The following is a 72,089-nucleotide window of genomic DNA, read 5'->3' on the forward strand; positions in this document are numbered from 1 at the left end:
ATTTGTTTAGAGGATCTCTATACAATTACTTGTCAAGGAGCTTAATTAATCTAACCGACAAATCACATCCTATCCACGTAATCATACAACTTTGCATGGTTACCAATAAAAGAAACAATTGTGATTAAAATCTCAAGATTACATTGGTCTCTTTCTTTATAGAACCATAAAATTGCTCCGACATTAGGGAAAATATCTAAATAAAGAAAAGTATACTATCAAGAAGGGTCACTGGAATAATTTATAAGCGCCATTTAATTCTAAATTGTACCTCCAAGAAGGGTCATGTCCTTTCCATTCTTGGTTTGTGCCACACTTTTCTGCCAGCCAATACACCAGATATCCTGGGGGACAATTAAGGACAAATTAAATTAAGAAACACCATAATTAAATTCTAGTAATTAAATTATCAAACTGAGGTACTCAAATACATTCAAAAACATACACAATATATCAAATCTAGGTGCTCAAATACATTCAAACAGATTAACATAAGATTGAAGCCCTTAAAGAAAAACATATTTGTCATTTGAGTATCTAGCATCTACACAGTTTCTTAAATAACAAACTGTTTAGGTTGTACAATGAAATGAAGCTCCTACTCACTTTAAACTGGAATAGGTAGTCATGAGGATAAACTGCCAGAGATAGAGAATCCTCAAAATGAAGCTTGAGAACTAGAAATCCACGATCAACATTGCTAGAATACAATGGTCAACATACTAAGGGCTGCATATACTACACAATTAAATTGAACTTGTTGTATTCTTGAAGTGATGAAATTTAATTATCAAAAAGTAAAATGCATTCCCAATTACCAAAACATCATTTTCACAATTCATTCCCATTTACTATTTTAAAAGAAAACCATTATTAACAGATGATTCTATTGAAATATAATTTATTTGTAATGTAGCAACAAAAACTTTATATATCTCTATTTTACCAAAGATAATCAAACATGAGATTCTTTGTAGATAACCATTCAACCTACTCAACAGCTCCCTTTAGAAACAAAGAAAAAGGACAAAGTAATACAAAATCCCAAAACTCAAAATTCAGAGGACCGACTAAGGGGATTCACATACTTTTTTAAAGGTATGTGAATCCCCTACAGCAGAATCAATAGATACAAAGCCACAGCAGAATCAAAAGCACTCCAATTCTAATGGCGGTACCAATAGATACAAAGCCACGGCTGATATAGAAGTGGCCTCTGCAGTAGAATATAGAAGTTTAGTTGCTACCACAGTTGATATTCTCTGGATTCAGACTCTTGTCTTGGAACTTGCAGTCCCTCATTCTAGACCTAGGTAGGTTAATTATTCACCATGAAGTAAAAAGAGAGTATCATTTGTATATGCAGATAGATATATAACGATACAAGGTAGCTAGAGAGAGAGAAAAAACGGAGAAAGAGAATGATAGCAAGGGAAAAGTTCATTTATGTTACTTAACATCATAGGTAGTGGACCCTCCTTTTTGCTTTCCAAATTTCAGTGGCATGATTGATTCATTGATTAAATTCCAACCAGTATGGCTAATAGCTTTTGAGTTCTACCCTTAATTCTTTTTTTATTCTTCTATATTTTATACTTTTTTTTCTATAGTTCGTTTCATCATCATTGTAACTATAGCTGGCCATTAAAAAATAGCTCAGACAATCTAGGTCTGTGTTGTTTCGGTTAATCCTAGGTACATTTCGTGGTGACCTGATCGAGGTACGAGGAAAGCTTGAAGTCTCTGCGCCATTGTTTTAGATCTCACTGTTTGGGTTCGAGGTAAGCTTTGACTGTTTTTCATTTCTAGTTTAGTTAGGAAACATCTTCTATGAATCTATTACTACTTTGGTTTGTTGCAACCCAACCTAGATATATGAACATGTTTAGATCGACAAGTGTAGCTGAAAAAAAATCCTATTAACCCCAAACTACTCAAGATGATTGACAGTACTTTAATTAAAATTAAGACTGACATTTTTGTCAAACATAAATTACAAAGGAAATAAGTGCCTTGTGATTTTTGTTGTGGTGGGGGGTCTACATTAGAGTTCTATGAAGAAACCCATGGCAAGAATTTGTGAAACTGTTCCAACTTGCAATTGGTTTTCCTGAAGCCAGTTCACCAATAATGTTAGTGTCTGCATTAATCTGCCATGGGAAACCCCCCAACACCCTCCTTTGACTTTGTTCTTTGCCACTACACATTTCTTGCTTCATTACACTCACCGATTAAGCTGTTGCATTGCTCATCACCACTTGATCATAAGGGAGCATCATCTCTCCACTAACCTCAACCCCACCAGAATTGCCATCATCCAAGTCACCCAAGTCCCTATTTCCATACACAATACAAATTTTGAAGATGGTTTTGTGTCTCAAGGAACCCAGTTTGAATTGCGTCCAAAAATGAAGGGTTTTCTGAGGATGGATTCATGTCTGAATTGCAAATAGAGGAATCCCAAAATGTTAAGAAAGACAGTAGTACTAGTAGTATCAAATTTTGTCTCATGTTCATAACATTATTTTCAACATGTAAAAGACAGTAGTACTAGTAGAATCAAATTCTGGCTCCACAGCCTTCAGTATGTCCTAGTGTTTGCATCCACATTCTCAAACACCAAAACCAAACAATTGAAAAACACCAAAACCAAAACAAAGGAAAAACCACTCAAGATCCACGACATTATCAAGGAAAAACCAATGACATCACATTTGTTCCTCCAAACTAACCTCTAGCAGGAAATGCTCATTACACTCCCCCACAACCATCCAAGATTCCCTTGTGCCTAAAGTAAACCCCGAATCAATCCACCTCAAAAAACCTCTACAGATCCACCTACTACTAATCTCATAATTGTTCCATCAACCAAAAATTAATGAACAAATGTTTAAATAAGACTAGTGGTAGAAGGAGAAAAGAGGAACACCATGATTTAAAAAGAAAAACTAAAAACACCAAAAGAAAAATCAATATTTTCACATCTTAAAGACACTCCAACATCACATAACACTAATGAAACACCAAAATCCCTTCTTGAGTTAATTAATAGTCATGTGACACTTTACGATGACTGATTGTCACATATTGATATTAGTTTTTCAATTCATAATTCATGCAGGTGGTGATTGAGTTATTTATTGGATTTTTGCTTTGATATTAATATTTTTATTACTTTTTCACTACCATTAATGACAATTGATACATGCTATACAAATTGTGTTCATTATGAGTGAACCTTAGATTCCCGTTTGAGACTGAATGCATTGATTCTTGCGGACAGTTTGCATTAATCATTGTATTCAATCTTGAATTGTCCGTTTGGACAGTTTGGGGAGACTAATATTTTTATGGTAGATTCATGCATTAAGGTTAACATTATTTTTTTGAATTTGATGAAATTTCGGTTCAATGCATTTCTAGTTGTTCTCTGAGTGCATACTTGATTGTCAGGAAATTAATTTCACCGATTTCATGTCATGTACTAGGAGACCAATGTGAAATACTGCCGAAATTTTGTCAAATTTAAAAAAATAGAATTAACCTTGACGTATGAAGCTACCATAAAAGACGGTCTTCCTAAATGGGGTAGGGCCACACCTATAATAAAAGAGTGAGATTTTCATGCATTGAATAACTTTCTGAGTATCACGTAGTTATTACTTAGATGGATCGAAGTTGGATGAATGAAAGTCGCATTAGCCTAGAATATGAGGAAGGCGTCGAGTAGTTCTTACAATTTGCTTTAGAAAGAGGTCGATCGGATGAAGATGGAAAATATTATTGTCCTTGCATCAATTGTTTGAACGAAAGACGACAAATACTGGACGACATACGGGACCATCTGTTGTGCGATGGAATTAAGAGGAATTATACGAAGTGGATATGGCATGGTGAAATGACAGACATGCAGAGTGTGCCCCAATCAAAACCGTTTGATGTAGAAATGGGAGATCGCTTGAAGGATATGATTCATGATCTTAGACAAGAGTTTTTTCAGCAAGCACATGCCCCTGTGTATGAAGGATTGCAGAGTGACTCAAAGAAGCCTTTGTATCCAGGGTGCAACAATTCCTTGACACTGTTGTCGGCCGTGTTAAGTCTGGTTAATGTCAAGGCCAGATATGGGTGGAGTGACAAAAGCTTTACTTCAGTGCTTCAAGTAGTGCACGATCTGCTTCCAGAGGAAAACACCTTGCCTAAAAGCTACTATCAGGCCAATAAGATACTGTGTCCGATGGGTATGGTGTATCAGAAGTTTCATGCTTGCCCGAATGACTGCATACTGTATAGACTGAATTCAAAGAAATGTCTAAATGCCCTAGGTGTGGGGCGTCACGGTACAAAGTGAAGGATGATGAGGACTGCAGTTCAAATGAAAACTCAAAGAAGGGCCCTCCAGCGAAGGTGTTGTGGTATCTTCCCATCATTCCAAGGTTTAAGCATCTTTTTGCTAATGGAGACGATGCAAAAGACCTTACCTGGCATGCAAATGGGAGAAACTCTAATGGAATGGTCCGTCATTCGGCTGATTGCTCCAAATGGAAGAAGATTGATGGTTTGTATCCGGATTTCGGCAAAGAGGCAAGAAATCTTAGGCTTGGACTAGCCAGTGATGGAATGAATCCATATGGCAATTTAAGCACTCAACATAGTTCATCGCCAGTTCTACTAGTAATTTACAATTTGCCTCCTTGGTTGTGCATGAAGCCAAAATACATGATATTGTCTATGATGATATCGGTCCCTAGATAGCCAGGAAATGACATTAATGTTTATCTAAGTCCGTTGATTGAAGATCTGAGAAAGTTGTGGGATGAGGGGGTTTTAGTGTTTGATGGGTTTCGCAAGGAGACTTTTGAAATGCGTGCAATGCTTTTTTGTACCATTAATGACTTTCCAGCATATGAGAATCTGAGTGGTTACAGTGTTAAGGGTCATCATGCATGCCCTATCTGTGAAGAAGACACAAGCTACATACAATTGAAACATGGTAGAAAAATAGCCTACACTAGGCATCGACATTTTCTGAAACCTCATCACCCTTATAGACGAATGAAAAAAGCTTTTAATGAAAGTCAAGAGCACGAAAATGTGCCGATACCATTGACTGATGGGCAAGTCTTCCAATGGGTTGAACACCTAAATACTGTATTTGGAAAGACCCAAAAGAATGATAAAAGTAAGACTTTCATATGGAAGAAAAGGTCCATTTTCTTTTATCTTCCGTACTGTTCTGATCTAAATGTTAGACATTGTATTGATGTTATGCATATGGAGAAAAATGTATGTGACAGTGTCATTGAGACGCTCCTTAACATTCAAGGCAAGACGAAAGATGGTCTGAATACCCGTCAAGATCTAGTTGACATGGGCATACGATCGCAGTTGCATCCAAGGTCTGATGGTAAAAAAATATACTTGCCTCCAGCTTGTCATACTTTGTCCAGAAAGGAGAAGATCAATTTTTGTCAGTGTCTGCGCCAGGTTAAAGTCCCACAAGGATACTCTTCAAATATTAAGAGTCTTGTGCAATTGAAGGAGCTTAAGCTGGTGGGGTTAAAGTCTCATGATTGTCACGTGTTGATGCAACAATTTTTACCCATGGCCATATGAGACATTTTTCCTAACAAAGTTAGATTTGCCATAACTCGCCTGTGCTTTTTCTTTAATGTCATATGTAGCAAAGTCCTTGATCTTGTCAAGTTTAATGACTTGGAAAACGAGGCTGCAATTATACTTTGCTATTTGGAGATGTATTTTCCTCCTGCTTTCTTTGACATCATGGTCCACTTAATTATTCACCTGGTCAGAGAAATCAAATGTTGTGGTCATGTTTATCTACACTGGATGTACTCGATTGAGCGCTACATGAAGATCTTAAAAGGGTATACCAAGAATCTACATCATCCGGAAGCATCTATTGTTGAAAGGTACATCGTAGAAGAAGCCATTGAATTTTGTTCAGAGTACATTGAAAAGGCTAAACCTGTTGGGCTTCCTAAGTCTCGCCATGATGACAGAGTGGGCGGTAAGGGTTCAAGAGGACTGCATGTTATCGCTCCAAGTGTAGAAGATTTGTTACAAGCTCACTTATATGTGTTGAACAACAGTAATGAAGTTTTGCCATACATACTTCAGCATGAAGGTTTAGTCAAAAAAAGTAATCCAAAAATGTCAAAGAACTGGGTCTTGAAAAAGCATAACAAGACTTTCTCTGATTGGTTTAAAGATACAATATTTACTGATGAAAATGCTTCTAAAACATTAAGAAAGTTAGCTGATGGGCCTAAAAGAAATGTTATAACTTGGCAAGGATACGACATAAACAAGTATTCCTTTTACACAAAAGTACAAGACGACAAAAGTACAATGCAAAACAGCGGGGTCACCCTAAGGGTTGAATCTCACTTTGCAAGTGTACATGATGACAATCCCTGTGTAGCTTCCATCCCTTACTTTGGGTTCATTGATGAAATATGGGAGCTTAACTATGTCAAATTTAGTGTTTGTGTTTTCAAATGTAAATGGGTTGACAGCAACACCGGTGTGCAAACTGATGATGTAGGATTTACATTGGTAGACCTAAAGAAACTAGCTTACCAGAATGACCCTTTCATCATGGCAGAACAAGTTAAGCAACTATTTTATGTGCAAGACCCTTGTGTTAGTCCTTTGTCCACACAAATGACTCCTAACGCGGTCGGAGAAGAAGAAGCTGACGACGTTCATGCTAATCGTAATGATTGTGGTGAAGGAGAATTAATTAACATCATCTAACATAATTTTCTAATTATGTATTTCATTTCGGTACATTCATTTACATAACTCATACAGTGCTTTTTGATAATGTAAACTAACTCAACTTTTTCTCTTTAAAGGACCATGGCTACTCCAGGTGGTCTAGTGCAAACGGAAATGAAATACACTGCTCAACTTTTTGATAATGTAAACTAACTCAACATGACTATGATCGTTGCCCTAGGAAGATTTTATGAGGGATCCACAGTGGTTCACAACATCCCGTTGTTGCATGGCCAAGTGAAGGTTGGTGTTGAGGAGGTTAAAGATGCAGAGGCTTCCGTTCCTATACCTACTGACGAGGTTACCTTAGTGGGGCAGACACTTAACACCTTCCTTGCTTGGCCGACACATCTCATGAAGCGTTTATCAGAACAGGTATTTTACTCTGATTATATGTTTCTTTTTTTCAATTGATTTGTTCACTGTAATCAAAAGTTATTAATTAACTATGTTTGGTCAATAGGCACCTGTGTCTCCAGCAAAACCTCCAAAAAGCCCGAATCATGAGGTCGATGATCCCCTGTATCTAATGACATTGACCATCCCACAGCTGTTTTTGAAGCCTCTCCATGTTATGTGGGATGCTACCTTGTTCGGGGTGTTTAATCAAAACTTCCCGTTGTACATAAAGCACGAAGATCTCTCTGAAATTGCACACGATGGTCAATGTCTCAACATATTTGTTATACAGTTGTGGATTCTGTAAGTCAATTTAGATTACTGTTAATTACCAAAGTAATTTTTTAAATTCATACATAATTAACTTTGTCTTAACAACACACGCATCTGACTGAGACAAGTATGCGAACGGGGAATTTTGATGTGTATGGATTCCTCGAGCCACAGTCCATTCAGAGATATAGGCAATCGTAATTTGAATCGAAAAGTTACATCAAGAGTTGGATGCAGAGTTCAAAACGCGATGTCTACCTTGGAGCCTACCTGAATGGGTAAGTCAAACACAACAACTAAATTTAAATAATCTATACTACTACAATAACCCATATTCATCTCCACTGCAGCGAACACTGGGAAATGATCGTCATTCTGCCTAAGGAAAACCTAGTTGTCTAGTTTTGTTCTTCACATAACATGCCAGAAAACTATCTTAAGGGAATAATTAACAGGTCAGTGTTGTTTGCAACACATTTGCATTAGCATAACTCAACAACATCAATATTTTAATGTTCCTCATATTCAACAGTTCGTTGAAAGGACTTGATGATACTCCACAACCTAAATCCAAGGTTGCTGCTAGATGGATTGTTGTTAAGGTACGTGATTTAAATAAAACTTCTACTTATATATACTGCTTATGTGTGTGTACACTAATTGTAGTTAACGTTTAATTAGTATCCAAATTTCATTATGTATTTAGTGTAATAGACAAAAAGGAAGCACTGAGTGTGGCTATTACGTCATGCACTGGATGTTCACGATAATCTTAGGAACTTTCAAGAATAATTAGGAAACGATAATTGTTTATTTCAAACAAAGTTGGTTTTCTTATCATTGTTATTACAATATTAATTTATCTTTTATTTGATCATGAAGTATTTTAATGATGTTAGACCATTGGAAGCAGAGAGATTCAAGGCGATTCGCATCCAGTGGGCATAGTATTATCTAAAAATTAAAAATCAAACATAGGATGTTAGGGAACTATGTAACTTTAGGTTACTTAATTATTTTATCATACTTTGCATTACATTTTTTACAATTGTTGTTTCATTTTAACATTGAATAACCTTTGTTGATAGTTATTCATAGTTATCAATTGATTTTTTTCAATTAATACTTTACTAGCTAGTTTTCTGCTAAAACCTATTTGAAAGCAAAATGCAAATAATATATGTTGTGTGTTGTGTGGTCTGATTTTAAATTTACAGGTTAAATTTTGATTTTTTTTTTGTAAAAACAGAGAGAGTATTTAAAAAAAATCATAAAAACAACATTGGTTTTCTATAATAAAAACCAATGTTAATCGTTAACATCGATTTTCCCAAAAAAACCCGATGTTAACGTATGTTAACATTGGTTTTTCCAAATAACCGATGTTAACTGTCAACATTGATACATTTTTTTGGGTGTAATTCTTATTATCAACATCGGTTATTTAAATAACCGATGTTGTAAATTTTATGTTAATATCGGTTTTTTTTAAATTGATGTTAACGATAAAACTTTCAACATCGGTACTTTCAATATCGGTTTTATAACCGATGTAGAAAGTCCTAAATAACCGATGTTAAAAGCTTATTTTCTAGTAGTGTTGTAAACATGGTTCAAGAGCAATTTTTAATAATGAAGCAAAATGAGTTTACAACCCAATCATGCAAAATCTACCCACGCACATATAGTTTGATGGTAGTCTCCTTCACTATATTGTGTTTCATGGCATTTGTCTTTATTATCCAATGCTCCATATACTCGGACAATCGAATGTTTGATTTGATTTTATTTTTGTATTCAATGTCAGATATGCATTATATTAATTTTTATACTTGTGGCATAGTTCTTTAAGGCTTGAAAGTGTTAGTCCAGTTCTGTTCTATTTTTTATTCTTATAATGTCTGATAGGAAACTGGGTTGTGATAAATTTTTTATAAAATTTTCTGATCTCTGCTCATTGTTGAATTGACTGCATGACATGAATAGGAATTTAATAGATGCATGCTACTCCTGGTGCTTTAGTTTTATTATTGTTACAAAATTAGGTTCAAATATATTTGAGGCTTGCATTGCAGTAATTTTCCTTAGGGTCCAACCAGCTGTAGTTTTAGCTTTGCTATATTGTGTTGTCATGCATTCTATTATGTTTTTTCTTGTTTTCTTGTAAAATAGGCGAAGGACCACTTATGAGCATATACACAAGCATTCTGAAAGGAACTCCGATTATTTTGATGATTTATACCGTGTTCATATAGAAATGCACAAGTATGGACATAAAAAATAGAATATGGATAATGTGCAGCGTATTGTTGACCATCCTGCACATCACAAACACAGAAAGAAACGGGATAGCTCAAAGAGGGAGTTAAAGAGATGAAGCTAAAGCATGATAAAGTGATGCAAGAAAATTATGACAAACACAACCAAGTTCTACTAGATGAGCCAGAGGCTGAGTAGATTGAAGTCCAAATGTACAATTTAATGTACATACTTTTTAATTTCTGACACTAACATTTTAGAGCAACTTGTTACGTATTTCATAGAATCATAGTTACGGTTTTTATCCTTTTACCTTCTCCCGTTTCCACTACTAGTCTTCCTTCTTGCTTTCTCTTACTTTTTAATAGGGTGGGGCGGACAACAGTTGAGGAACAAAACTTATTGAAAGATAGATTTAGAATGTTATGTACATAAAACATATTTTTATAGGAAGGAAATAGCTAATCTACAATTTGATCCATAAAAAGTAAGGACTTGTGTTGCTTTGGTTTGTCAAATGGCAAACTTCCTAAAAATTATAACTTGGTGAGTTTGTCAACATTAAATAATTTTATCCACAACTGACTTCTTTATATAGACTAAAACCTTTAAAGATGCAACTTGCAAGCAGTAAAAATCGTGACTTAATTTCAAAGAGAAAATTGTATATTAACTAAGGATATAATCTGAAGCATTTACACCCCTTGTTACCAAAGTACAAGTTTCCTTCCCTTCCCCCTCATTGCGTTTTTGCAAGGTAAGGCACGTCATATTTTGGTTTTGACCCATGTTTTTCATAAAAACCTTGTAGTATATTGAGAAGAAAAATCTAATAAAAACATAACTTTTAAGAGACCTAATCAAAACTGAGTGAGAGATCCTTATGGTTACTTTTCTGGCTTCCAGAAGAATTTCATCGCCTTGTGATTCTTAAAAATGTCAAACCTAAATTTCTACCATATATTGCGGAGTTTTGGTTTCTAATTTGTAATGGTATATTCTGGTTCCTGCTGTTTCCTCAGATCTTCTTCCATGATCTGGACGTGAAAACCATTTGGAAACTATAAACCCGGAGTTTGGAGGATGTTTCCTCCTTTGATGGGTCGCCACCTGAAATATTCATATGTTAATTACTTATAGAGAGATTTTCCATGTCAATTTAAGTTCACACGCAGGGCGTTGTCATTTCATAATCTTACCTGTACATGGTTACCAAGCTATGAATAAACATAGCCAGCCATCTGAACCTTAGTGAAGTCCGTTCCAACCCAAAATCTCATGCCTCCGCCGAAAGCCATGAAATGTTTGCTGGCACGTTGTAGTTCCACTCCCTGAAAGCCCATTTTTTCGAGGTCACTAAATGTGTAAAAGAAAGATGGAAAGCTAAAATTTACCTACATTAGAAAGAAATGGCAACACTAACATAGAAAAAAGGGGCAAAAGGAAAAGGAAAGCTAAATAATAAAAAAAAAAAAAAACACTAATCACTATAGAACTACACTAGTAAAGATTCTGCAAGGATTAATTAGGAAAAGAATACCATTAGAAAAAATAAACAACTGGAAATAAAAATAACTAATAAATCATATTTGTAAACTAGTGTGTGTGTGTGTGCAAGAACCAATTCAAGCCCACAATAAAACAACCAAACCAGTGTGTGTGCAACTTGTGCGAACTAGTGTAAACCAATGCAGACAGACCATTGAAGTCAACACACATTTCATCAACTTTCAGCTTGCACTGATTTCTTCAAGGTTCATGAAAAAGGGATGAAGAGGAGATGAGTCTCTCAGCACTCAAGAAGAAGGTGGATTGTATTGCATCAGGAAGAGGGACCATTTTCTATGTTGGAGACCTGGAGTGGGCTGTAGTGAAAGCAACTTCAAGTCAAAAGGAGGAATGAAAAGGTTTTTTCTATATAACCCTCTTTATGATCTAGTGGTTCAAATAAGCAAGTTGTTTTCAATTTAAATGCTGCAAGATAGAAATTTTCAATGGTCAAAACAACCACTTAATGGTTATGTAAAGCATAGAGAAATACACCAAAAAGAAAAAAAAATGCATATAAAGCAAGCAAATATATATAGACAACCAATAAAAGCTAAATGAATCAAGAAGACTGCACTCACAGACTTGGCAGGTGTTGGTGACTCCTTTTGTCAGGCCTAAGTTGAGGCCTTTCATTCATAAAACACAATCTTGGCACAGGTTATAGTATAAGTTTGGACCCCTGTTATGTCCAGAATTTTCTGTATCTCCGACACCCTCATGGCATCATGGTATGAAGATCTCCTTGTCTTTCAAAAACTAATAAAGAATTGAAAGAATACAATAACAACCCATCAAAGACAATTTTTTAGGATCAATCAAAAAGGGTTGGATCCTAAGAAAGTAATAATGTAGGAAAGTTACGCAATTAGATTACAGGCTTCCAAATCCTTAGTTTGGCCTTTTGGGAGTTTAAATCCCCACAAAATTGCATCAAATTGAGTCATAGATCCTCAAAGACAATTACTTATTAGTTAACAAAATTTTAACCCAAAGTTTTTACCTGAATAGCTTTGTGTTCTCTGTGAGAAGCAAGACAGGCTGAACAAAGGGCTCCATTCATACAATCCGAGCAATACATGTTGCATTCACTTTTGTGGAAATCTGTGTGGACTTTGCATTGAACAAAAAAAGGCTTGTTTGGAGAAATGGCCTAAGCCATGGTGGCCACTTGTTTTCTTCTTCATTCTTTCCAAATTCCAATTGTTGAATATGCTGTAAATTTCTAGAATCATCACAATAGAATTTTCTACAAGCAAAAACTATGTTAGACAATACTCTCATAGAAATAGATTAATCTAGAAAGTTCATGTATGAAAGTCTTAAAAACTGAGATCTTGAACTAGAAAATGAATTTAAGAAATAGATAATCTAGAAGTGAAAGTGCTTGTAAATACTAGAAAGATGTAAACAGTAAATACTAAAAATAAGTCGGTGAATAAAACACATAAATAGGTAATGTGTTTGAAAATAAAATAAAAAATGAAAGAAAATAAATATGAAGAAGATGCACAGTCTTGAATTAAATAACAAAATAGCAGTAGCAAATTAAATTTAATTGACAACACATGAATAATACATTATAGCATACAATAAGCACAAGGAAAAATTAAATTAAGGGAAAGAATTAAATAGCCTGGGTTGAAGCGCGTAAACGCTATCCTTAGAGAGAAAACGCCCCCACTGCACGGGTAAGAAATTTTGATTGCGCTCCTCTCTCAAGATACGACAACCCGTTGGTTCCGATCGTGTGCAGCGAAAGGATCCCCGAACCTTATGAACACCAATGTTCTTGCTCTCACAAAAATTAAGTTTTATATAAAAAAAGAAAGAGATAAATTGTTGGCAGAAAGAAACCAGAGCTCTCAGTCTGTCATTTCTAGAAAAGAGGAAAGAGATATATATAGGCATTTTGCAACAACAAAATATGACCGTTAGAAATATGACCGTTGGAAAACCAACCTACAGTTGTCACAACAAACATAACAAACTAGTTGACTCATTAAAACAAAATCTTAAGAAAATCTAAAATAAATATTATTTTATAAAATAGAATTAATATATATTTATAAATTTTAAATTAAAACACAAATATTTACCAACATTCCCCCACATAATTTAAAATTTTAAAATATATTTTCTAAAAGATAATTTGTATAAAAACATAAGAGAAAGAGCATGTGATATTGTATTTCGGTATAAGGAATCTTCCGGGTTTGAGCCTTATACCTAGTGTTTATGAACTTCCATCCGAGAAAAATGTAGTGACTTGATTGTCTTGAACTACATATTCTTTAACCGGACTTTAGTACACAACCCCTACAATATTGGCGTTCAATTAGGTTCTAATCAGTGGTAACGCGTTACACGGCCTTGCGCTTGTATCTTGTTTCGTGAGTGTCACTTAGAGATTAGCCCATATCTCACAGTGGCGGCCCCACCACCACACTCACTAGGTGAATCCTCAAAGAGTGGGTTGTGACCCCCACCCCTACAATAATTGTCATCGGATTCATTAAGAGGTATTTTTTTTTTTACCAAAAATACACATATATAAATACCTCAACCTTAATATTGCCACAATTTATAATACACCTCGTCATAGGAATGAGAAACGGACAACTCCGCTAAATTTCATTTTGGTGTACTTTAGTCAACAAACAATTTCGTTGTTACCCGTTGAACTCCATTCATGGGATCACCAATCACACGGAGACGGGTGTCCATTGTTGTAACTAAATAATGGGCTTTAATCTCATTCCCCTCGACGACTCAAATACTTGTTGACATGTCAATCTTTTTGTAAGCGGATCCACAATATTATTTACTGACCTGACAAAGTCAAGAGAAATGACACCATGAGAAATCAAATTTCTTATAAACTTATGTCTCACTCTTAAGTGTCTTCTTTTTTCATTAAAATTTTGCTTGTCACTTTAGATATAGCAATTTGACTATCACAATGCATTGGAATTGGAGGTATAGGCTTATTTAACAATGACAAATCACATAATACATTTTTAAGAAATTCAGCCTCACTAGTAGCAGTATTTAAAGCAATAATTTTTGCTTTCATATGAAATAATAATTTGTCTAGTAGATTATCATGATACTACACAACTAGCTAAAGCAAAGACATAATCACTCGTCAATTTTATTTCATCAAAATCAGAACTTCAATTTTGTATCACTAAATCCCTCAATTACTTTCCAATTTACCAACTGCATGTGCAATATTAGACAGGCCTAGAGAAGTTTGTCAAATGCAACAAAGAAACGATACTTTGAGAATATTTATGTGAAGAAATTCCTTTACTCAAATTTTCTTTAACTTGATGGATAAGAGTCATAAGGAGTAAAAGCATGTTTCGCATCAAAATAATTAAACTTCTTCAATAGCTTTTCAACATACTAAGATTGGGTAAAAGTCATGTCATCATTTTTCTTTATAAGCTTAATACCCAAAATCACATCTACACAACCAAGGTCTTTCATACCAAAATTTCTAAACAAGAAAAAATTTACATCATTTATGAAATTCATATTACTACCAAATATCAATATGTCATCCAGATACAAACATAAAATGACGCATCCATTATCATCAAATTGTTTCACATACACACATTTATCACTATCATTAATTTGAAAATCATACAAAAGAATAACTTAATCAAACTTTTGTGTCAATGCTTTGGAGCTTGTTTCAAACCATACAAAGATTTAACAATTTATTTTTCAAGAAAAAATATTTTCAAAGAAAGTCACATCTCTAGACTCCATAATAGTACCATTAGAAATTTCAGATACTTCTGAATTAATAACTAAGAATCTATAAGTAGTATTATGTAAAAAATATCCAACAAAATATAATTAATATTTTTTTTTAATTTTCCTTTTCTTATTAATAGGGATATTAACCTTTACTAGACACCCCCACACTTTAAGATATTTCGGATTTAGTTCTCTTTTTCTCCATAGCTCATAAAGATTTTTCTTTTGTTTATAAGGTACTCTTTTAAGAATACGACATGCAAAATATAAAGTTTCACCAAAGTGTTTATTTTATTATTTTTGTGTGTTATATTTTCACAGGCTTATCTTTTATCAATGAGTTATAAATAAAGAGACAATCAGTCAACATGTAACAACAAAATACTTGCAGTAGAAATAATAACATTAAACAATAAAAATTAAAAATCAAACAACAAATGTCCTGATTTTAAAGACTTGTGTTCACAGGATCATTTGACCAAGTAAAAGATAGTTTTCTAATCATATAGGAATGAAATTAGAAGTATGCTTTTAGTTTTTCACATAAACTAATTCTAAAAGCATTTTCTCTTCAAAACCATCATTAATAAAGAAAATATATTTTAAATTTCAAATTATAAGAAAATATTTTTCAATAATCTCTCACTAATGTAAAATTTAAGGAAATGAAATAATATAATAAAACATTTTTAATAAAGCATAATACATTGTGTTTTCATCCATTAATTTTTCAGACTTACTAAAGGGGAGTCAATCATATTCATGACATATATTTTGGCAAAATAAAATGCTACTGCAGAAAAGACTATGCAAGAAGAAAGTGATAACTAACTTTTCTCTCTAAGACTGTTTGAAAACAAAATAAAAAATGAAAGAAAATAAATATGAAGAAGATGCACAGTCTTGAATTAAATAACAAAATAGCAGTAGCAAATTAAATTTAATTGACAACATATGAATAATACATTATAGCATACAATAAGCACAAGGAAAAATTAAATTAAGGGAAAGAATTAAATAGCCTGGGTTGAAGCGCGTAAACGCTATCCTTAGAGAGAAAACGCCCCCACTGCACGGGTAAGAAATTCTGATTGCGCTCCTCTCTCAAGATACGACAACCCGTTGGTTCCGATCGTGTGCAGGGAAAGGATCCCCGAACCTTATGAACACCAATGTTCTTGCTCTCACAAAAATTAAGTTTTATATAAAAAAAGAAAGAGATAAATTGTTGGCAGAAAGAAACCAGAGCTCTCAGTCTGTCATTTCTAGAAAAGAGGAAAGAGATATATATAGGCATTTTGCAACAACAAAATATGACCGTTAGAAATATGACCGTTGGAAAACCAACCTACAGTTGTCACAACAAACATAACAAACTAGTTGACTCATTAAAACAAAATCTTAAGAAAATCTAAAATAAATATTATTTTATAAAATAGAATTAATATATATTTATAAATTTTAAATTAAAACACAAATATTTACCAACATAATGTTGTACTAATTATAACTTGTGAGAAATCAATACAACCCCTTCTATTGTTCAAGAGCTACACGGCCACTTCTATTGCTTGTCATCTAAAATTTCTAACTACACTTCCTTCTTAAATCCCACCCCACTAACTACCGTACATCAATTAACCAATTTTCTATTCCCCTAAAATACTAACACCAATATCATCATCTTCATTGAGGCCTCTCACCCCAAATGCACCTCCTCCAGCCCCCAATTCCTAATAATAATACAATCAATAACAAATGACAATTAGCAAAATACAAGAAAAATGAAAAAAAAAAGTAGATAAATAAATGCACCTATGGTATATGTGTGAGGGGTTAAATTGACTGTTGGTTGTAATAATACGAACCATGATTTTTGTTGATGTAGTTCTGGATTTGATTTCTCTAATGGTGGGTGATTATTGGTCCTTTATGATAACAGACAGAAACAAAAAAAGATAAAAGAAAAAGAAGTTTCTCTCAATATGCTTTGCATTTTGTTGCTAAGTATATGTAGGGTCTCTTGACTATGCCAAAAGCTAATGCTAAAATCATGGTTGGTTGGTTGTTTTGTGAGGTAGACATAAGGTAGTGTCTTTCTGCTTCACATTGCAGATTCACATGTTGTGCAAAAGGAACACTAAAAGGAAAAGAAATAAGAAAATGTAAGTTGAGGGTTTAGGGTTCCAATGTTCAAATGAGCGGAAATGTAGTCTATCTATTGTAGTTACCCTCTATGAAAAGGAACGATCTCAATCCAAGAAGATCAAACCAACCTATAACTAACAACAAACTCAGCAACAACAAAAGTGGCAGACAATAAAAGAGGAAAGAAAGCGAAGAGGAAAAGTGATGTAGCTCCATGTGGAGCTTGTAGGCCTTGGATCTTCTTCATCAATGGAGTCCTTTGCTTCTTGAAGTTTAATGGCAGAGGAAGGGAGAAGGAGAAAGATGATTGGAGACGTCACTTCAAGGAGAAGATGAGTCAAGAAGAAGCTCACTACCATAGGAAGCCATGAATAATTGCTTGAAGGTAAGAGAAGAATGGAGGGAGAAGAAGAGAGGGAGCACAAAATTTTTTGCCTAAAAAGACGTCTGAACTTTGAAGTGTAATTCTCAAATGATCAAAGTTGAAAAAATGCACACACAAGGCCTTTATATATAGCCTAATGTCACACAAAATTGGAACAAAATTTGAATTTCTATTCAAATTTCACTTGAATTCGAAATTGAATTTTTGGAGCCAAATTTTGGAGCCAAAATTTCACTAATTATGATTAGCGAATTTTAGTTATGGTTCAACCCACTAATCCAAGATCAAATCTAAGATTCTCCACTAAGTATGTTTAGGTGGCATGAAGCATGTACAACATGAAGGACATGCACAAAGTGTGACTATATGATGTGGCAAGAAAAAGCTCACCTCCCCCTCTAAAATTTAATTGGATTGGGCTTCTCCCAATTCAATTAAATTTATTTTCCAACACACACATCAAATATTCACTTATTGCATGTGAAATTACAAAACTACCCCTAATACAAAAACTAGTCTAAGTGCCCTAAAATATAAGGACTGAAAAATCCTACATTTCTAAGGTACTCTACCTACATTATGGAGCCCTAAATACAAGATCCAAAAATAATAAAACCTTAATCTAATATGTACAAAGATAAGTGGGCTCATACTTAGCTCATGAGCCCGAAATCTACCCTAAGGCTCATGAGAACCCTATGACCTTCTTTTGCATCTTTGGCTCAATCTTCTTGGAGTCTTCTATCCAATGTTCTTGGGGGGTAGGATTGCAACAAAAAGAGAAATCAAACCTGTAGAGTGAATTGTCTGGTGATTGACAATGCTACAAGTGAAACAACCAAATTAATGCCAAAAATAAAGAAGACAAGGTGCAGACAAAAATAATGAAGAGAGGAAACAAAGATGAATATATAAGTCTTAAATTTTATTATATAACTATATATAATTATGTGCTTTTTCTTAAAAAAAATCGATAATAGTACATCCTATTTTTGAAAGTCTTAAAATTACAAATGCCATTTGTGAGTTTCAAATGTCATTAATAACTATTAATTTATAATAAAATTATATATATATATATATATATATTAAAAGTAAATTTAAATAAAAATGTCATATTATTTATGTTATAAAAAATTATTGAACTAAAATAAATTATGTTACTCACATTATTATCGTTTAAAATAATAGTAGTTAACAATAATTGAAGAAGAAATTGCTATCAAATTGTTTAAAAAAAAAACTGTTGTATTGTGACAATGGCTGAGAGAACAAAATTAAGTAAACCTCTAGTCACTCAAAGGCCAAAACTATAAGCACATTATGAGAGCCTAAGAAAAAATGAGAATAATAACAAAGATGGGAGAAAAAAAAATAAAAAAGATTATAAGAAGAATAATAATAGAGAGAAATTAATAATGTTTGTTCGCATGTATCAAAATTTAAGTTGTCAATCTCTTATATAATGTGGACAAGTTTGTCTCATTTGCAAATGTTAATAAAAAAAATAGTCATTATTTACTAAATAATTGTAATGAAATTAATATAAAAGAGAAAGTCATACATTATTTTTTTTACAAGTGATAAATTCATTTGATTACAAATATAATTATTTAATAGTTATAACATTTAAAAGAAAAACAAAAAATTTAAAAAGAAATAGACTTTTTTTAATAACTATTTGATTCAATGGTGATTTTTAGAATTACTTAGAGGATGAAGTAGTTTAAAGAAATGTGTCACAAAAAAGGTAATTATTTATTAATAATTACAGATAAGATGCTGTCTATAAAACATTTACTTGGAAGCAAATCAAAAAATAGTAGTAAAGGTAATAAAATCACAACAATGAACTATTGATAAAATTTATTATCAAAGAGCTCGGTTTCGGTGAAAATTTAGACCAATTAAATAAAAATATGTACCTTTTATTCATAGAATATAGGTTTATATTTTAAAATACAAATGTATAAGAGTCTCTAATATTGTTTCGTCCGAGGTCATAAAATGTTAGAATCATCCTGCAAGAACCGCTTATGCATTGTTCCAGAGAAACACGAAGCTTAAAATGACAGATCAATGAATAAAAGTTATATATATAAGAACATAAATATAATCAATAAAAAATAAAGTGACAACCCTTCAAATCCATTATATTTCTCAACGTGTTGTTTTTGTGAATCTGACATAAATATATATGAATACGTTACGGCGGCATAAATTTTTAATTAATTTTAATATTCGTTATAAAAAATGTTATTTAATATTTATGAATGTAAATTCGTTAAAGTATATATGAACATTAAAATGATTAATTAGTTTACAAAGAAATAGGTGACGCATCTCATAACCCAAACACTCTCTTGTTAGTGTATGCTGTATAATGTGAAGTCTCTCTCATTCGGCTTGCATGTGATATTGTGATGTAAATGGAAATCCTTTTCCCTCCTACATTAGCGGGGGTTTTGGTGTTTGATACTTGCACGAATCTTATTCTATGTGCATCTGGATCCATGCTCTTTTTTTTTTTCCGTCGACAAATGAGGGAGAGTGTGCATGTCTGTGAGACCAATTAGATACACACACCGCATTTCTACGTTTGGTAACTTATTCCTCACTTTCCAACCAAACACAGCATAAAGGAAAGTAAAAAACCGCCAAACCGCCTTTGAATATATTTTGGCGGTTACTGTCACGCACGGGCACACCCATGTATTATGTATGGCCAATTAGAGAACTAATGCATAACAATAACAATGGCATTGCGTTCCGCTATCACCCTAATAATCATCTTCATACTTTCTTCCTTCTATGTCGTCGGAATTCAAATCATCTCCAAATCGAAGCTGGAGAAGTGCGAGAAGAACTCCAACTCCGATGACAATCTCAACTGTACTACCAAAATCGTACTCAACATGGCTGTTCCCAGTGGCTCGGTAAATAAATCACATTCACATTACGCTCCTCATTGTGTTCCTGTGTGTTGAGGTTGTTGTTTTGTGATTTTGCAGAGTGGCGGAGAGGCATCGATTGTTGCGGAATTGGTGGAAGTGGAGGAAAATTCAAGCAGGAAGATGCAGACATTGCGTATTCCTCCTGTCATAACGGTCAACAAAACTTCTGCATATGCCTTGTATCAGTTAACATACATACGAGTATGATACTTCTCTTCTGTTACTTTTATTCACTCTCTGTAATCTACTCATTTTGGTTGCATTAACAATAACTTATTATTGTTGTCATTATCGTTTGTGGAGTAATCTATCATCATCTTATTATGGTTTTGGAGAATTATTTTTTCAAAGCAAATTGCCGTAAGAGGATTGCGTACATGTACATGTGGATGTAATAATCTATCGTTTGCAGGATGTTCCTTATAAACCTGAAGAGTATTATGTTAAGACACGCAAATGCGAGCCAGATGCTGGTGCAAATGTCGTGAAGACATGTGAAAGGCAAGCCATGTTTATTGCTATTTTATTATGAACTAGACACTGACTAGAGTTTAGACAATGCTAATTTCACCGCTTGGTTTCTGCTACTTGTGTTGCAGACTGCGAGATGAAGAGGGTCATATTATCGAGTACACTCAGGTGGTCTTCCAACTCCTAATTTTAAAATAAATTATTCAAAGGGAAGAATAAGAAAAAGACATTAGCGTTTGTTCCCACCTCCTTCAAATATTCTTTGGCATTTTTACCTTTCACTGCTGATTCAGGTTTAACATATCTCTCTTTCCGTCTTTAATGTAGCCAATATGTTGTCCATGTGGGCCCCAGCGGCGGATGCCTTCATCATGTGGAAACTTTTGTAAGTGCTTTGATGTTGCAACATTCTGTAAGTTTTTAGGAAACACAAAACTAATAATTATGGGTGAAATTGTTTAACTAGTTGACAAATTGACAAAAGGAAAGGCCAACACTGCACATTGTGTGCGTTTCCCTGGTGATTGGTAAGCTTCCACCCTCCCCGTCCTTTTTAAATCCAATTGTGGTTGATTTGAGCCACCCTGGTTTATATATGGTCTTAATTGGATTTTGTGCTTGACTTAGGTGAACATATGGAAACCATTTTTACATTGAACCGTTTACAAATATAGATCAAAATCCCATTCTATGTTATCTTGTCAAGATATTTTTGTTTGAAATGTTTCTGTTTTCACTGTGCTTGAACAATTTCAGATTAACTTTTTTTTCCAGTTAGTTCCAGATTTTTAAAAAGTGTCAGTTGCAATAATCAAATAGGTTTAAGTTTGTTGTAATTTTAGGGATTAGATAGAAAGGGGAGAAAGGTGCAGTGGAGTATATTGATGTATTATACCCCTAGGTATATAGGTTATGAAATATAACTAGTAAAATTCAACTATTAACATCGATAATGTATGGATATTATAATTTAACTAAAAAATACTGCTTAATATTAAATACCCTGATATTCTAACAATTTTATGAACATTGTTATTTAAGATTAGTTATAGTGTAGTTTTTTCATCATGTCATGTTTTAATTGTAATCACCTCTGAAATTTTCCAAAGTAAAAAGTGACTTCTTTGTTTTAATCATCAGTCACAACTCAGATTTCCTTCTCTCTCTCTCTCATTCAATTCAGGTTTCATGTTTTTGGCATTGGGCGGCGAACATTGGGATTTAGTGTTCGAATACAGGTGAAGAGTGGAACTAAAGTTTCGGTATGTAATTATTGGTTTCCTTATGCAACAATATGAAATTTAAACCTGACAAGCATTTTTTCCATAGACTGTATTTTGTCTTATGATGCTGGATATGTTGGTTTACAATTTTCTGCATGTTCTCTTAGTTTTCTGATTTACAATTTCACATATCATATAACAGATGTAAATGCACTCAATGAGTCATGTCAGTAATATCTTTTTACCATTTTTGTGTATCTAACACATAAATCTGTCTGTCCATAATTTGGCCGGCAGGAAGTGGTTGTGGGTCCTGAAAATAGAACAGTGATCTCTGATGATAAATTTTTGAGGGTTAATCTTATTGGAGATTTTGTTGGGTATACAAATATACCATCTTTTGAGGATTTCTATCTGGTCGTACCAAGACAGGTATGCTTGTTTGACTGGTTTCACCGTAATTGACCTCCATTGACTTTAGTTATAACAAAATTGATCGAGGTTCAATTAAGATAAAGAATTGGTATGCTAGATTGGTTTCTTGAATTTTTTGTTACTTAAAAGTTACAACTCTCCTTTAGATACTTTTTGGATATTGGTCTTTTGCAAACAAATTGTCGAACATGTTATTATGAATTGAAATATAATAAAATTTTACAATGAATAATAAATAGTGCTAGCTATCTTTACAAATATCAGAGAAATAAATTATTAAAAAAAATCGGAGAAAAATAGTGTAAAATGCATTGATTGAATAAATTATTATCATGTTTGTTAATTGTACAATTCTAAATTTTTAGAGGTCACTGCATTATGGATAGACTTGAAAACATGGCCATGACTGTTATTTTTGGAGTTATACAAAATTATATTTTCTCGTGCACAATTAATGTGATACAAAAATACCATTCATTACATATTTCAATCAATGGTGTACAAGTATGATATAGTATTAAGGGACTGATATTTAATGTTAAGGCTATATGAACCTCCTTATCATTCTAGGCTATGTGAAAAATGGTTTTTTCTCTTCTAGCTCTTGTTTGTATGTTGATTAGCTTAGAGGTACCAAGATGTATTCTTGCCAAAAATGTCAACAATGTAGCTATATGCATATATAGCTACTCAATGAGGTTACTCAATGAAGAATTCTTGCAACCTGGAATCATATTAGAAAAATATAATTATAAGGAGGCTGATATATTGCAATTGCAAGTCCGTAGAGCCGTGTGCTCTCTTTAGTCACTGCAGTCTCCTCCACTAGTTTAGGCATTTCTTTTAATGACTGACCTTATTTCCCATTTTTAATGCAAATCACACACATTAATCTTGGCATTACTAGTGTAGTTGTGGAAGAAAACAGAGATGAACTACTTTTACATACTTTCGGCATGATTCACAACTGTTACAAGCTTAAACAAAATATTTACAATTTTTCTTGTGACAGGGCAGCCCTGCGCAACCACAGGATTTGGGGAGAAACATTTCTATGTGGATGCTGCTTGAGAGAGTGAGATTTACCTTAGATGGTATTGAATGTAACAAAATTGGTGTCAGCTATGAAGCTTTTAATCAACAACCAAACTTTTGCGCTTCTCCCTTTTGGACCTGCTTGCATAATCAATTGTGGAATTTTCGGGAGGTTGGTACTTCAACAATAATTTTTTCTTCTTTAATTCTTATTCTCATCTTGCTTTTTTGGTTTCATTTTTGTCATTTTCTATTCACTTCTATTTTGCAAAATGGATTTGGAGAAAAAATTCATTGATAATCATTGAAAATTTGAAAGAAACTTTCTTGTCCTTAACAGGCTGACCTGAATCGAATAAGTAGGAATCAAGTGCCACTCTATGGTTTGGAAGGAAGGTTTGAAAGAATAAACCAACATCCAGTTACGTTGCAATAATGTTGTATTTATATTTAATATGGTGTCTTCTATTAGAAATTATTTATTTTATTTTATTTGTTTGCAGAGTGCAGGGAGTTATTCTTTCTCCATAGGAATTACAGAGGTTCTTAATACAAACCTTGTGCTAGAATTAAGTGCGAATGATGTAGAGTATGTTTATCAAAGGTATAATATTTACTTGGTATATACATATGATTTCAAAACAGTCACGAGTGACTTGAAACTTTGTTCCTTTGGTAATATTTCCATGTGAAAATTGATGTGTAAAATTGATTTGTTATCTTGAATGAGATTGTAAGATGACAAAATCATTTTGAGATGTTGGACTTTGTAGTCATTCACTGACAAAATTGTTTTACCATATGATGTTGAACTCTATTTTTCTTTTCTTTTTTGGTGGGGGTGGAAAGCCGTTACCTATCACTTTTTCATATGCCGAATACGAATTGCCAATAATGAAGTATACATAATGAAATTCCTGATCATAAATGGATGTATACATTTTGAAAATGAGATGGGCAGAGAAAATATTTGAAAAATGATTGTGAGAAGTTTCTGCAATGTAGCCAATTTTGTTTCTATTGATGCTAGGGTGTGATTTTTGGTTTTAGAAACCTATAATGTCCAACAGCATTATTGTTTTCATAGTAAAAAAAGCTTTTCTAAATTTGTCCCACATGGTTCTTTTTCTCTAGGAGCCCAGGAAAGATAATAAGTGTTAGTGTCCCTACATTTGAAGCCCTAACTCAATTTGGTGTTGCTACAATCACAACTAAGAATACCGGTGAGGTGGAAGCGTCATATAGTTTGACGGTAGTCTCCTTCGCTATATTGTGTTTCATGACATCTGTCTTTATTATCCAATGCTCCTTATACTCGGACAATGGAATGTTTGATTTGATTTTTTTTTATTCAATGTCAGATATGCATTATATTAATTTCTATACTTGTGGCACGGTTCTTTAAGGCTTGAGAGTGTTAGTGGAGTTCTGTTCTATTTTTTTCCCCTTATAATGTCTCATAGGAAACTGGGTTGTGATAAATTTTTTATAAAATTTTTTGACCTGTGCTCATTGTTGATATGAGGACATGATTGTTTAATTATCATGGTACCTGAAAGCCGCACACCACATATCACTTCCTCCTTGCGTACCATAACATTCAGGGGGGAAATTATTGTTTGGTTAAATTAACTCTGGTTAGTTGAATTGACTGCATGACATGAATAGGAATTTAACAGATGCATGCTACTCCTGATGCTTTAGTTTTATTATGGTTACAAAATTAGGTTCAAATATACTTGATGCTTGCATTGCAGTAATTTTCCTTAGGGTCCAACAAGCTGTAGTTTTAGCTTTGCTATATTGTGTTGTCTTGCAGTTTAATTGCTCCAGGGATATCACCCTGATGGAGGTATCATGCTAAAACATATGCCAGAAGTTTGTTTTTTTGCCCCTTTTTGTTCTATACTTTCATAGGTCTTCTATTATGTTTTTTCTTGTTTGCTTGTAAACATGGTTCAGGAGCAATTTTTAATAATGAAGCCAAATGAGGTTACAACCCAATCTTGCAAAATCTACCCAAGCACTGATCAGGCTTCAAAATATTTTTGTGCGGGTAAAGTTGAAGCTTTGGGGATTTATACGTTGTTATCTATTCCGAGGATAAGGAACACATTAACATTTACTGTGTCCTTTTTTTGGGTTTTTTGGATGAAGCCGTATTAAAGGATTCTGCTTATAATGAAGTTGATAGAGCTGAATGTCAATTTGCTACTACAGCAACTGTTCTTGACAACGACACGCAGGTATGTTCTTTCCTGGTACCTGAATTTAGTATGCTTTATTTTCTATGTCGTGAACACAATGGTATTATTTAATCCATGTATCTGACTCAGATTTGTATTCACATAAAACGTGAAACTCGCTCAAATCTGGATACTATGTTTCACCATTGCCCATTGGTCTTTTCATCAAACTTTAACAACTATAGTTATTTTGAACCGTTGGACAGGACGACAAAGAAGACTTTACAACAGTTCTTTTATCTGCAGTATCAGTACATAGATACGTTTAATATTTTGTTTCTAATTACTTAAAATGGTTAGTAATAAGCTCTAGGGGATCAATAGCAGATCAGTCTGAGTCTGAGACATGAATTTGATATTGTAGAATTGTTTCCCGTAGATAGTTCATTAGTAGTCTTCTGATTCTTCACAAAATATGCTAATTATTGGTGATGTTATGACAACAAATTGTGAATAACTAAATCATCTATTACTGCAGGGTATGCCTTTTCAACCACCAGAGGCCAGTATAAACAGTTTCTTTGATTCTATCGAAAGCATATGGAATAAAATATGGACAAGCATAACAGAATTTATCACTGGAAAAACTTGTAGGTATTATCTTCAACTATACTTTTCATTTGCAAGTTATAAAATTTAAATTCCTACATTTAAAATATAGAAAATATGAGTTTCTTGAAATTTTGTATATTTTATTCATGGGGAACATTGAGTTGCTTTGATCGGTATATGAACATATCTTTCTTTATCAGCACCACCCACATGTTTCAAAATTCTACTTATCAAACACGGATGAGTAGCACTGGCTGCTATGAACAAGTGAAATGCATTTTATTTTTCATGAAGGCAATCATTCGAATATTTTGTTATTAATAACTTAAAGGATTAAAACTAGGATTATTTTATGCATAAACTATTATTCAGTAACAGAATGAAACAAAAGTTAGTGCACTTATTCGAGATTGTTCTTTAGTTACATTTGGATAAAAAAAAATTGTATTTTCTTCATGTTCTTTGAAATGTGGTAAACTGATACTGAGTTTGTGCCATATTTCTATTCTTAAGTGATTTAAATATTTTGTTATAAACTTAAGTATGAATCACGTACAATTGAAGCAGGGTATTGGAAGATCAATAACTGTATGTTGCTTTCTTAATCATAACCTTTTCTTAATATTGATTCATCTGTCTTAACTAATTATTTGATCAAATCTCTTCCTTGTTCCTCGGTTTGGGTGGAAGAACAGAGAAAAATGCTCTGGGTTTTTTGACTTCAAGTGCCACATACAATATGTTTGCTTGAGTTGGGTAATGATGTTTGGTCTGTTTTTGACAATTTTTCCGACAGGTATGACTTCTATTCAATGTCCATTAGTATATTATAATTTGAAAATTCAGCAGAACAACTTAAAATAAATACTCTCTTTGAATTGCAGTGCTTGTGGTATTATGGCTTTTGCACCAGAAAGGTCTATTTGATCCTTTGTATGACTGGTGGGAGGATATCTTAGGCGCTGATGAACAAATCATCATGGATAAACGTAAATTCAAAATTGACAAGGGGCATCACCATATTCATGATAACAAACATCATAAGCAAGAACATAGGCACTCTAACTATAGTGCTGAAAATAGGCGAAGGACCACTTATGAGCATATGCACAAGCATTCTGAAAGGAACTCCGATTATTTTGATGATTTACACCATGTTCATAAAGAAATGCACAAGTATGGGCATAAAAAACTGAATATGGATAATGTGCAGCATATTGTTGACCATCCTGTACATCACAAACACAGAAAGAAACGGGATAGCTCAAAGGGGGAGTTAAAGAGATGAAGCTAAAACATGATAAAGTGAGGCAAGAAAATTATGACAAACACATACAAGTTCTGCTAGACGAGCCAGAGGCTGAGTGGATTGAAGCCTGAACGTATAATTTAATGTACATACTTTTTAATTTCTGACACTAACGTTTTAGAGAAACTTGTTATGTATTTCATAGAATCATAGTTACGGTTTTTATCCTTTTACCTTCTCCCGTTTCCACTACTAGTCTTCCTTCTTGCTTTCTCTTACTTTTTAATAGGGTGGGGCGGACAACAATTGAGGAAAAAAACTTATTGAAAGATAGATTTAGAATGTTATGTACATAAAACATATTTTATAGGAAGGAAATAGCTAATCTACAATTTGATCCATAAAAGTAAGGACTTGTGTTGCTTTGGTTTGTCAAATGGCAAACTTCCAAAAAATTATAACTTGGCGAGTTTGTCAACATTAAACAATTTTGTCCTCAATTGATTACTTTATATAGACTAAAACCTTTAAAGATGCAACTTGCAAGCAGTAAAAATTGTGACTTTCAAAAGGGAAAATTGTATATTAACTCAGGATATAATCTGAAGCATTTACACCCACTTGTTACGAAAGTACAAGTTTCCTTCCCTTCCCCCTCATTGCATTTTTGCAAGGTAAGGCACGTCATATTTTGGTTTTGAACCATGTTTTTCATTAAAACCCTGTAGTATATTGAGAAGAAAATCTAATAAAAACAACTTTTAAGAGACCTAATCAAAACTGAGTGAGAGATCCTTATGGTTACTTTTCTGGCTTCCATAAGAATTTCATTCCCTTGTGTTTCTTGAAAATGTCAAACCTAAATTTCTACCATATATGAGTCTCTCTTGTGTAGTTTTGGTCTCTAATTTGTAATGGTATATTCTGGTTCCAGCTGTTTCCTTTGATCTTTTTCCATGATCTGGACGTGAAAGCCATTTGGAAAATGTAAACCCGGAGTTCGAAGGATGTTTCCTCCTTTGATGGGTCGCCACCTGAAATATTCATATGCTAATTACTTACAGAGAGATTTTGCATGTCAATTTAAGTTCGCACCCATGGCGTTGTCATTTCATAATCTTACCTGTACTTTGTTACCAAGCTATGAATATGAATAAACATAGCCATCTGAACCTTAGTGAAGTCCGTTCCAACACAATATCTCAAGTCAAAAGGAGGAATGAAAAGTTTGTTGCTATATAACCCTGTTTATGATCTTGTGGTTCAAATAAGCAAGTTGTTTTCTATTTTAATGCTGCAAGATAGAAATTTTCAATGGACAAAACAACCGCTTAATGGTTATGTATAAGCATAGAGAAATACACCAAAAAGAAAAAAAACGCATATAAAGCAAGCAATTATATATATTTATATATATAGACAACCAACAAAAGCTAAATGAATCAAGACTTGGCAGGTGTTGGTGACTCCTTTTGTCAGGCCTAAGTTGAGCCGTTTCATTCATAAAACACAATCTTGGCACAGGTTATATAAGTTTGGACCCCTGTTATTTCCAGAATTTTCTGTATCTCCGACACCCTTATGGCATCATGGTATGAAGATCTCCTTGTCTTTCATAAACTAATAAAGAATTGAAAGAATACAATAACAACCCATCAAAGACAATTTTTTTAGAATCAATCAAAAAGGGTTGGATCCTAAGAAAGTAATAATGTAGGAAAGTTACGCAATCAGATTACAGGCATCCAAATCCTTAGTTATGCCTTTCGGGAGTTTAAATCCCCACAAAATTGCATCAAATTGAGCCATAGATCCTCAAAGACAATTAGTTATTAGTTAACAAAATTTTAACCCAAAGTTTTTACCTGAATAGCTTTGTGTTCTCTGTTAGAAGCAAGACAGTCTGAACAAAGGGCTCCATTCATACAATCCGAGCAATACGTGTTGCATTCACTTTTGTGGAAATCTGTGTGGACTTTGCATTGAACAAAAAAGGCTTGTTTGGAGAAATGGCCTAAGCCATGGTGGCCACTTGTTTTCTTCTTCATTCTTTCCAAATTCCAATTGTTGAATATGCTGTAAATTTCTAGAATCATCACAATAGAATTTTCTACAAGAAAATACTACGCTAGACAATACTCTCAGAAATAGATTAATCTAGAAAGTTCATGTATGAAAGTCTTAAAAACTGAGATCTTGAACTAGAAAATGAATTTAAGAAATAGAAAATCTAGAAGTGAATGTGCTTGTAATTACTAGAAAGATGTAAACAGTAAATGCTAAAAATAAGTCGGTGAATGAAACACATAAATAGGTAATGTTGTACTAATTATAACTTGTGAGAAATCAATACAACCCCTTCTATTGTTCAAGAGCTACACGGCCACTTCTATTGCTTGTCTTCAAAATTTTCTAACTACACTTCCTTCTTAAATCCCACCCCACTAAATACCATTCAACAATTGACCAATTTTCTATTCCCCTAAAATACTAACTCCAATATCATCGTCTTCATTGAGGCCTCTCACCCCAAATACACCTCCTCCACCCCCTAATTCCATATAATAATACAATCAATAACAAATGACAATTTGCAAAATACAAGAAAAATAAATAAGAAAAATGAAAAAAAAGTAGATAAATAAATACACCTGTGGTATATGTGTGAGGGGTTACATTGATTGTTGGTTCTAATAATACTAACCATGATTCTTGTTGATGTACTTCTGGATTTGATTTCTCTTATGGTGGGTGGTTATTGATCCTTTATGATAACAGACAGAAACAAAAAAAAGAGAAAAGAAAAAGAAGTTTCTCTCAATATGCTTTGGATTTTGTTGCTGAGTATGTACGGTCTCTTGACTGTGCGAAAAGCTAATGTTAAAATCATGGTTGGTTGGTTGATTTGTGAGGTAGACGTGAGGTAGTGTCTTTCTGCTTCACATTGCAGATTCACATGTTGTGCAGAAGGAACACTAAAAGGAAAAGAAATAAGAAAATGTGAGTTCAGGGTTTAGGGTCCCAATGTTCAAATGAGGGGAAATGTAGTCTATCTATTGTAGTTACCCTCTATGAAAAGATAACCTATCTCATCAAGAACATTTTTGCAGAAAAATGAGCTAGAATTGATTATCGGCAATCACAGTCTCTTGATAATGCTTTTTTTATTAATTGCATACCACATATGAATATCATAGTTTACCATTTTAATATTCCTGAGAAACTAAAAACATTAAGTTTATCAAAGTCCACCTAAAAGAATAGAAATAACTAAATAATTAGTATTTTTGTACTTTTTTAACATTTGGTGCATGTTTTCTACAAAATATTCATTGATAATGTTGTCAAGGACACATTAATAGAAATTTTGGTAAATAATTTTTATAAATTTAATATTTTAAAATATAGGCGGTATTTATTTTTTCCATCATTAAATATTTTATTAGAAAGAATTTTTCTAAAAATTAAACAATTATTAAATGAAAGACATTTAAATTTATTATCTTTCTTGTATCTGTCATCTGAACTCCCTTTAAAAGAACAACAATAATTAAAACTGAGTTGGTCTTTTTTGGGATTTATGTTGAGTTGGAAGTGACGGAAAGGAGAAGAGGAGCAACCGATTATGGCTGCCATTGGTGATTGTAAGAGTCAATGACTAATACCTTTGATCTTTAGTAAGCAAGAAAATGATGAGTGGTGAGTGTGTGTGAGAGAGAAAAAAAAAAGGATGTATTTTCATTTGCTCTAATACCATGATAAAATTCAAGGTAGAGAGATGGAAAGAAGAGAAAAGAGAGATTGAATATTACTTTGGATAATGCTCAAAATGAGCAAATCAATTTTTACATGAATATATTGAGTCTGATATAGTTAAACTTGTAACTAATTTGTAACTATCTAAATTATGTTATATTTTTAGTGTTGTTCCATGCGCGACTTATTGAAATTGGGTTTCTAAGTACTGTGTAGGGACTACCGCTCTCAAAAACAACATTTTTCATAATAATAAAGAGTAACACTATTAAAAATTGACATAGTGTTCTACTAAAATTGTGCTATTATAACCAATTTCGTTTTATGCCCGAGTTACTGACTCCTCGTTTCTAAGAATTATGTGGGCACCACTCTTCTCAACAACAACTTTTTTCATAATAATAATATACCAAATTTTAATACTTAGTTGGCCTTCAGCAAACCGTGCGTGATTCCAGGTGTCATTTCATGCATGAGTTCCGGATCTTTGCTTTCCAAGTAACATATGGGACCACCATTCTTAATGAAAATATTATTTCATAATAATAACGCATGAAAAAGAAAATAATGCATGGAAATAAACTAAACTTGGTTATTCATAAATCAAATCAAATTTGGCTTCAAGAAATTGAGCTCTCCTAGAAGGCCAGACATCAGCACCTTCAGTCTCTACTCAACCAACTAGGCATGGCAATGAAGCCCAAACTCGTGGGGCTCGCCCCGGACCCACCCCGATTTTGACAGGGAAAACCCGAGTTCGGGGTTGGGTTCGAGTTTTCCCCGACAACCAAAGTTTGGTTCAAGATCGAGGATGTGATTATTAATACACTACCTGAACCCGCCCCGCTATTTAAAATTGTTTTTTTCATTCAATGAAAAATATTTTTTTATAAGCATGTCAGGGGTGGGGTGAGGCGAGGAAAACCCGATCCCATCGAGGGTGGGGATGGGGATAAATCTACACCCCCATCAGGTTTCGAGGGCAAGAGATAAATGGGGAGTCGGGGTCGGAGGCGGGTTAAGCAAAACCCGACCCCGACCCGCCCCATTGCCATGCCTACAACCAACCAACCTATCCCTACAACCTCCAAAAATATTTAAAAATTAACATATTAAAGACTGAAACTTTTCAGTTTTCATAGTGAGGTGTGACACAACCAAAAATATATAAAGCTATAGGAACTAACAAAAAAGAATCAACCTTTTTATTTAAATTCCTTCAATGTAAGAGACACTACAATTATTTGAAGATAAGTGCCTCTTTTCTTCTTGTTTATTAGAATTTTCACTAAACCAAGACATTAACAAAATAAAACTTCCAATATTTGAATTTTTATAAGCAAAAACCTTCCATTTCCCAGGATTCTATATCATTGATATTGGAGTAGACGTCATCGAGCTAGCCGTACATCAAATTCAGAAATCAGCAACTTAGCAATACACCAAAAGTCTCTTCATATCTTATAGGTGTTGATTTGTTCCTATTAATTATGTGTTAATGAATATCTTTCTAGACATTTACCAAAGGCCAAACTTGAAACAACTTAGCACATTAAACTTAAAGATCATAAAGACAAGACCCCAAATTAATTGTCCACGGCGTGAAGGAGTAACTAAAACCAAAAACCTTAACACCATAGCAACTCCAAGCTTTTAGATGCATGTGCGCACCATATTTACTATACTCCGATCAACTAATGCAATCTATTGATTGAAAAGATAATTCATACTACTCTTCTAATGTAGTCTACAATTAAAAAATTAATCTCACAGAAAATAGTGCTTAAGCCATTCAAATCAAGTCAACATGACGGTGGCAACACAACAACAAAGTGGGATCGACAGAGAGAGGGAGAAGGAAGCTTCCTAGAACAAAAAATGGAAATGTAGAAATGAGGTGTGGTTGCTCTACATGCAGTTTGAATGGAAACACAAAAATCAGCTGAGGTTGTAATGAAAACGCAAAAATGATATTTGGTTGGTGCTGCTTGTTGACGTGCAGAAGCTTCCTTGTCCAATGACATGACCTCATAGGTATTGAGGTGCAGAAGTACCTCGGACAGAGGAAGAAACCGTAATTTGTGATTTTTGAAATGTAAAATTTAAAAAATCCCCGAAATGGGCAGAACTGCGGAAGAAAAGAGAAGTAGAGCTAAAGAGCGTTCACAAACGAAGGATGATTATTTTATTGCCAAAAATGTGTTAAAATGCCACGTGTGCTTAGTGATCGTTCTTTTATTATAGTATATAAATTTCATCAACATAAAATATAATATTATTCTAGAACATGGTCAACAACATACAAGGTCATTTTGTGCTATATAGATAGACAGATTAAAAACATGGAAATCTTCTGAATACTTGATTGTTGAAAGGTTGAGGAACTCTAGTTATGGGAGTGCATGTGAACCCCGTGCCACGTGTAAATCCCAGGTACCTCTGCGAGTTTGGGTTCCACCATTTGGAGCACATCAATCCATATATAACTCCTATGGCCAAATTAAACATCGCACATTTGAAGACCCCAAAAAATAGATCCAAAAACAGTCTTATATTTAAAATAAAAAGATCTCTTCTGAACATATTTATATTAGTGATTTAAAAATGATATATATAATACACCTCTTTTAATTATTTTAATATAGCATAATGTCTACTACAAGCATATATATTTGCAATAAATGGAGATGATGACGAGATTTCGCTTACAGTCTAGCACAGTATCCAAGACATATGAAAAGTTTTGGCCTACATTGCCAATAAAGATCTTCAAAATAGACAAAACATAACAATTAAATAAATTCAAACAGTATCATCACATAAATTGAAGAAACTCATTGCAAACAAAAGTTTAGATTTTCTTATGTGATATTATACTAACTAGTCAAAATTTAGCCCTTAATTTAAAGCTACAGTCGAGAATTTAAATAATAGAAAAAGGATTTGTGGGGCTTTGATGGTGTAGCCATTTTCACCAAAAAGAAGCCAAGTGAAAATTCTAAGGGATCTCCACTCCCCAATGCATACCTTCATGTAAACCAAAGAAAATTAAGAGGGAAGTAGTAGCATAATCAAACTACAAAAAATGTCAAGTAGATCTGTTACAAAAATATGTGTCCGTACATACTTTTCAATAATTAGAAAGTTCTTGAATAACAATTAAAAAATTAATTTGGATATAATGGATGAGCTTCGTATGCTAAGAAATAACAGCAGAAACACCACTACTTAACCACAATTACGATGATGATCTCCTGTCTTCTATCATATTATTGTCTGCAACTTTTTCTTTATCATTGCATATTTTAATTTCTTTTCTTCCATTACAAAATGCAAGGTTTAGAAGAGTTTTTTTTTAACACATTACTAGTTAGCTTTTGTAGTTGATCTAATTTGTGTTTACATAGCAAAAAAATCTTAGAGTACATTAAAGAATCTTGAGCCGTTGTTCTCAATGATCAAGTTGGTAATATCATAGAGGTGGTCTTTATACTTTCTTCAAGAATTGACAATCGATTTTGTAAGTAGAATAACTTTTCTAAAGATATGATAGTGAGGGTTTGCATCCATAATGTGGACTTATCATATGCTAAAGGTTTTAGGATTCCATACAACCATATACATCTTGGATTCTTGTGACCATGTGCATTTGACTTTTTTCTTAAAAAATAACTTATTTTCTATCCAGAAGTCCCATATGTGCAATACAATTTTTCCAAATAAAAATCATATTTTTGTTATATTTTGTTTTCAAAAAGAAACTTTCATATAAACTATTATGCATAAATCAATATGGAGATTGTTGTGTTTATCTATTTTTTTATTTTTCAAAATCCTTTATGTTGAATAGAATGAATGAATGGCTAAAGATCAATCAATCATTGAAAAAAAGCCAAATGTACTATGATAAAAATCCTAAGGATGATAAACATGACTTTATTGAGCCTAATGACCCAATTTTGCACACTAAATGAACATTGAGATGTACTCACATGTAGAGGTTCTATATGCATGTATATTATTTCCATTTTAATTTATTGCGAAAAAATTCATTCTTCAACATCAGCGAAGCTATGTTAACACCCTTGGGATTTTTATCATAGTATATTTGGCTTTTTTCAATAACTCATAAGTCTTAAGCCATTCTCTCATTTTTATTTAGCATAAAAGATTTTGAAAAATCAAAAAACAGTTAAGCACAATCTCCATATAGATTCATACAAAATATTTTATATGAAAGTTTCTATATGAAAAAAAAAACACTAGCATGTAACTTTTGTGTGGCTTGCATTGCACATCTAAGACAGTTAGGCTGAAAAATAGTCTTTGAAAATTGATAGTCAAATGCACACCAAACCACATGCATCCGAGATGTAATATGGTGGTAATTTTTTCATGTATGGAATTCTCACACTTTCAACCAATGATAAGTCCACAATATTAATGTGAACCTTCTCTACACACTTTCATGTATGGAAACCATTGCACTTACAAAATGGTTTGTCAATTTTTGAACAAATCATAAAGACTCCTTTCATGATATTCACGGCTTGATCGTTGAACCAAAGCCTCAAAATTTTTCTAATGTCTCTATGTGTTTTCCTATGAAAATATAATTGAGATTAACTGCAAGCTAACTGACAATGTTTTAAAAATATCACTTCTCAACCTTCCATTTTGTAATGTAAGAAAAGAAATCAAAAGTATGCAATGATACAAAACAAGGAAAACAACAACTCCATATAGTATTACTTAAATTAAAATCAATCAATCTCTGCAAAATCATGTTTTGGTGCTAACAATAAAAAATAAAAATGAAGTTCAATTCATATGCATTGAAGCAAAGGAACTATGTATGGTTCTTAAAAGAAATAAGCAAACTAAATTGTCCTCTGTGATATTTGTACACATAAATGTAAAGGAATAGAGAATTTTTTAGTTTTATGCTTCAGAATGTGATTAGATACAAAATAATATATATAATCTTAGAGTTTAAGTTTGAATTATCCTTCAATATGATTCCAATGAAATGGACTGAAGAGAAAAAAAATACAAAACAAAATAAAACATCTAAATTAAAGGAAATGAAGAAAGTGGAAGAACAAAGGAGTGAGGAAAGAGAAACAAACTTCAGTTTGGAGGCACAGTTCGTTTGTTTTCTTCACCGTGGATGAATCTGTTAAAAAAATTAAAATAAAATAAAAGAAATAAATCAGAAGAAAAAGCAAAGACTTGAATTAAATAATAAAATAACATTAGCAAAATAACTTTAATTGGTAACACATGAATCAACAATGCACTATATCATACAATAAACACAAGGAAAAAATTAATTAGGGCAAGAAATAATTATCCTGGGTTAAAGCACGCAAATGTTATCCTTAGAGAGAAAACGCCCCCACTGCACTCGTAGGAAAATCTAATTGCGCTCCTCTCCCAAGATATGACAACTCGTTGGTTCCAATCGTGTGCAGCAAAAGGATCCCCGAACCTTTTGAACACTAATATTTTTGCTCTCAAAAATAAGTTTTTTTATAAGAGAAGGAAGAGAAAATTGTAGGGAGAAAGAAATCAGTTGCTCTACTTGTGTTTTCTAGAGAGGAGGAAAAGTATATATATAGGCATAGACCCCCTTATGCAACAACAAAAATCTAACCGTTGGAATCCAACTTACAGATATCAAAACAAACGTAACAACTTACATATGTAAAAAAAAACTTAATAAATTGCATTGACCTACTAAAACAAAATCTTAGAAAATATAAGAAATCTAATTTTACGTAACAGATTCTAAAATAAATATTCTATTTTATAAAATGGAATTAATATAAGTAACATATATTTATAATTTTTAATTATAAAACAATATTTACTAACATTCCCCCACATAATTTAAAATTATATATATATATATATTAAAAATAATATGTATAGAAACATAAAAGAAAGAAAAAGCATGTGATATTGTATTTTAGTATAAGGAACCTTCCGGGTTTGAGCTTTATACCTAGTGTTTGTGAACTTTCACCCGAGAAAAATATAGTGACTTAATTGTCTTGAACTACACATTCTTTAACCGGATTTTAGTACACAACCCCTACAATATTGGCGTTCAATTAGGTTCTAATCAGTGGTAGCGTGTTACACGGCCTTGCACATGTATCTTATTTCGTGAGTGTCACTTAGAGATTAGCCCATATCTCACAGTAGCGGTCCTATCACCACACTCACTAGGTGAATCCTCAAAGAGTGGTTTGTGACCCACCCCTACAATAATTGTAATCGGATTCATTAAGAGGTAATTATTTCTACCAAAAGTACACATGTATAAATACCTTAACCTTAATATTGCCACAATTTATAATACATCTCATCATAGGAATGAGAAATGGAACAACACCGCCAAATTTTATTTTGGTGTACTTTAGTCAACAAACAATTTCATTGTTACCCATTGAACTTCATTCATGGGATCACCAATCACACGAAGAAAGGTGTCCATTGTAGGAACTAAATAATGGGCTCTAGTCCCATTTCCCTCAACGACTCAAGTACTTGTTGACGCGTCAACCCTTTTGTAAATGGATCTGCAATATTGTTTTCTGACTTGATAAGGTCAAGAGAAATGACACCATGAGAAATTCAAATTTCTGATAGACTTATGTCTCACTCTTAAGTGTCTTTTTTTTCATTAAAATTTTTGCTAGTAACTTTAGGTATAGCAACTTGACTATCACAATGCATTGGAATTGGAGGTATAGGCTTATTCAACAATGAAAAATTGCATAATTTTTTTTTTAAGAAATCCAGCCTCACTAGTAGTAGTATCTAAGGCAATAATTTTTTATTTCATGTGAAATAATAGTTTGTGTAGTAGATTTTCATGATACTACACAACCAGATAAAGTAAAGACATAAGCACTTGTCAATTTTGTTTCATGAAAATTAAAACTTCAATTTGTGTCACTAAACCCCTCAATTACTTCCTAATCTACCAATTGCATGTGCAATATCAAGTAGGCCTAGAGAAGTTTGTCAAATGCTACAAAAACCATTAATTTGAGAATATTTATATGAAAAAATTAGTTGTTAAGTGCAGAGGAGTCTTGTGATCGGAGTAACGGAAAAAGAGTTTCAACTAGACACACAACTTAATATTGAGAATCATATGCGAGATATCTTTTTCTCGATCTTTCGGCAAGTTTCGGGGATGAAACTTCTTTTAAGAGGGGTGGAATTGTAACATCCCATTCTTTTTCCCGCAGCTCACTAAACCTGTCTCGGAAAATTTGCGATCTCAAACTCATTCACTGTTGGATCGTCGTGAAATTTAAACACCAGGTTCACAACCCAATTCCGACCATTCTCACCGTTGGGAATTTCAAAATCATGTCTGAGCTTATAGGAAAATCACTCGCATTATAGCCTTTTAATTTCCCGCAGAAACCCAAAACTGTCTTGGTAAAACTATGATCCCGGTTTCTTTAACCGTTGGATTTTCATGAAATTTGTATATGTTGTTGGAAATTTAACTGCGCACACTTTTGCCGTTGGGATTTGCGAGATAATATTCTTGGAGGGAGAAAAAGGAATCGCATGAAGACAATACAAGTGGAGGTTTCAATCTCTTATCCGTCTCTCTGACGTTTGAGAATTCTATAGGAGCAGTCAGAGGAATAAATGAAGGATTCTCAGGGAACCGCTAGAGATGATGCTATCACTGGCTGAAGACACACGTGAGTCCGCTCAGAGGTAAGGGATGAGTTATTCACAATTGGGGATTAGTGAGAACATGTGTAGGGATCCTTAGAGATATCAATTGGAATGAGTTTTGGGGTGTTTTTGCAATTTTCAGTTTATCCTTATAATTATTACAGTGAATTATATATGTTTGACAGACCAATTGTTGTGAAATTGATATGCTATTGTGTTGTGCGTGAACCCTATAAATCGAACATTTTTCTAATTAATATGAATTGATGAAATAAAGTAAGAAAAAATTTAGAGAGAGATATTGATTTTGTATTTTCTCTTTTTCTTGCTTTTTTTTTAGGTTTTTATATATAATTTAAAAAATTAATATCATAATTGAAATTGACCAAAGTGTTCATATAATTATTTAGAATTTGTACATTGAAAGCTTACTTTGATATTTGTGATTCAATATGATGTATGCTAGCTTATATATATAGAGGTAGTTATTTATATTAATAATTTATGTAAATAATATTGTAGAGTGTTATAGTATGATTCCAAAAATTATTAAGTGTTGGAGTTTGAGAATATTATGGTTAAATTTGATGAACATGTGTGTGTTGTATCTTATGAATATCATTAGGAATGTTATGAGATGGTTGATGTGATGTTATGAGATGTTAAAGTGTGGACATGATATTCAGTTGTGAATAAACGAATGTGTTTAACACTTGATGTTACATTAATTATATTGTGAGCTATGAATTATACAATAACTCGACCAGTGTTTATGTGCAGTGTTAAAGAGAAAGTGTAGGTTCCTAGTTAGGAACCAGTGTTAAATTCTAGCGCAATTGTGTTAAACATGTTTGAAACATGAGTGTGAGGTCGTGGTATTGTATAATTCATGAGCAGTGCTTATAAATGAAATATGTGATGAATTATGGAATAATATGTTGCCTTGAGATTATAATATTGTTATTGAGATTGAGTAAAAGTGTAAAGTAGAACATATGTTGAATTGTGAGATTAGTGAAAGCATGTGATGATGGATTGTGACATTATGAGATGTGAAATTGTGAATGAGTTTTGGTTGTAAATAAGTGTGTGATTAACTCTTGATGTGAAATTACTTGTATTGTAAGCTATGAATTGTACAATAACCCGACCAGTGTTATCTTGAGAAAAATGTAAATGCGCAGTGTTAAAGAGAAAGTTGTAGGTTTCCTATTTAGGAACAAGTGTTAAAGAGAAAGTGTAGGTTTCCTATTTAGAAACCAGTGTTAAATTGTAGCGCAATATGTTGTACGTGTTTAACACACGAGTGTGAGGTCATGGGTATTGTAAAATTCATGAGCAGTGTCTGTGTGCTAAAATGATTTTAGGGGTTGGACCTGAATCAGGAGGGAGAGGCCCTGACAGACTCTTCGGAGTGTAGGCCTTGGGGGTCACCGGGTTTGAGTGCTCCTTTAAGCCTATGCTGATCCCATATGGTTGGAGCATTCTGGCAAAACATCGTGACCCTGGCTGGTCTCCCTATGATCTTACTTAGTGAGAGTGACCTGACAAACTCATTGTGTGGTGTGTCTTGTTATGTACTCCTAAGCGCCCCAGGGTGGTTTTTCACTGACATGGTACCACATTGCATATAGGCTTGAGTCTTAGCATAACTGTCTCATGCACTTGCTAATTGTTTATTATGAAATTGATGTGTTATTATGTCTTGATCAAAGCGTGTGATTCTTGTGTAATGTGATTGATGATTGAAAAGTGAACTTTGAATGACAAAGTGGTGGAATTACGTGAATTACGTGTAACTAAGTTTTATTTGGTTTATATGATATGTATATCTAGTTGCATTGTTTCTCTATTAGTTAGGAATGTGATAACTCACTCCCCGTGTGTTGTTTGTGTTTGGATCCTATGATGATCTTGAACTTTGTGTTCGAGGGAGCAGATGACTAGGTGAATTGCTTTAAGGAACCATGTGCTGAAGAACGTCGGGACACAATGCTCTGATAGGATGTGGTATTGGGGTATAGGGTTTTATAGACGGCCTTGTTTGAGTTGAAGTGAATTTATTATTTATTTAGAAAAGTTTTATGATGATGTTAGAAAGGTGAATGTGAGCCTGCTACCCTCTTGAAAGTTTTGTATTTGAATATGTTTTAAAAACTTGAATTAAGTTTAATTTTTTTTAATTATTTTTTTTATTATTAGTACATATGTGTGGGGTAGAGGGTGTGACAAAAAACATTTTCAAAGAGAGTGACATCGCTAGATTTCATAATAGTACCGTTAGAAATTTTAGACACATCTAAATCAATAGCCAAGAATCTATCATTAGTACTATGCAAAGAATACTCAACCAACAATCAATAGTTTTTGGTCCAATTTTTCCTTTCTTATTAATAGGAATGTTAACATTTACTAGACACTCCCACACTTTAAGATATTTCAAATTTGGTTCTCTTTTTCTCCATAGCTCATAAGTTTTTTTTTTCAATTTTTTATAAGGTACTCTATTAAGAATATGACATGCAAAATATAAAGTTTCACCCAAGTGTTCATTTTATTGTTATGTGTGTCGTATTTTCACATGTTTATTTTTTGTAGCAAGGAGCTACATATATAGAGGCAACCAGTCACCAACGTGTAGCAACAAAATACTTGCAACAATAATGTTAAAAAATAAATAAAAACCAAACAACAAAATTTCTAATTTTAAAGACTTGTAACATTCACAAATGAATTTGACCAAATAAAAGATAGTTTCCTCACATAGGGAATGGAAGTAGTGGGATGCTTTTAGTTTTTCATGGAAAATAATTCTAAAAGCATTTTATCTTTAAAAAAACAATATTGACAAAGAAAATATATTTTCATTTTAAATTTCAAATTATAAGAAAATATTTTTCAACAATCTCCTACTAATTCAAAATTTAAGGAAATGAAATAATATAATAAAAATATTTTTAATGGAACATAATGATGCATTGTGTTTTCACCCGTAAATTTTTTAGGCTAACCAGAAAAGGACCTAATCATATCCATGACAAACATTTTGATAAGACATAATGCTATTGCACAAAAGACAAGACTATGCAAGAAAAAAGTACACATTTTTCTCTCTATGACTGTTAGAAAAATTAAAATAAAAAAGAAGAAAATGCAAAGCCTTGAATTAAATAACAAAATAACATTAGCAAAATAACTTTAATTGGCAACACATGAATCAACAATGCACTATATCATACAATAAACACAAGGAAAAAATAAATTAGGGGAAGAAATAATTAGCCTGGGTTAAAGCGTGCAAATGTTATCCTTAGAGAGAAAATGCCCCCACTACACTGGTAGGAAAATCTAATTGCGCTCCTTTCCCAAGATACGACAACCCGTTGGTTTCGATCGTGTACAGCAAAAGGATTCGCGAACCTTTCGAACACTAATGTTCTTGCTCTCATAAATAAGTTTTTTATGATAGAAGGAAGAGAAAATTTTAGGGAGAAAGAAATCAGATTGTTGCTCAGATTGTTGTTGTGCTTGTGTTTTCTAGAGATGAGGAAAGAGATATATATAGGCATAGACCCCCTTATGCAACAACAAAAATCTGACCGTTGGAACCCAACTTATAGATATCAAAACAAATGTAACAACTTACATATGTCAAAATAAACTTAACAAATTGCATTGACCTGTTAAAACAAAATCTTAGAAAATATAAGAAATTTAATTTTACGTAACAGATTCTAAAATAAATATTTTATTTTATAAAATAGAATTAATATAAGTAATATATATTTATAAATTTTAAATTATAAAACAATATTTACTAAAAGAATCAAAGGAGAAAGAGGTGAGAAAAGTAATCAAGAGAGTAATTTGAACGAAGACATTAAATAAGTGTAAGACTCTTTAGAAGTGAGTCTACCTTCTTCCAACAGTGCAAAATTTGTAGTGTCTTTTTGTGTGCATGTTATTGATCCCTCTTTTCTAAGTACCATGAGGGGACCACCTCTCTCAACAACATTTTTTCATAATAATAAGAATAACAATATTTAAAGCTGAGTTGGCCTTTTACTTCTACTTTGTCATTTCTGATGGGGGACCACCACTCTCAATGACAATGCTTTTTTCATAACAAGAAGAGTAATGCTTTTAAAAGATGAAATGACATTTTGCAACCATTGAATAATTTTTCATGTCATTTATTCCATGAGTTACTTATCCCTCCTTTCTAAGTACCGCATGAGGGCCACCACTCCTAAAGACAACATTTTTTCGTAATAACATTATGTCAAGTGGTTAGGTGATGCAAGCAGTCTTGATATTGATTGATAATGCCTTAATGAGCCCTTATCTTTCTGGGTGTATGTTGTTAGTAAGCTTATTTCTCTCTTGATGCATGAATTAGTGTTGTGGAAGCCTTTGAACCGTATACATATACATAATTTTATAGTTTTTAATTAATTTTTACCGATAAAAATATGCTTAGTACAACTATGTAAGAAAATGTGTTCATAGTCCATATCAAATTAATGTCAAATGTTATTATGAAAAGATGTTGTCATTGAAAGTGGTGGTCCTCATGTGGTACTTAGAAAGGAAGGATAAGTAACTCATGCAATAAACGACACCCAAAATTACTCAAGGGTCACAAAAGGTCATCTCACCTTTTAAAAGTGTTACTCTTATTATTATGAAAAAAGCATTGACATTGAGTGTTGTGGTCCCCACACCGGACTTAAAAAGCAGAGATTAGTAACTCATGCATGAAACGACACCTGAAACGACAAAGTGCAAGCAAAAGGCAAACTCATCTTTAAATATTGTTATTCTTATCATTATGAAAAAAACGTTGTTGTCGGGAGAGGTGGTCCACTCGTGGTACTTAAAAAAGATGGATCAGTAACATGCGCACAAAAAGACTTTATAAATTTTTGTAGTGCTAGAAGGCAGATTCACTTCCGAAGAGCCTTACACTTATTTAATGTCTTTGTTCAATTTACTCTCTTCATTACTTTTCTGACCTCTTTCTACTTTGATTCATTCATGGTGAAAAAACAACTAATTGTGCCTCCAAACTTAAAAGTTGGTTTCTCTTTCCTCACTCCTTTGTTCTTCAAATTTCTTTATTTCCTTTAATTTAGATGCTTTATTTTGTTTTGTGTGTTTTTTCTCTCATTCCATTTCATTTGAAATCATATTGAAGGATATTTCAAACTTGAACTCTAAGATTATATATATTATTTTGTATCTAATCTCATTCTGAAGCATAAAACTAAACAATTATCTATTCCTTTACATTTATGTGTACAAATATCACACACAATATTTAAGTTTGCTTAACATATTGTCAGTTAGCTTGCAGTTAATTTCAATTGTATTTTCATAGGAAAAACATAGAGACTTTGGAAAAAATTTGAGCCTTTGGTTTAATGATCAAGCTGCTAATATCATAAAAGGAGTCTTTATGCTTTCTTCAAGAATTGACAAACCATTTTGTAAGTACAATGGTTTCAATTCATGAAAGCATGTAGAAAAGGTTCACATCAATATTGTGGGCTTATCATTGGTTGAAAGAGTGAGGATTCCATACATGAAAAAATTACCACCATATTACATTTTGGATACATGTGGTTTGATGAGCATTTCACTTTCAATTTTCAAAGACTATTTTTCGGCCTAGATGTCTTAGATGTGCAATGTTGGCCAGACAAAAGTTACATGCTTGTATTTTGTTTTTCAAATAGAAACTTGCATATATGGAGATTGTGCTTAACTATTTTTTGATTTTTCAAAATCTTTCATGCTTAATAAAAATGAGATAATGGCTCAAGATCTTTGAGTTATTGGAAAAAACCAAATATATTATGATAAAAACCCTAAGTATGTAAACATGGCTTCGCTAATGTTGAAGACTGAATTTTTGTGCAATAAATTAAAATGCAAATAATATACTTGCATATAGAACTTCTACATGCGAGTACATCTCCATGTTCATTTAGTGTGCAAAATTGGGTCTTGTGGTTCAATAAAGTCTATTTAACATCCTTCGGATATTTATCGTAGTACATTTGGCTTTTACCAATGACTTATTGATCTTTAACCATTCATTCATTCTATTCAAAATACAAGATTTAGAAAAATAAAAAATTAGATAAACACAATAATCTCCATTTTAATTTATACATAATATTTTATAATAAAGTTTCTTTTTCAAAACAGAATTTAACAAAAATATTGTTTTTCTTTGGCAAAATTGTATTACACATATGGAACATCGGGACAGAAAATTAGTTTTTTTAAGCAAAATGTCAAATGCACATGGCCACATGTATCCAAGATGTATATGGTGGCAATTTTTCCGTGTATGGAATCCTAATACTTTTAGCAAATGATAAGTCCACATTATTGATGTGAAACCTCTATCATATCTTTAGGAAAACCATTGTACTACCAAATGGATTGTCAATTCTTGAAGAAAGCATCAAGACCAAGTTGATCATTTAGAATAAAGGCTCAAGAGTCTTCCAATGTACTCTTTAAAAAAAATTTCTACTATGTCAACGCAACTTAGATCAACTGCAAAAGCTAACTAGTAATGTGTTAAACAAAAACAAACTCTTCTCATCCTTTCATTTTGTAATGGAAGAAAACAAATTAAAATATGCAATGATGAGGAAAAAGTTACATGCAATAATAAAATAGAAGACAGGAGATCATCATCGTAATTCTAGTAAAGTAGTGGTGTTTCTACTCTTATTTCTTAGCATAGGAAGTTCATCCATTGATGAGGCCATTTTTGTATTTCATGCAATATTTTCAAATTCACACATGCAAAAGGCGCATACAACGACGGTTGTAAAGGACATTCAAAGATGGTTTTGAACCGTCTTTGAAGTCAACATTGTTGATAGTCTTTGAAAAGGATATCCATCTAAAAAGGTTTTTAGCTAAAAACCGTCTTAAAATATTATCTTTCTGAGACGATTTTTTGAAAATCATCTTAAAAAATTAGCCTTTTAAGATGGTTCTTAGAAGGATACCCTTTTGAGACGGTTTGTCAGACAACCATCTTATAATTTTTTTTAAAAAAATTAAATAAAGAAAATATTATTATTAAAAATTATATATACATATATATTACAAATATTTTAATATTTTTTTAAACCCAAAAATTTCATATTTCATGCACAACAGCGTATAAAAATTTTATATTATTTTTAAATAAAAAATTTATATTAAATCAACACAAATTGGGTAACAAATGAATTTTGTAAAATATGCCAACTTGTAACAAAAAAATTTTCAACTACCTATGTGCACACACATAATGCATGGATTCATTATCTCAAATTTTGGTAGTAAAATATTACTATATTCTTTATCTAATAAAACTAAGTAATTAATATATAGATATTATGTACATCAACAAAATATGATGATGCATCAGACTTTTGGAATTTTATGTTGATATTATTATACACATACATCATATATATATTTTCTCTCGAATATGAACATGTATTGGTGTTCATTGTGTGGTGGCACATGTTTCCAAACCAATCAAACGAATGAACATAAAAGATATATTTCTAATTCTTTTTTAAATACTCTTCTGAAGTCTCTCAAACCACAACTCAAACATACACGGTATTATTTTCTAAAGATAATTCTATTTAAAATATGAGTTTAATAAATATGTATTGTCCTACTAATATAAAAAGTTTTATATTATTATTTAATTATAATAATTGACTATTGTGTGTACCTTACATATTGAGGGCTAGCGCGAGTGTAAAAGCCCACGTTCAAGCAACTTCCAGTGTTATGCAAATTTTATCAAACATGAAAGCTTTAATTTAGAAGAGTATTAGCAATCACCTTTTAACCTATAGTTTTAGATACACTTATCTTATTATTATTAAAATTTATTCAAAATTACAAAATCATGTGAGTAAAATATATTAAATAAAAAAGTGAGACTCATTAAATATTTATGTTTTTAATAAATATTAATCAATAATAAAAAAAATATGTTCTAAAAATATATTATATTACAAAGTATGATGTTGACGTTTCTCTTTACTTTAAGACCATTTTTAATCTTCTATCATCATCGAGTTAAATTCTTCACTTTTCAAGTGAAACAATGGAGTAAGAAATCTAACTGTATCATTTCCCCTTCACTGTGTTCCATCTATAGAATTCAGTAATGAAATTTCGTGTGAGTTGTGCTAGACTGCCAAGAGAAAATAATGCCTAGAATATTGCAAAATTATGCTCATGTTTTCATATATATTATATTTAAATTAAATTCAAATAGTCATACCCGTATATAGGATGAACAGATATGCGATGAAGGAGCAAAGAGTGGCAAGTAGATAGCCATAGCCATCGGTAGAAGTGTGGAAAGATAACCGATCCTCATCAATGTTCATCATGGAAAATGTTGAAGGTGGAACTTCATCACCTATAAAATGAATCCAATCATTATTAACATACAAAAAGGGAAAGACCAGTTACTAGATAGAAAGAAGGAAACAAAGAATAGGTCAGAAAATGACTAAGAAATCATAATAAAATATCACTGGAAGTTCAAAGTCAATTGACTTTAAAGTGTCCTACAAATTTGATGTAAATTTTTACTGTGACCACTTTGATTTCCATGCACTTGTAATAAATCATTTGCTCAAAAAGAAACCCTATAATTTTAGTAAGATCTCTTATATGGAAGAATTCAATCCTGGTTTGCCTAAATGCAATCATACTCTTAGCCAAAAAGAAACAAGGCAGCCATGAAAATGTCATGAATTCAATGAATAACGCATACATCACATGACTCAGATAAATACCCCAAGGTGGTGGAGCAAACCAGCCTCTAATTTCCCTAAAATATTAAATGCGATACTAGTTCCATCAAGAGACGATTATTTAACCATCCGAGACCTCCAATTTGTGACCTGAAACAGGTAACATTTGTCTCAAGTTAATTCATAAAACCTAATAGTTAAATTAGAAAACTCATATCATATCTTGTGATGGTTATCACTGAGTGGGGTAAAACTATGAACTCGCAACAATTAGCAAACATCAACCTCATAGGAGATCCACATACATTATAAAGAAGAAAAAAAATGAAACTCTGCAGTATATCATTGACCAAGAGCTGCAAAAATTCTCAAAAGGAAGTGGGATTCACATAACAATCATTTCATACAAACTATTACTCACCTGCACGGCTGCAGTTGCTAACCAATGCTTCCTTATCCTCCATTTTAAAATACAAGAATGCAAGCGAGTTCATTTGGTAAAAAAAAAAGAAAAATTCAATAAGAAAGTCATTAAACCATTTAAAATTCAAAATATTCAAAGAGACAACATTTGCAATTAGAGTTGTTTAATTTAAACCATCACCCATGTAAAATGAATCACACAAGCATAAAACACCGTGCCACTAATGAATCCAACATTAACTCACTCGTTACATAATGTGTGATTGTCAAAAGTAATAAAATTTTGCAAGTCCATAAACATAGACAGGTATTTAGCCCGAGACCAAAAAAACATCAACTAGATTCTCAGATGCACACATCAAATTTTCATATCAAATAGCAATGGCAACCCCAACACTCACTAATATTCACAGTTAACAGAGTCAACATCATTAGAAACTAAGCCACAACTGCAAATAAGTGTAATTGTAATTGGACTATACCAATTACCAACCTTTCCCGTCGAACTCTCGGGGAACTCAATCTTCTTTTCAATTGACATGTCACTGGATTTCGCATCATCTAATCATTTTCAACAAAATTACAAATAATAAATGTAATAAAATGAGGAACATGGATCTGGGCATGCAAAATTCAATTATTAAAATTAAATCAACTTAATAACAACTCCAGGAGCATGCAATTTTGAAAATAACAGCTGCATTTTTTCTTCTAAAACATAAAAAAGTTACCTTTGGGAGGGTCAACAAAAGGGGATGAAAAGAGATGATCGAGTTCTCTGTGAAGAACCATAATTAGTTGATGATGGAAGCAACAAGCAGATCTAGGAAATGGGGTCGAAGAGAAGATTGAAAAGAAACAGATTAGGATTAGGTACACACAAATCAGAAACACAAAGCCGCTCCACTAAATTCGTAGTTAAACAGCTAGCATAAAAAGCTAAAAATATATATCTTCAAGTTAAGAAAAACACAAGACTTGTACATCATAAGCCAAGAGGGCACATTTCAATTCCCTAGTCTCCTCCACATCATCCAAAGAAAAACACAAGACTTGTACTCTCATAGTAATTTTAACAAACACTTACAGCACAATATATCAGAAAGCTCATTGGTATCCTCATTTTTGTCAATCGAATCCCCTGCACCAGAAACCATTTAGCTCCAGAAACCAAAAACCCATTAACACAACAAGGCACCTCTACAAAAACATAAATGCAAACATGGGTAGGCGTAAAAATTGAAACTTGAAAAAAGGAACACCTTTGGAAGTGTCACAAGCGAGGTCAGGTTCTGAGGAGAGGTGTATTTCGTCTTCAGATTCAGGAAAAGGTTTTGTGAAGGGGGCAACATTGGTGTTGTTGCAATTGCGGGTTAACAACTTCGAGTGGAAGAGGTTGCTGAGGGTGCATAGCTTTCTTACGGTGGGGGCACACATCTACAGTGGTTCACGAAATGACACATTTAGGGAAGATATTGCAGAAGTGACGATTTGAGAAGAAGAAGGGGAATTAGGAAGAACATGTTGCGGACCATTGCAACCAGTTCTCTGGTGAGCCTTAGGTTTGAGCGACGCTACCTAGCTAGGTATGTAAACTCGAGAGGAGAGGAAGGGATGCGATGCGAAATAGGCACGTGTGTACATGAAAAAAAAGAGGCCTACGATGGTTCCTTTTCAAGACCGTCTTTAAAATCCATAAAAATTATGAATATTTACAAAATTACCACTGCGTCTTTGTAGATGACAGTTTTTTAAGACTATCCTTGATACAATGTTGTAGTAGCGTTGGTTTGTAGTAGTGTCAGAAAAACAATTAACTAAACTTTCTCCATACTTACTCACCAAAATAGTATCATTGTGTATTCTTAAATTTATTACACTACATAAATTTTTCATTATATCCAAATTAACATTTTAATTGTTATTCAAGTACTTTCTAATTATTGAAAAGTATGTAAGGACACATATTTTTACAACAGATCTCCTTAGCATTTTTTGAAGTAGTTTGATTATGTTGCTACTTCACTCTTAATTTTCTTCGGTTTTCATGAAAGCATGCATTTAGGAATGGAGGTCTCGTAGAATTTGCACTTGGATTCTTTTCGGTGAAAATGTCGACACCATATTCTATTTGGTGAAAATGTCTACACCATCATAGCCTCATAACTCCTTTTTTTATTATTATTTAAATTCTCGATCTCTCTTTTTCTTTAAATTAAGGGCTAAATTTTTACTGTTTAGTATAATGTCACATAAGGAAATCTAAATTTTTGTTTGCAATAAGTTTCTTCAATTTTATGCAATGAGATTGTTTGCATTTATTTTAATTGGCAATGTAGGGTGAATCTTTTCATATGTCTTGGATAATGTGTTAGACTGTAAGTAAAATATCATCATCATCTCCATTTATTGCAAGTATATATGCTTGTGATAGACATTATGCGATATTAAAATAATTAAAAAAAGAGATGTATTTGTAAAATATACATATACTGATCTAAACATGCAAATCAATTAAAATGACATATTTAGATCAAACAGCAGAAATTAAAAAATATTACGAGCGTACCTTCAGCCATTGCAAATTGAACGGGAAGTGGCGCACACACAAACCTGAAAGACAGTTTTGTTCTTCCAGACCCTTACTCACTCTGAATAGATGGGGTATTTTTTCTAAATAGAGAAGTGGGTTTGGTGATACAAAACTGAGAGCACCCCATCCTATTTATAGAGTCTGTCCATCACAGAGCTCTCAACTTGTTATCAGAACGTGAGATAGGAAGTTATCAGACGTGAGATAAGAAGTTATCAGTACGTGAGATAAATGATGGATACGTGATTTGTTACTGAAGGTAGTTGCAAATATATTGCAAAGATATGGGTTGAATGTAGATGGAAAATGGACCAGATTCAAAATAACTATTTTTTTCTAAATAATAAAATTAATTAATTAAAAGAACGTGGAAGTGAACGTGCGCTTCCAACAGTATTAACTCTATATTGTTGGGATTCAATCAATCAACCTATTTTCATTCTAACAGACAATCATCAATCCTAACCACATGCTTTCTATTCATGTAGAGAGAAATTACTATACAAAGATGAATAGAATCCCTTTGTGTTCCCATACTCAAAATCATGATGAAAACTAGATACGAAAGTGTACCTGGATTAGTCATAATGGAATAATGATGAAGAAAGGTTTATCAGAAAGTTGGTTTTATGACCTTCCAATTATATAATGGTCATAACTCATTCAATTATGATATATATATATATATATATATATATATGACCTAAAATTACTAACAATCTCCCACTGGTCACAAATATATATATCCTTACCATCCTTATGAATGTGTTAGACTTTATGAGCTCAAAATTTGCCATTACATGCCTTGAGCATATTCCAAAAATCTTGTCCATTGATTACATCTGCATGTAGAACCAAAGCAGTTTTCATTATATCAATCACAACTAAAACCATCAATGATTACTAATGCTGATAAAATCAAATGACATAGACACATCAAGAAATGTGTAGCATGAAAATTATGTAAAGGTGGTCTGTACACGTCTATTTTCAACTAGTCCTACTTTACCTCAATGAGATCATTTAATAACTTTAATGTACAAAGTGTAATAACTGAATAATAAACCATATATATTTAACCAAATATATCCAAAAGTTAATGTATGCATACATAAAATCTAACATAGAACATAAAATACATAAAAGTGACTAACTCCCACTAAACCAAAGATTCCTCGAACTGTAAAACACCAATGTGAGCAACATGCTCATGAAAGACCTTGGGTGGAAGTCCCTTAGTAATAGGATCTACTATCATGAAGTTTGTCCCTAAGTGTTCTATGGAAATTTGTCCACTCTGTACCCTTTCCTTAACAACTAGGAACTTGATGTCAATATGCTTCGACTTGGTCGAGCTCCTGTTGTTGTTAGAATACAATACAGTTGATTTGTTGTCACAATATAACTTAAGTGGTCTTTCAATTCCTTCCATAATTTTCAGACCTGTGACAATTTTTCAACCATATTCCATGATTTGATGCCTCATAGCATGCCACAAATTATGCCGCCATAGTGGATGAAGTAGTAAGAGTTTGCTAGGCACTGCACCAAGAAACCACACCACTGGCTAACATGAAAATGTAACCTAAAGTGGATCTCAACCTATCTAGGCATCCTGCAAAATATGAGCCAGAATACCCAGTGATCTCCAACTGATCTAACCTCTTGTATGTGAGCATATAAGACTTTGTTCTCTTCAAATACCCCATAACTTTTTTGGCTGCTTTCAAATGATCCATTCCTAGATTGCTTAAATATCTTCCTAATACCATAACTATGTATGCTATATCAGGATGCGTACATACTTGGGCATAGATCAAACTCCCTACAGCTGATGCATAGGGAATCTTCTACATTTCCTGAATTTCCAAATTTCCTTTAGGGCACTATTTGAAACTAAACTTGTCTTCCTTAGCAACTGGAGTATCCCCGGATTTACATTCCTGCATGCCAAACCTTTTAAGTACCTTTTCGATATAGCTCCTTTGTGATAATCCTATAATACCCTGAGATCGATCTCGGTGTATCTTAATTCCTAATACAAAGGAGGCGTCACCAAGATCTTTCATTTCAAAGTTTCTTGATAGAAATCTCTTGGTTTCATGCAACATGCCTATATCATTAGTGGCAAGCAGTATGTCATCAACATATAAGACCAAGAAAATGTACTTGCTCCCACTGAATTAGTGATACACACAATCATCAACAAGATTCATCCCGAAATCAAATGAGAGAATTACTTGATGAAATTTGTGGTACCATTGATGAGATGCCTGTTTTAGCCCATAAATGGATTTTTTTCAGTTTGCAAACCATATTCTTTGGGTCTCCCAACACAAAGTTTTCTTGTTGCACCATATAAATTGTCTCATTAATGTTGCCATTGAGAAATGTCATCTTGACATCCATTTGATGAAGCTCCAAATCATAATGTACAACAAGAGTCATGATTGTCCTAAAAGAGTCTTTCGATGAAATTGGAGAGAAAGTCTCTTTAAAGTTAATCCCTTCCTTCAAAGTATAGCCCTTCGCCGCAAGACGAGCCTTATACCTCTCCACATTACCTTTGGAATCCCGCTTGGTCTTAAATATCCATTTGCAACCAATGGGTTTCACGCATTCTGATAATGGGACAAGTTCCCAAACCTTATTGTCTTGCATGAACTTATACTCCTCATTCATTGCTTCAATCCACTTTTCTGAATTGGAATCTTGCATGGCTTGATGGAAGTTGACTGGGTCATCTTCCATCATACCATTATTTTCCTCATGTTCCTGGAGAAATACCACATAATCATCTAGAATGACACTTCTCCTTTCTCTTGTACATCTCTGCAAAGGTACTGCTCATGAAGCATAGGTTCTTGAGGATCTTGAGTTTGTTCTTCATGAACGACCAAATTATCTTGAGTGGGGGATTCAATAACAATATCTTGTAGAGTTTACGAATTTTCTTTATCAAAAGCAACTGTATGAATCGGTTTTGGAATTGTTACTGATTCTTCCTCCAAGACAAAGTCTCTAACCTTATTCTTCCCCCCAAAACTCAATATCCTCAAAGAATGTGGCGGTTCCTGTCTCAAAAATTATCTTTAATTTGGGATCATAAAATTTATAACCCCTAGATCTTTCTGAATAACCAATAAAGTAGTTGCTCACTGTTCAGGAGTCCAATTTCCTTTCATTTGGCTTATAAGGCCTTGCCTCAATTGGACATCCCCATACATGAAAATGTTTCAGACTAGGCTTTTGCCCAACCCAAAGCTCATAAAGTGTTTTTGGCAGCTGCCTTGGTTGGCACTCTATTTAGAATGTAAATAGTGCCTCTTCTTTACATGTCTAGGCTTATTGCAAAAGAAACCGTTGTCACCTTGATTTTGTTTCTTTTGTGTTGGACCCTTAGGAGCTTCATTCTTGGGCTCCTCAGTTCTTTTTCTTTTGCCCTTATCTTTAGAGTTACTCTCAACATGAGCACTTTCAGTCCTTTCTTGCTTCATCTTCTCCTCTTCTTGCACACATTAATGAAATGAGCTCATTAAGAGACCATTTGTCCGTCTGACAGTTATAAGACATCTTAAACTGGCAAAACTATGAAGGCAGAGAAATTAGCACTAAATGAATAAGCAAGTCTTCTGATGGCTCAAGCTTTAGTGCCCTTAATTTTGATGCAATATTTGACATTCCCATAATGTATTCCCTGACATTTCCTTTTCCTTGATACTTCATGGAAATCAAGTTCTGAAGGAGAGTACTTGTTTCCATCTTATCCCTTTTTCAAAGCGCTTTTCAATTTCAGCAAGGAATTCTTCACCACTAGTTATATCATCTCAAACAATGCCCCGAAAGACCTCAAGAATGCCATGCTTAATGATCATAAGACTCATGCGATTTGAATGATCCCTCTTCTCATGAAGTTTCCTTTGTTCAGAGGTACTGGAGTCCGTAGGAGAAAGGGGTTTCTCAATCCTTAATGCAAGGTCTAGATCCATGCAACCAAGAATAATTTGCTTATTTTCTTTCCAGTCCTTAAAATTTGCACCATTAAGAACAGGAACCGAATTCAAATTAGCAGATATAGAAGCAACAACTGAAAAAATCAAAACAAATAATACAATAAGCTCACATAACAGTCATCAATGCATTTAAATAATGGTATATGTCATCTCAAGATATCTAGAGCATCCATTATATCAACGTTGATGATAAAAGCATATCAAATAACAAATTCATCTTTTGATGTGACTTATCATTCACATGCAAAACCTTATAATTATCACACGTTTAACATCACGAGTGTGTATGTAACTTAGTTAAATGACAACTTTCCTTTGGGCTAATCATCATTCATATAAATAAATCGCACACGTTAACATTTAACATTTCTCATGAACAATCTACATAAGAGAGGTCACTTTGGTGATATCTTGATTCAATTAACTCATTTAAATGCTAAATAATTAAAATGATATACCATAACTGAATTTTGAACATTGATGCACCAAATCCAAAATTAAAATGTTTCTTAAGGAAATTATTTTAACTTTATTTATTTATTTTAAATTTTAGAAGCCCATGATTATTAGTTTAATATACTACAGTGACCTCTAAAAGTAAGAACAAACACGTAAGTGATGCATTTAAATTTATATTTATTATCCCACATGAAATAACTACATGGTACTCATAAAATTTATAACCCATTAACACATCAAATTTGTATGCCTGCACCGTAGTGTTGCTCTACATGCGTTACATCGATTTATTTCGTTTCCTCAAAACATTGTACCTAATGTGTTTATGTCATACAAACATCATACATGAATAAAGTATGGGAGGCTTTGATATCAAATGTTGGGATTCAAGTTCAAATATTGGGATTCAACCAATTAGCCTAATTTCATTCTAATAGACAATCATCAATCCTAACCACATACTTTCTATTCATGTGAAAATAAATTACTGTACAAAGATGAATAGAACCCCTTTGTGTTCCCATACTCAAAATCATGATGAAAACTAGATGCAGAAGCGTTCTTGGATTAGCCATAATGGAATGATGATGATGAATGGTTGATCAGAAAGTTAGTTTTATGACCTTCCAATTGTAGAGAGCCCTTCTTTTTCTTTCTCTGAATTTTTCTCTTATGACAGGGATGATAAAGAGAAACTGTATCTACAAATGGAACCATAACCCCTTATATTGCCATCAGTTACCCCAAACTTGATAATTAAAATTTGGCTCCTCATCAAATTATAATATCACTGGTATCTATACAATTAGCCTTTCATGACATATATGTCTTTAGCCATACTTTTGCATTTGCTGAGACCACTTTAATATTTTATCTAATTATATAATGGACCTAACTCATTCAATTATGATATATATATATATATATATATATATATATATATATATATATATATATATATATATATATATGACCCAAAATTAATAACCTATAATCAATTTTTAAATCATTAATATAAATATGTTCAGAAGAGATGTTTTGTTTTAAATATAAGATTGTTTTGGGATCTATCTTTTGGGGTCTTCAAATGTGTGATGCTACATTTGGCCATAAGACTTATAAATGGATTGATGTGCTCCAAATAGATGAAGTCATTCAAGAAACATCCTTCTCTAATCATTCTCTTTAGATCGTCCATCAAAGTTATTCCCTCCACTTTGATTTTGACTTAGAGATGCTGCTCAAAGTCAGCATTTTCCTTTTCTCTTTAGAATTCGCTCCTAATCAAGTTCTAGTTTCAAGATTATTTTTCATCAATTAAAACTAAATATTTCCAGCCTGCCAAGAATGCTGCCTTCAAGCTATATGTTAGAAATTAGAAGTGTTTATTTCTCATCTAATTAATGCAACACGTCTCAGGATAGTTTTGTGACCTTTTAGAAAACTTCTAATTTTTAATATAAAGCACAAAAGTCTGAAATATTTACGTTGTCAATCTAAGACCAAAAGTTCATAGACTATGTTTTGTCCTAACTTATTCAGAAGATGATCAAAAGTACAAAATGCAAATTATTACATTGTCAAGGATTTCAGTCTTATAAAGTTACTTTATGTTTGATATAAATATTTGCGTGATTTGATCTAGTGACAAAAATAATATTTGTTTTAATAACCATGTTGTGAGTTTGCTTCTGTTTTGTAGATTAGATTCCCTGTTAAAAGTACTGAAACAAGGTTGAGCAAAGGTGTTCTCACTGAAAATTGCCCTACATTCTATCATAAAAGCAGTCTTTCAGAGGTGGAAACTTTTTATTGGTAAAATCATTTGATATTTCAATACGTACTTAGACTCATAGGTACAAGATTATTCTAATTATGCATGTATATATACAATTTTATTTACTTTAAATTTTATGTGCAAAATTTGGTATATTTTGGTCAAAAGGTGATTATTTCCTTTAAATTCACTGAAAAAGTCATACAAATTTTTCATATTTTATGAGTATTATATTTTTTTGAAAGAAAAACTTAATATATCTTGTAGATTTTTGACAAAAATAATTTACAAATAAGTTTTCTAACATTTTGTATTCATCGAGAGTATAAAAGTCATAAAAAACGTGAAAGTCTTATTAATAAAGTAGAAAAACCTATTATAATATCCTAAAAAAGGTAATTAAGAAAATAATTAACATTTAAATATTATAATTAAAATTTTAATGCATATATATTGTCAATGTATAACATTTGTGTTATTATTGCTATGGTGATTTCTTATTAGATCATTATATAAAAATACCTTACACTTGTAATGCATAACTTATTTTCTCTTTAATTAGATATTAAAAATTATAAAAATGATATTATTAAAACTAGTATATTTAATTTATATTTCATAATTTAAATTTTTTTTACCATGGGCCTTCAAAATATTTCGATAAGATATGCTATTGGTGGTTAGTGTTTTTTACGATTAATTAAATAACTTCTTCATCGGTGTCTATATATATATATATATATATATATAAATGGTCAACGAAGAATTGTTTAATAAATTACACAAAAGTCACATAATGTGTCCTCGGGCTTTTTTTCCAAGACTTGTTTTGTATTTGACTGATGGGATACATGGGGGCAACGCAGAACTTAGTCAGTCTCAAGCTCGTTAGCGTGAAGTAACTTAGATGGCCTTTAAAAAAAAACTTGTATTTCTAACATATTAATTTTCACTAATGATTCTATTAACAGTAAATGTTTGAGTATGAGATATAAAATTTGTTTTCGATTGTATGTTCTTTTATGTCGATCAAACAATTATAATTTTTAACTTGTCGAACAAATAATTTTAGTTTTCAACTTAAGAGAATTACTTAATGATTTAGAAAGATAGTGATAATAATTTTAATGATAATGATCATTAATACTAATAGTTCTTTTTGTGTAAAAGGGGTTCATAGAGTAATTTCTATAATTAACATTTGTTTATATTAGTGTTTTTTTATAGTAGTTCTAATCATGCAATGTATAATGTTTCGATTAGAATCAAGCAAAGGGAATTGGATAAAAGTATACTTTAGAAAAGAAATGGAGATTTGAAAGAGTAAAAGTTTAGAAAGATGCATAAAAGTAAATGAAACATAAATTTGTTAAAAGTGAGATTAATACATACACTATGAATTTGGAACCGAGAGCCATTTTTTAGTGAAAGATGATAATATTGTATGAGGATTTGAATAGTAGTGATTCAATCCCACAAAAATAGTTATCGGAGGTCTTTATTTTTAGACTTCTATTACTAATAGTCAAATTATAATTTTCAACATGTATACAACAAGTTCCTAATTACTTAGATCTAACAACGTTTAATGTGTTCGAGTAATTCTTTCTCGCCAACCGCAGTAACTTCTGCCTTGAATTCAAACTCAAACTTCTTGTTTGAGCATTCCATTTTTCCATGTCCATAGTACTTTTGTCAAAATCATCTTCATCAAAATAACAACTTTCAAATGTGTAAGACAACATCGAAACTAATTTTATCGAAATGGTTTCCTTCACATGCACATTTCATCATCGAAATATCCTCATAAAAAATGAACTTAATTATACATCTCAGAAATTTTCTCAAATAAAGATAACACCTATATGTAAGTAAATCAATTAGTGATGCTATATCATTATTCTTATTAAGGTAAAATGACATTATTTCAATTAACATGCCATATCATTATTCTTATTAGCTAAGATTAATGGACACATTATATTTTTCTATTAACTTCTTAATCCCAAAGGAGAAGATATGAGCAAATGAAATCCAAACATGGTGTTTGGGTTTTTTGACGATCCAACGATTAACAATAATGGAATCAAAGTTTTACTAAGATAGATTTTGGTCTATGCAAGAAAAAGATAGCTACATGTTGAGGAAAATTTCTCTTACCAAAGACATTATGATAAATGTAAAACTGACCTAATATATCTCTATTTATAAATATGATATTTTCAGCCTATTATTTATTCTATTTTTCTTTATTTTATAATTTTTTTTAAAAAAACTATATTTTACTCCCTATCTAATGAATAAATAAAAAATTCATTTTATTTTATAAGAACATATATTTATTTTATTTACCTTAAAATCATTATTTTAATTAATAAAATTATTTCTTCTCATTTATTTAATTACAAAAACCTCATTATTTTGCTAAAATTCTATTTATTTTTAAATAAAATCATTTTTAATTTACTTTACACAAAAATGGGATGTTACACAAGATGTATATGGTGGTAATTTTATTCAAAAATTATGCAATAATATTTTATAATAAATTTTCTTTTTGAAAACAAAATATAATGAAAATATGATTTTTCTTTGGCAAAATTGTATTGCACATATGGGACATCGGGACAGAAAATTAGTTTTTTTAAGCAAAACATCAAATGTACATGGCCACATGTATTCAAGAAGTAAATGGTGGTAATTTTTCTGTGTATGGAATCCTAATACTTTTAGCAAATGAAAAGTCCACATTATTGATTTGAAGCCTCTATCATATCTTTAGGAAAAATATTGTACATACAAAATGGATTCTCAATATTTGAAGAAAGCATAAAGACCACCTCTCCAATATTATCAACTTGATCATTGAGAACAAAGGCTCATGATTCTTCAATGTACTCTAAGCTTTTGTTTTTTCTATGTAAACACAACTTAGATCAACTACAAAAGCTAACTAGTAATGTGCTAAAAAAAACCAACTCTTCTCAACCTTTCATTTTGTAATGGATGAAAACAAATTAAAATATGCAATTGTAAAGAAAAAAGTTACAGCCAATATTATAATAGAAGACAGAAGGTCATCATCGTAATTGTGGTAAAGTAGTGGTGTTTCTACTCATATTTCTTTGCATAAGAAGCCATTCCATTCATGAGAACATTTGTGTATTTCGCGTAATATTTTTAAAATTCAGAAAAACAATTACTAAACTTTCTCAAGACTTACTCACCAAATTAGTACCATTGTGTATTGTTAAATTTATTATACTACATAAATTTTCATTATATCCAAATTAACTTTTCAATTGTTATTCAAGAACTTTCTAATTATTGAAAAGTATGTAAGGACACATAATTTTGCAACAGATCTACATGACAATTTTTGAAGTAGTTTGATTATGCTACTACTTCACTCTTAATTTTCGTTGGTTTTCATGAAGGTATGCAATAGGGAATGGAGGTCCCATGGAATTTTCACATGGATTCTTTTTGGTGAAAATGTCCACACCATCAAAGCCCCATAATTCCTTTTTTAATTATTTAAATTATGGATCTCTATTTAGCTTTAAATTTAGGGCTAAATTTTCACTAGTTAGTATAACGTAACATAAGGAAATCTAAACTTTTGTTTGCAATGTGTTTCTTCAATTTTTCTTTTCTACATATGACAAAGAGAAAATCATCTTTCTTTTATTTGGTTTTTGTCTGCAAGTTGCATTTTCTACTCACTTTTGGTTTTGCCACATCGGTTGCAAGTTGTATGTTTGGTGAAATGCCCAAAAAAACTTTGAGTTTTCTAATTTTCAAAATTACTCTCCTTGTGTCATGACACCTTTGTTATCTTAATGCACCTACGGTTTTATTAATAGTGCCACTTATTTTCTAAAATAATGTGTGGTCTATGTTGTGCATGGCGTCAAATTGTTCCACCATGCCTTTTTAAATGGTTATATATGTCTTATAGTTTTGAAACTATTTCATGAAATATGAAAACATTTTTACCTTGGTTGGCTTTAGAAAGCATTTTTCTTTTAATGTTTTGTTGTGTTATGCATTACCATGCATGTTTCTCCTTCTCTTTGACACATATATATGTATTATACTAATGATGAGATTCAAAATGACTTGATTTGAATGGCTTAAGCACTATTTTCTGATATATTATTTTTCTAGTTGTACACTACATTAGAAGAGTAGTAAAACTTATCTTTTCAGTCAAATAGATTGCATCAGTTTATCGAAGTATAGTAAATATGGTGTGAACATGCATGTAAAAGCTTGGAGTTGCAATAGTGCTACTAAGGTTTCTGGTTTTAGTTACTCTTTCATGCCGTCGACAATTAACTTGGGGTCCTGGCTTTATGATATTTAAGTATAATGTGGTAACCTGTTTCAAGTTTGGTCTTTGGAAAATGTGTAAAAGGATATTCATGTTGATTAATACAAATGATTCAACACCCATAGGATACGAAGAGACTTTTGGTGTATTGCTAAACTGTTGATTTCTGAATCTGATGGAAGGCTAACTGGATGATGTCTACTCCAATATCAATGATATAGAGTCCTGGGAAATGGAGGGTTTTTGCTTATAAAAAATTCAAATATTGAAAGTTTTATTTGGTTAATATCTTGGTTCAGTGAAGATTCTAATAAACAAGAAGAAAAGACGCACTTATCTTCAAATAATTGTAGTTTCTCCTACATTGAAAAATTCAAATAAAAAGGTTGATCCTTTTCTGTTAGTTCCTATCACTTTATATATTTTTGGTTGTTGAGACCTCACTATGAAAACTGAAAAGTTTCAAGTCCTTAATATGTTAATTTTTCAATATTTTTGGAGGTTGTAGGGATAGGTTTGTTGGTTGAGTAGATGTTGAAGGTGTTGACGTCTGGCCTTGTAGGAGAGCTCATTTTCTTGAAGCCAAATTTGTTTTGATTTATGAATAATCAAGTTTATTTAATTTCCATGCTTATTATTTCCTTTTGCATGTGTTATTATTATGCAATAACATTTTCATTGAGAGTGGTGATCCCCATATGTTACTCAAAAAGCAAAGATCTATAACTCACGATTGAAATGATGCCTGGAATTACGCACTGTTGGTTGAAGGCCAACTCAGTATTAAAATTTTGTACATTATTATTATGAAAAAACACAGTGTTGTCCACATGGTTCTTAGAAAAGAGAGATTAGTAACTTAGGCATGAAATGACACTAGCAATAATAACACAATTTTAGTAAAAGGCTATGTCAGTTTTTAAGAGTGTTAATTTATTACTATGAAAAATGATGTCTTTGAGAGCGGTGGTGCCCACACACTACTTAGAAACCAAGTATGAATAAATTAGGCATGAAACGCCACTAGAAATAATAGTGTTGGCAAAAGACCAACTTGTAATTATTGTTGTTCTTTTTAAAGGTAGGTCAGAGCTAGATACGCCAAAAATAATAAATTTAAATGTCTTTTATTTAATAATTATTTAATTTTTAGAAAAATTATTTCAAATCAAATATTTAATTATGAAAAAAATAAATATCTCTTATATTTTAAAATATTAAATTTTTAAAAAAAATTATTCACCAAAATTTCTGTTAATGGATCCTTAAAAACATTATGACTGAATATTTTCCAGAAGACATGTCCCAAACATTAAAAAGGGAAAAAAATACTAATTGTTTGAATTATATCTCTCAGGAATGAAAAAACTTATATGCTACCAAACTCCCCCTTAAGAAAAACTAAAATGGTAGATACGGAAAAAAGAATAAATTTAAACGTCTTTCTTTTAATAATTACTTAATTTTTAGAAAAAAAAATTCAAATAAAATATTTAATGATTAAAATCATAAATACCTTCCATATCTTAATATATTAAATTCAATTATTTTTATTTTCCAAAATTCCTATCAAAGTATCAAGAAAAACATTTCAAATGAACTTGTTGGAACAAGACACATTTCAAATCTTAAAAATAATAGCAAAATACTAAATACATTCAAGTTAATAAATTGTTTCAAATTAATGAAAATTTATAGGCATTTCAAGATAATTTGAATGTCACTCCTTATTTGTTAAACCATATACATAATTTTATAGTTTTTAATTAAAAAGTAAAGATTAGTAACTCATGCATGAAACAGTACCAGAAGGCCAACTCAGCTTTAGATATTGTTATTCTTATTATTATAAAAAAAAACTTTGTTGGGACCAGTAACATGCGCACGAAAAGGCACTATAAATTTTGCAATGCAAGAAGAAGGGAGACTGACTTTCGAAGAGCCTTAGACTTATTTAATGTCCTCAATTTACTCTCTTCATTGCTTTTCTCACCTCTTTCTCTTTTGATTCATCCATGGTGAAGAAAACAACTAACTGTGCCTCCAAACTTAAGTTTATTTCTCTTTTCTTACTCTTTTGTTCTTCCACTTTCTTCATTTCCTTTCATTTAGATGCTTTATTTTGTTGTGTTTTTTTTTCTTTCTCTCATTCCATTTCATTGGAATCATATTGAAGGATAATTCAAACTTAAACTCTAAGATCATATATATTATTTTGTATCTAATCACATTTTGAAGCATAAAACTAAACAATTCTATATTCATTCACATTTATGTGTACAACTATCGCGAACGATATTTAAGTTTACTTATTTCTTTTATGAACCATACATACTTCCTCTGCTTCAATGCATATGGATTGAACTTCTTTTTTATTTTTTTATTTTTCACACCCAAACATGATTTTGCAAAGATTGATTAATTTTAATTTAAGTAAGACTATATGGAGTTGTTGTTTTCTTTGTTTTATATCATTGCATATTGCAATTTCTTTTCTTGCTTTAAAAAATGGAGGGTTGAGAAGGGACTTTTTTAACATATTGTCATTTAGCTTGCAGTTAATCTCAACTCTATTTTCAAAGGAAAAAACTTAGAGACATTGGAAAAATTTTGAGCCTTTGGTTCAACAATCAAGCCACTACTATCATGAAAGGAGTCTTTAGGCTTTCTTCAAGAATTGACAAACCATTTTGTAAGTACAATGGTTTCAATACATGAAAGTGTGTACAGAAGGTTCACATAAATATTGCGGACTTATCATTGGTTGAAAGTGTAAGGACTCCATACATAAAAAATACCACCATATTACATCTTGGATGCATTTGGTTGGGTGTGCATTTGACTTTCAATTTTCGAAGACTATTTGTCAGCTTAGATGTCTTAGATGTGCAATGCAAGCCCAACAAAAGTTACATGCTTGTATTTTTTTTTTCAAATAGAAACTTTCATATAAAATACTATATATGAATCTATATGGAGATTGTGCTTAACTATTTTTTGATTTTTCAAAATCTTCCATGCTAAATAAAAATGAGGGAATGGCTCAAGATCTATGAGTTATTGGAAAAAGCCAAATATACTATGATAAAAATTCTAAGGATGTAAACATGGTTTTGTTGATGTTGAAGAATGAATTTTTGCACAATAAATTAAAATGGAAATAATATACTTGCATATAGAACTTCTACATGCAACTACATCTTCTTGTAAATTTAGTGTGCAAAATTGGATCTTTAGGCTCAGTAAAGTCGTGTTTAACATCCTTAGGATTTTTATCGTAGTACATTTGACTTTTTCTAATGACTGATTGATCTTTAGCCATTCATTCATCCTATATAACATAAAAGAATAGATAAACACAGCAATCTCCATATTGATGATTTATACAAAATTTTATTAGAAAGTTTCTTTTTTAAAACAAAATATAACAAAAATATGATTTTTCTTTTGCAAAATTGTATTGCACATATGGATCATCTGGATAGAAAATTAGTTTTTTTTAAGGAAAAAGTCAAATGCACATGGCCACATCTATCCATGATGTATATGGTCGTAAATTTTTTCTTGTATGGAATCCTAATACTTTTAGCAAATGATAAGTCCACAATATTGATGTGAAGCCTCTATCATATCTTTAGGAAAACCATTATACTTACAAAATGGATTCTCAATAGTTGAGGAAAGCATAAAGACCATCTCTCTGATATTACCAACATTATCATTGAGAACAAAGGCTCAAGATTCTTCAATGTACTCTAAGTTTTTTTCTTTTTTGCTATGTAAACAAAACTTAGATCAACTACAAAAGCTAACTAGTAATGTGCTTAAAAAAAAAAAGCTCTTATCAACCTTACATTTAGATGATGGAAGAAAAAAAAATTAAAATATATGAAATGATAAATAAAAAGTTGTAGTCAATAATATAATAAAAGACATGAGATCATCATCATAATTGTGGTAAAGTAGTGGTGTTTCTACTCTTATTTCATAGCATAGGAAGCTCATCCATTTATGAGACCATTTGGGTATTTCAAGTAATATTTTCAGATTCAGAAAAATAATTAACTAAACTTTCTCCAGACTTACTCAACAAATTAGTATCATTGTGTAATTTTAAATTTATTATAGTTCATAAATTTTTCATTATATCCAAATTAAATTTTTAATTGTTATTCAAGCACTTTCTAATTATTGAAAAGTATGTAAGGACACATTTTTGCAACAGATCTACTTGGCATTGTTTGAAGTAGATTCATTATGTTACTACTTTATTCTTAATTTTCTTTAGTTTTCATGAAGGTATGCATTGGGGGAATGTAGGCCCTGTGGAATTTTCACTTGGATTCTTTTCGGTGAAAATGTCCACACCATCAACGCCCCATAATTCCTTTTTTAATTATTCAAATTCTGGATCTCTATATAGCTTTAAATTAAGGGCTAAATTTTCACTAGTTAGTATAATATCACATAAGTAAATCTAAACTTTTTTTTGCAATGTGTGTCTTCAATTTTTCTTTTCTGCAAATGACAAACTGAAAATAATCTTTCTTTTACTTGTTTTTTGTCTGCAAGTTTCATTTTCTACTCACTTTTTGTTTTGCTAGATCGGTTGCAAGTTGTATGTTTGGTGAAATGCCCAAATAAATTTTGAGTTTTCTAATTTTCAAAATCACACTGTGTTCCTTTTGTCATGACACCCTTGTTATCTTAGTGCACCTACCGTTTTATTATTTTTCCATACCACTTATTTTCTGAAATAATGCGTGGTACGTGTTCTGCATGTGGTCCGATTGTTCCACCATAAAGTAAAACTCTTTAAAATTGAGTTGGCCTTCTGCCAACACTGCATCATTTTTGTTCTCATTTCTTGCATGATTTGCTGATCCTGCTTTTTAAGTATTGGTTAGGGATCATCATTCTCAACAACCATGTTTTTTCATAATATTATTTGAGATTAACTTTTATGTACACAAATTATAAGAATTTTATACTGTATATGAATATGTTTTTTTACACACATGTAGTAAATGTATTTTTGTTGGTTAAAATTCATTAAAAATAATGAAATTATGAGTATGGTTAAGAAATAAGGAGTGACATTCACATAATTTTGTATTTTGAATAATTTTTAATTAATAGTGAAAACTATATTAACTCAAATGTTTTAGTATTTTTCTACTTTTTTTAACATCTGAAATGTGTCTTCTAAATGCTTTATAAACATAATTTAATAGAAATTTTGGTAAATGGTTTTTTAATTTAATATATTAAAATATAAGAGGCATTTATTTTTTTCATCATTAAATATCTTATTTGAAAGAAATTTTCTAAAAATTAAATAATTATTAAATGAAAGACATTTAAATTTAGATATTATTTTTCCTAAATCTGCAATTTGAACTCCCCTTAAAAGAACAATAATTAAAACGGATTTGGTCTTCTACCAACACTAAGAAACTTCTGATATCATTTTATGTACAAGTTCGTGATCCTTCCTTTTTAAGTATCACATCGCTCTCAACAATAATGTTTTTTCATAATAAGAACACTATTTAAAACTGAGTTGGCCTTCTACTAACACTGCGTAGTTTCTGGTGTCATTTCATGTAAAAATTACTAATTCATGCTTTTTAAGTATTGTGTGAGGACCATTGCTATCAATTACAAGGATTTTTTTTTTATATATAGTAATAAGAGTAAAGCTTTGTTAAATGCTAAAAAATGTCATTTGTTAAAGTACGTAGTGTCTATCTAAGAGAGAACATGGTCCTTTCTCAAAATATAATAGTACAAAATATTTAAAATTGTTAATATAGTCTCATATTTGAGAATGAATATATTAGCAAGTTATATTTTTTTAAATATTTGAACAAACTTAAAGTTATACTTAATTTATAATATATTATATTTCTTCTAAGAAACAAATGAGAGTTTGCATTTATTTAAGCTTGTAACACAGGCACATTTTTTTCGTGATTATTTAGTTTATTACGAGTATCCTTGCACAAAATATAACCTCAAAAAAGTATAATAAAATTAAGAATATTGTTTAAACAAAAGGGGAAATTAAACCACTCTATGTAATTGTATTAATATAAAATTGATGGACAACCGCAAATATTGAGAACTCTATTGAGGATATAACATTAACTACAGGTATTCCAACATAAAGAGAGATACCCCAGGATTATCCAAATGCAACTAATAATTTTGAGATATGGAGCACATACATAGGCGTTAGAAATAGATCGAATAACTTTCTAAGCAAGATACTTTTTAGAGTGAGGAGGTAAAGTTTTATCATCTTATGGAGTTGGAAGTGGCTTTTGAATTGGGAAAGGTGGCAGAAGTGGTTTCTGGAATTTAGGGTCAAGTGGCAATTTAGGAACAGGGTTTTCAAAGAAAGGCTTCGACTGCTCAGCAGCGGGGATGGGTTTTTTCACTGTAAAAGGTTTTGGTACAGGTTTAATAACTGGAATTGGTTTTGTTATAGATTTAACAATAGGAATTTGTTTAACAATGAGAATTGGTTTTTGTGTTGGCTTATATACTGGAATAGGAATAAGTTTTACAACAAGAATTAGTTATGGGATAGGCTTAACTACTGGAATGGGTTTTGGAAAATGTTCTTTAAATTTTTCTTCTTCATTAGAAATTGACTTATCAATTTGAACTGACTTGTTAATAGACTTGACAATGGAAATCAGTTTTGGTATAGGATTATATACTAGAATAGGAATATGTTTAAAAACAGGTATTGGCTTTGGGATAGGTTTAATTGGTTGTGTTTAGGAAAAAGCCATATATCTCTTGGATACATGTGGCCTAGTGCGTTTGAATTTTTACTTTCAAAGACTAATTTTCTATCCAGGAGTCCCATATGTGCAGTACAATTTTGCCAAAGAAAAAAATAATATTTTTCTTATATTTTACAAATAGAATTTTTCTTATAATATATTATGTATAAATTATTATGGAAATTGTGTTTTTCTATTTTTTTTTAATTTTTCAAAATATCTTATGTTGAATAGAATGAATGAATGGCAGAAGATAAATCAGTCATTCTAAAAAAATCAAATGTACACCGATAAAAATGCTATGGATGTTAAACATGACTTTACTGAGCTAGAAGTTCTATATGCAAGTACATTATTTTCATTTTAATGTACTGTGCTAAAATTTGATCTTCAACTTTAGAGAAGTGATGTTTAACATCGTTAAAATTTTTATCATACTATATTTGACTTTTTTCAATAACTCAGATCTTGAACCATTCTCTCATTTTTGCTCACCATGACAGATTTTGGAAAATAAAAAAATAGATAAACACAATCTCCATTTGATTCATATGTAATATTTTACATAAAATATTCTATTTGAAAAAAAAAAATACAAGCAAGTAACTTTCCTATGGCAAAAATTGCATTGCGCATCTAAGACATCTAGGCAGAAAAATAATCTTTGAAAATTTTAAGTCAAATGCACCAAGCCACATGTATGCAAGATGTAATGTAGTGGTAATTTTTTCATGTAAGGAATTAATCTTGATTCTTTCAACCAATGATAAGTCCACAATATTGATGTGAGCATTCCCTAGCATACCTTTAATGGAATCACTGGACTTACAAAATGGGTTGTCTCAGTACTTGAAGAAAGGATAAAGACTCTCTCCATGATATTAGTGGCTTGATCGTTGAACCAAAGACTCAAAATATGCAACGATAACAAACAAAGAAAACAACAACTCCACATAGTTTTACTTACATTAAAATCAATCTCTGCGAAATCATGTTTGGCTGCAAAAAAATAAAAAGGAAGTTCAATCCATATGCATTGAAGCAAAGGAACTATGTATGGTTAATTAAAGAAATAAGCAAACTTAAATACCGTATGTGATATTTGTACACACAAATGTAAAGGAATAGAATATTGTTTAGTTTTATGCTTGAAAATATGATTAGACACAAAGTAATATATAATTATTAGAGTTTTATTCTAATTGATTTCAATGAAATGGAGTGAGAGAAAAAAAAACAATAAAATATCTAAATGAAAGAAAATGAAGAAAGTGGAAGAACAAAAGAATAAGGAAAGAGATGTAAACATAAGTTTGGAGTCATTGTTCGTGTTTTTGCTGCACCATGGATTAATCAAAGGAGAAAGAGGTGAGAAAAGTAATGAAGAGAGAAAATTGAACAAAGACATTAAATAAGAAGTAGTGATGAAAATCCTGAAATTGACCAAATACAGGTTAAAGGCCCAAGTGAAGAAGGACGAAGGCCCAAGTGGAGAAGGACAAAGCTCCCGAGTGGAGAAGGATGAAGGTCCAGAGGCAGAGACACTAATCAAGACTATTAATTGTTGCTGAAGGTCCAAACTAATTTGAAGACCCAAGTTAAATATGTTTTTAGTTATAATTTTTAATTATTGTAATTTTGGCCCAAACTGTTTAGAAGACTCATGTCTATTTTTATCTTTTTGTTCAGATACACTATAAGTATTGGTTTTTGTTTCAATAAAAAAAAACTTTTGACATTTGATAAATTTGGTGAGAGTTTCTCTTTGGGTTCCTTGTTAAACCAATTATCAGACTTATCAAGGTAATCCTTGTGGCGTCTATCATGACTTATCTTCCCACTTTGGAAGTTGCGTCATCCAGAACTCCATAGCCTTATCAAACGTTCCGCCCCGTAAGATTCACATCAGGTAGGCTCTTCAGAAGTGAGCTGGCCTTCTCCCAGCACTTCATCATTTTCGGTGTTGTTTCCCGTGAGTTACTAATCCCTGTTTTCTAAGTATCATGTGAGGACCACTACTCTCAATGATAACTTTTTTCCCTTAATAATAAGAGTAACGCTCTTAAAAATTGAGATGACCTTCTACCAACACTATTATTTTTTGTCATTTCATGCGCAAGTTACTTATTCCTCCTTTTTAAGTACCACATGAGGGCCACCACTCTCAATGGCAACATTTTTTCATAATAAGATTTGACATTTGGTTATATGGAGTATGAACACATTTTTCCTAAACATATTTTTATTGGTTAAAATTAATTAAGAACTATAAAATTATAAAATTATGTGTATGGTTTAACAAATAAGGAGTGACATTCACATTATTTTGAAATGTCAATAAAATTTAATTAATTGTAAAAAAATTATTAACTTGAATGTATTTGGTATTTCCCTATTATTTTTAAGGTTTGAAATGTGTCTTCTTCAATCATGTTCATCTTTAATGTTTTTTCTTGATACTTTAATAGGTTTGAAAATAAAAATGATTTAATTTAATATATTAAAATATGAAAATCATTTATGATTTTCATCATTTAATATTTTATTTGAAACAACTTTCGTAAAAATTAAATAATTATTTAATAAAAGACATTTAAATTTATTCTTTTTCATTATCTACCATTTGATTTTTCCTTAAACGAATAAAAATAACTTAATCTAAGTTGGCCTTCTGCAAGCACTGCGTGATTTCTAGTGTCATTCAATGCACGAGTTATTGATTTGTATTATTTGAGCACCATGTGGGGACAATTGTTGTCAAAGACAACATTTTTTCATAATAATAAGAGTAACACTCTTTAAAAAGATGCAAAGCTTTGCTTCTTTTTTGGTGTCATTTCATGCCCGAGTTAATGATGATTGATTTCTAAGTAACGTGTGGGGACCACTGTTCTCGACAATAATAAATTTCTTATACTAATAAGGGTAACACTCTTTAAAACTAAGTTGGCATTCTTCCAACACTATGTCATTTCTGGTGTCATTTCATGTGCTTGTTATGGATCCCTGCTTTCTAAGTATCGAGTGGGGACCAATACTTTTAATGACAATGTTTTTAATAAGAATAAGGGTAAACACTCTTTAAAATTGAGTTAGCCTTCTGTTGACATCATGTCATCATTTCTAGTGTAATTTCATGTGCTTGTTTCTTATCCCTACTTTTTAAGAACCGTGTGGGGACCAACGCTCTCATTGACAGCATTTTTTCATAAGAAAGAGGAATAATGTTAAAAATTGACAAGCCTTTTTTACTAGAACTGCACCATTTCTAGTTTCATTTCATGCACGAGTTACTTATCCCTCCTTTCTAAACCACCATTCTAACCAACAATGTTTTTGATATCAACAAGGTACCACATTTTAATACTAACTTCGTCTTTTGTTGGCATTGGGTCATTTTTTGTGTCGTTTCAGGTGCAAGTTATTGATCCTTGCTTTCTAGGTAACGTATGAGGACTACAATTCTCAATGAAAACATTTTTACATAATAATAAGAGTTACACTCTTTAAAACTGAGTTGATCTTCTACCTGTAATGGGTCATTTCTAGTGTCGTTTCATTTGCTAGTCTTTGATCCCTACTTCTAAGTAACATATTAGGACAACCGCTCTCACCGACAACATTTTTTTTATTATAATAATAAAGAGTAACACTCTTAAAAACTGA

The 72,089-nt window shown here is 31.9% G+C and overlaps 1 protein-coding gene, 2 long non-coding RNA genes and 2 pseudogenes across 5 annotated transcripts; 1 reads left to right on the forward strand and 4 right to left on the reverse strand.

Annotated features, from left to right (window-relative positions):
• Positions 1 to 10,952: 10,952 nt before the first annotated feature.
• On the reverse strand, positions 10,953 to 20,105 carry LOC114386206 (annotated as a pseudogene).
• A 4,106-nt stretch (positions 20,106 to 24,211) lies between these two features.
• On the forward strand, positions 24,212 to 27,982 carry LOC114386302 (protein HAPLESS 2-like). Its single transcript, XM_028346267.1, has 6 exons — positions 24,212 to 24,312; positions 24,843 to 25,764; positions 25,866 to 25,954; positions 26,433 to 26,548; positions 27,202 to 27,302; positions 27,391 to 27,982. Exons 2-6 carry the CDS (start codon positions 25,662 to 25,664, stop codon positions 27,792 to 27,794), a joined length of 813 nt encoding a protein of 270 aa, XP_028202068.1. The 5' UTR covers positions 24,212 to 24,312; positions 24,843 to 25,661; the 3' UTR covers positions 27,795 to 27,982.
• A 323-nt stretch (positions 27,983 to 28,305) lies between these two features.
• On the reverse strand, positions 28,306 to 30,927 carry LOC114387462. 2 transcript variants are annotated; one of them, XR_003661319.1, is made up of 4 exons: positions 30,407 to 30,927; positions 29,621 to 29,831; positions 28,879 to 29,049; positions 28,306 to 28,789 (listed from the first exon to the last, which is right to left on the reverse strand). It is a non-coding gene; the product is annotated as an uncharacterized LOC114387462 (long non-coding RNA). The 2 variants fall into 2 exon arrangements; XR_003661318.1 differs by having other exon boundaries at positions 30,460 to 30,924.
• A 3,236-nt stretch (positions 30,928 to 34,163) lies between these two features.
• Positions 34,164 to 49,847, reverse strand: LOC114386773. 2 transcript variants are annotated; one of them, XR_003661182.1, is made up of 9 exons: positions 49,711 to 49,847; positions 49,536 to 49,589; positions 49,180 to 49,271; positions 48,942 to 49,009; positions 48,447 to 48,483; positions 48,068 to 48,175; positions 47,545 to 47,685; positions 36,641 to 36,687; positions 34,164 to 34,538 (listed from the first exon to the last, which is right to left on the reverse strand). It is a non-coding gene; the product is annotated as an uncharacterized LOC114386773 (long non-coding RNA). The 2 variants fall into 2 exon arrangements; XR_003661181.1 differs by having other exon boundaries at positions 48,447 to 49,009.
• Positions 49,848 to 67,801: 17,954 nt separating this feature from the next.
• LOC114386207 overlaps positions 67,802 to 72,089 on the reverse strand; it is an 11,950-nt pseudogene continuing 7,662 nt past the window's right edge.

The sequence above is a fragment of the Glycine soja genome, chromosome 15 (genome assembly GCF_004193775.1).
Source record: "Glycine soja cultivar W05 chromosome 15, ASM419377v2, whole genome shotgun sequence".
Taxonomy (NCBI): Eukaryota; Viridiplantae; Streptophyta; class Magnoliopsida; order Fabales; family Fabaceae; genus Glycine; species Glycine soja.

Coding starts and splice junctions, on each gene's coding strand:
- LOC114386302 (XM_028346267.1), top strand. CDS start 25,662: ATGGTTCAGGAGCAATTTTTAATAATGAAGCCAAATGAGGTTACAACC. Junction 25,955..26,432: donor TTCTTGACAACGACACGCAG/GTATGTTCTTTC, acceptor CTATTACTGCAG/GGTATGCCTTTTCAACCACC. Junction 26,549..27,201: donor ATCACTGGAAAAACTTGTAG/GTATTATCTTCA, acceptor GTGGAAGAACAG/AGAAAAATGCTCTGGGTTTT.